The 71,535-nt window shown below is 40.5% G+C and overlaps 4 protein-coding genes and 2 non-coding genes across 8 annotated transcripts in view; 4 read left to right on the top strand and 2 right to left on the bottom strand.

Annotated features, from left to right (window-relative positions):
• LOC108900130 (high affinity choline transporter 1) overlaps positions 1-17,190 on the top strand; it is a 21,235-nt gene extending 4,045 nt beyond the window's left edge. Inside the window, exons 2-9 of the mRNA XM_018700988.2 lie at positions 3,416-3,624; positions 3,832-3,945; positions 4,972-5,127; positions 9,470-9,618; positions 11,070-11,213; positions 11,489-11,642; positions 12,202-12,419; positions 13,171-17,190. Coding sequence (XP_018556504.1) covers positions 3,441-3,624; positions 3,832-3,945; positions 4,972-5,127; positions 9,470-9,618; positions 11,070-11,213; positions 11,489-11,642; positions 12,202-12,419; positions 13,171-13,713 — 1,662 coding nt within the window. The 5' untranslated portion in view covers positions 3,416-3,440 and the 3' untranslated portion in view covers positions 13,714-17,190. The remainder of the gene's footprint in view (positions 1-3,415; positions 3,625-3,831; positions 3,946-4,971; positions 5,128-9,469; positions 9,619-11,069; positions 11,214-11,488; positions 11,643-12,201; positions 12,420-13,170) is intronic.
• Positions 17,191-27,400: 10,210 nt separating this feature from the next.
• trnai-aau (transfer RNA isoleucine (anticodon AAU)) lies at positions 27,401-27,474 on the top strand. The gene has a single exon. It is a non-coding gene; the product is annotated as a tRNA-Ile (tRNA).
• A 291-nt stretch (positions 27,475-27,765) lies between these two features.
• Positions 27,766-27,837, top strand: trnaq-cug (transfer RNA glutamine (anticodon CUG)). Its single transcript has one exon. It is a non-coding gene; the product is annotated as a tRNA-Gln (tRNA).
• Positions 27,838-28,203: 366 nt separating this feature from the next.
• exosc9 (exosome component 9) lies at positions 28,204-33,658 on the bottom strand. Its single transcript, XM_018700990.2, has 12 exons — positions 33,477-33,658; positions 33,158-33,252; positions 32,554-32,673; positions 32,218-32,320; positions 31,945-32,082; positions 31,565-31,647; positions 29,829-29,961; positions 29,580-29,668; positions 29,343-29,489; positions 29,041-29,225; positions 28,865-28,943; positions 28,204-28,742 (listed from the first exon to the last, which is right to left on the bottom strand). Exons 1-12 carry the CDS (start codon positions 33,540-33,542, stop codon positions 28,682-28,684), a joined length of 1,299 nt encoding a protein of 432 aa, XP_018556506.1. The 5' UTR covers positions 33,543-33,658; the 3' UTR covers positions 28,204-28,681.
• An 832-nt stretch (positions 33,659-34,490) lies between these two features.
• clgn (calmegin) lies at positions 34,491-44,456 on the top strand. Its single transcript, XM_018700991.2, has 15 exons — positions 34,491-34,719; positions 36,271-36,549; positions 36,728-36,801; positions 37,009-37,067; positions 37,465-37,606; positions 37,752-37,833; positions 37,957-38,149; positions 38,353-38,542; positions 38,643-38,756; positions 38,886-39,042; positions 40,670-40,885; positions 41,051-41,167; positions 41,256-41,403; positions 41,510-41,664; positions 43,010-44,456. Exons 2-15 carry the CDS (start codon positions 36,271-36,273, stop codon positions 43,082-43,084), a joined length of 2,001 nt encoding a protein of 666 aa, XP_018556507.1. The 5' UTR covers positions 34,491-34,719; the 3' UTR covers positions 43,085-44,456.
• A 123-nt stretch (positions 44,457-44,579) lies between these two features.
• Positions 44,580-52,144, bottom strand: scoca (short coiled-coil protein a). Of its 3 annotated transcripts, none has more exons than XM_018700993.2 (4): positions 51,916-52,144; positions 47,710-47,781; positions 47,537-47,614; positions 44,580-46,427 (listed from the first exon to the last, which is right to left on the bottom strand). In XM_018700993.2, exons 1-4 carry the CDS (start codon positions 51,977-51,979, stop codon positions 46,285-46,287), a joined length of 357 nt encoding a protein of 118 aa, XP_018556509.1. In that variant the 5' UTR covers positions 51,980-52,144; the 3' UTR covers positions 44,580-46,284. The 3 variants fall into 3 exon arrangements, with proteins under 3 accessions (XP_018556509.1, XP_018556508.1, XP_018556511.1); XM_018700992.2 differs by having other exon boundaries at positions 47,537-47,617; positions 51,916-52,137; XM_018700995.2 differs by lacking the exon at positions 51,916-52,144 and adding an exon at positions 49,304-49,474 and having other exon boundaries at positions 47,537-47,617.
• Between the last annotated feature and the right edge of the window lie 19,391 nt (positions 52,145-71,535).

The following is a 71,535-nucleotide window of genomic DNA, read 5'->3' as shown; positions in this document are numbered from 1 at the left end:
CTCACAATTATTTCCTTACTTGATCTTACTTGACTCTGAATGTCAGCGCATTAGTGAACATGTTTGATGTGTTTAATTGACTCTATAGGTCTGTTTCACTGCAGTGACAGTTTGTCGTCTGGATAGAAGTTGCCTACAACATACATGAGTTATATATTACTTGGCATCATGCCAGTCAAACCTGTCTCTGATTTGGCTCGGGTTGCAAAGAATTATGAGTTCAACTTCCATTGAATCCAGGCCTTTCAATAGCTGAAAAAAATATGGAGCATTCAGTGTATGGCAGGGTAAAGTGTGACTGAATCAGTTGAAGAATCTGAAATAACGCATTTTCTGTCAGTGAGTAACATGAGTATATCTCACTGAAGAAAGGCAGATGATCCACTATCACTGGCCAGTTCCTTATAGTCATCACATTCATCACACCAAAAAAGAGGGCAGGGAAGTTTGTTTTGTGTGTGTTTTGTGTGAGGGAGGGAGACATATAAGGGGCCCTTTTTCAACTCCAAAATAGGTCAGTTGACTTGCATCTCCCTATAGAGGGAACTCAAGACCTGTCTCTGCTCTGTGAAATATCTTGCATACTGTTACACAGAGGAGAGGGGGCTCACTAAAATAGTCTGCACTGTGAAAATTCTGCATAGCAGAAGCACACAGCTGATATGTAAAGCATATTCAGTAGAAAGGCAAATACAAACTAAAATTCACTAATCTATAAAGCTCCACCAAACAACCTTTTTACCAGTAAATCAAATAACTACATATTTTGGTAATGGCAAATGGTTCGACCTCAGTGAGAAACCCAGAAAGAATTATTACTGAAATCAGTGGTGCTATAGAGCATTTTAGCCTCTATAGCTTATAGTTTTGGCTTTTCCACTCAGTTAGTCTGTGTACCAACAGGTAGCTGTATCAAGCCAAAAAGCTCAGCAGTCAATGCACACTATTTGCCTAGCACCAAACAGCATACGTGAGCCAAAACAACTTATTAGACAGTAATAGGTAAGGGTTTGGTATCTGTGCATATGTTAGCTAACTGTCTATCTATCTGTTAGCATGTGCTTATCTGCCTCCAAGTGGATCAAAGATTGATTACTGCAGCTTTAAGGAAACCTTGAAATATCACATAACAATTACAGGAGGCCTATTTCTGTCCCTATATTCAGCATCTGTGGGTTACTAAAGGGTAAACATTTTAGAGGCAAGTGTCTTAGAAATTCATTGGGCTAGAACATAGCGTCCCCACAATTCCTTCTCAAATGTTCTTTTGTTTTTACAACCAGTTGAAAAATACCAGCAGCCCTCAGGGAATTCTGCCACTCCTGATGGTTGCATGAATTCCCATTAAAAAAAATTTACAAGTCCTTGGAAAGGTTACAAACAATAGTTGTTCCCTAAGAGGTTAATGCTGTTGATTTTAGTGGTGGCTAGCAGTGTGTATCACACATTGTAGTGAATGCCTTGTCGGTGTACTGCTTGCTGTGGCAATTACTTGACTAAGCATTGGTGAGTTATCAGACTCCATTTTTGTTTGCTATTTGAGAAGGTTGCTTATACTGCCAGACAAACTGAGTCTTTTTTTCTTTACAGTTTTTAATTCTGCTGTTTGGGAGCATTTTTCTTTCTTTTTTTTTTTTCTCTTCTTTTTTTTATTACAAATTCTTTGAAGCTAACACATTAATATCTGTCACATTAATTCAAGTAATGCAGTATGTTTGATGTATTTCTGTTCTATGTTTATGTTTTCCTGCAAAAAACTACAGCTGTCAGATCAGTGTAGTGGGGTAAAACGTTCATAAAGTGGCTCTGTACCATTGTGGAGAAAATGTGCAGTTTCTCAAAATGAAGACTGTATTTCTACTGCTGTATTTCCTCCCGAATTCTTCACATATCACAGTTCCATCAACTATAATAATTTACAGAGTGCAGCTCTTGGTTTTCTGAGAATCTATATGGGTTTGGCCTGAAAATAACAGTGCTATAATCTAACATAAAGATGCTGTTTGAACTCTGCAATTTCTGGTATGTAAGGGCTGAAAGACTGTGCACACACACACACACACACACACACACACATACACACAGAACACGTGAGTGCTTTTCAGGCTTTTGTTGACTTTGGCAGAGAGCTGCCTCCCCCAGCCCCTCAGCCATTCCTTCGATGCCCTCACATAAACACACACATACACATACATTTGCCTCCTACTCGTACTTTCCAATTCATTCCTTTCACAAACATTTCCTTTTTTCCCTTTCCCTATTGTCCCAAGTGGATATACATGCATTCTCTCTTCTCAAGTTTTGTGATTCGAGCCAAAGCTTTCTGTATAATAGATGTGTTTTTCACTACGTTGGACGTGAGCCATGTCTTGTTTTTCACCATGAAAAGGATGGCTGTATTTATGGTAAATACGTTTCTGTTGTTAATAAAGAAAGGTCTTCTAAGAAACTGCCTTACTGTGATATTTTAGATGGAAAACCTCAGTTTTCCTGGACTGCATTAACACGGTCGATAGTATAGCTGTAAGCCATGTCAATGTACAGAGAAGTGAGTGCAAGTAGGTGCAAACCAGCAGTTAAAGATTAACACTTTTTTTATAGGTGCAAAGCCTTTGCTCATATTTTAATCCTCCTCTAGAAAACCATCTGTCCTATGCACACTTACGGTAACTACATACACGCAGACACACACATGTGTACGCACTAACTTGGCTCTAAGTTGTGTTCACTTCCCGATGTGTGGGGTCGAAACTCAGGCTGTCCAACCACTGAAGACGGGGGACAACATCTGTCCGCCATCTTTGTCAGTGCTGCCAAGTATTATGGTGAGACCCCTTTCGCCTCTCCAACTCTACATCCCACCCTCCCCTTGCCCTCTTTTTTTCTCCTCCCCACTCCACCTTTTCCTTCTTTGCCCCACTCCATCACCCCATCTGCCAAGCAATTAGAGTCAGGTCATCCGAGATGCTGCTACTCCTGTCTTTTTTTCCCCCTCTGTAGCTCTTTTCTTTATTCACTCTTTCTTTAAGAAGATATATAGTTTCTTTTTCATCTCGCTCACCTTACTCTTTTCAGTCATTTGAATACATGCTGCTGTTTTCTATTCATTGTTTTTATCATTTGCACTTAACAGCTTTCTGCACATGATGAATGTACCTTTTTTGTCAGAATCATCTTAGATGACATTTGAATTTGTGCAGACTTGCCTCTCCCACCCTCTTGCCCTGCAGTCCTACAACTATTTTTTCACAAAAAGTAATATGAAAAAATGTACTATGTGATTTTTTTGAGCATTTTGTACTGTATGTTGTAGTGATTTAAACAACCACTGCAAACTGCATTTCTTTGTTACCTTTTCAAGCTTTTAGTGAGTCAGTTCTTCATGTTTCTTTCTTTCTCTGTTTCTATCCAACAGGAGACACACACAAAAGTAGTTCAGGATGGCTCTCAATGTGCCAGGTCTGGTGGTGATGGCAGCGTTCTACCTGCTGATCTTGGGCACGGGCATCTGGGCGTCCATGCGCTCCAAGAGGGAGGAGAAGAAATGCACTGGGGACGGCATGGAGATAACACTACTGGCCGGTCGCAACATCAACTTGCTAGTCGGCATCTTCACTCTTACTGGTAAAGCAGTCACACAGAAGCTCAGTTTAGACAAAAGCTTAGCATGTTGACTCTTTCTGATGTGTTGATAATTTATGTTTGGAATAAAAAAGTTAGTGATAAAAACTGATAAAAGTGGTAGCTGACAACCTAAAAAAGTGTTTGAATACACAAGCTACTGTGATGTCTGTTTCCTGATTATCCTTTAATATGTTTGTCTCCTTGCAGCTACATGGGTGGGTGGAGGTTTCATCCTTGGTATAGCTGAGGCAACATACAACCCAACACTGGGTGCAGTGTGGGCTCTCATGCCTGTGCCTTACGTCCTGACCTTCTTCTTAGGTGAGTGGCACCAATGACCCCTAAGCCTAAAACCCTGAACCAAACATCCTGACACTTCCCCCTGAACTGTACGAATGAAACTGATTTAATGATGCATTTCAGGACTTAAGATTTAAGTAGACATAAAAGTGTGAACTTTATGCAGTCTTCTACATGGGGTGTAATGGTCTTGTTTGCAGGGTCTGAAATGAACACTTGCAAGCACAAGTAAATGCCAGGAACATTAGTTGTTGTCAGGAAGGTAAGCTGCCATAGTGACTGGTAACGTGTACACTGAAAACCCTTACTTAAATACAGACCCTGGCCTTTGTCTCATCTTTTTTCCCATCTTTAAATTAAAAGCTAGGTCAGGGCTCAAGTTTGGAAGAGGGAAGGAAAGCGTCTACACACAGTTTGTTATGTGTAAAATCAAATGGACTGACTTATGTCTCAAGCTGAGGTGTTGTTTGGCCACTAACTCCGCTCCCATATCCCCAACCCCCACCTGACTCCCCACACCAATAAAAGTGTCGCTCACGTTAAAAATAGGACCATGAGAAATCAGTTAAGGATTGTGACTCAAGGCAACAGGTGCAGAGAGACTTAGATTGCCTGGTCCTGAATTCACCAAACTGACAAACTCAGTCATTGGTCTGTAAACATTTGCAGCAGGTGAAATCATCAGTGTTCAAGGCCCCAGTGTCACAATGGTCTATGTGGTGGGAGAATAATGGGAACTGGAAACCCCAAAGTCCCTGATCAGGAAATATAACATCCCCCCTTCTGTTCTTGTCCATTGTTGGGCCAAGTGAACCCATGAGTTCAGCTGAAGGTGTTTATTGAGTTATCTGGAGGGAACAGTTGTTTTTCTTATCGCTCACACGCACTCGTTCTTTCGCTCTCCTGCTCACCCTCTTCCTCGTCTTCCTTTCTCTCCCATTTGGGTTTTTAAATGATAGAAATACAGCCATGTTTTAAAAATTGATTGCTTCATCATTTCCAGAGAGAGACTGTGATTTCACACTAATCTTTTCCCTCCTGCTCCAGGTGGCTTTTTCTTTGCCAAGCCCATGAGGGAGAACAAGTACGTGACAATGATGGACCCCTTCCAGCAGAAGTATGGGAACGTCCTGAGCAGTGCACTGATCTTTCCTGCACTGGTGGCCGATGTCCTGTGGGTGGCACGCACACTTGTCAGCCTGGGTAAGTTACCTCACACTGTAAAACTGTCTGGTATTATATTGTATGAACGTGTATACTTAAGTAATCATGCAGGCACCAACAGTTCTAGGTACACAATATGCACAAACACTAGAGTAGAAAAACAGCTTGAATGGAGGTATCTGCTTTTTTTGGCACCAACTCATTCATGCGTTGTAAATAAAAAGCAGGTACAAAATAAATGAACAAAAGGAACTCTTGACAATATAACAAACTACAGCTTTATAAGCTATATAATTATAACATCATCTGTAAACCATTTTCAATAACTATTTATTAATGAGCCATTGTATTGGATTTCGTCCATGCACTGTATTCAGCTTCTTTAGTTAGTTCAGTAGATAAAAACATACAGAAGTACACATGAAGCACACAAAGTAAGAAACACAAAGGTAGGATAGTTGTGAAAATGCCTACAAAAAAATTAAAGTTGACCGTTGACTCCCTCTTCTGAACAACTGTCAAATCCTAGCTTAGCAGCTGTAATTAGGCATGGTGTGTTTGTCAAGCATTACGTCAAAGGAATGTGCATGGGGCTATGGTAGGAGAGTAGTAACTTATATCTAAAGGCAAGGATCATTAACTAACTACATTAGTTTATGGGGTTACACGTCAGCTTTTTACAACTAGCGCATCCAACGTGTGGAAGCCTGTCCTGGATGCCATCAGGGTTTTGGGTAACATTAGCACCTCTGTCCTGCTCTTTATTGCATTTGAGGAAGTCTTGCTTATAGTACAACGACCAGCTAGTTCTAAACTGCAATACATGGGCATGCTGCTTCTTTGTATCTTTGTTTTCTACATGGATCACCAGCTAGTTAGGATACAAGCTATAGGCCAGGATATAGCTATAGGATGCCACTTTAACCTCTGTAAGCATTTATGTAGTCACTGTGCCATAGTAAGGCTAGTGGTTGTCTTAAAGTCAGCTGGAAGCACTGAACTGAGTTTTCAACCAACTCATGAATCTAACAGGGCTTAGTGAATGGTCAGTTATCATGTGGAAAACAACTTCACAGAACATAATGAACAAAGAGCTGTACCATACTGAGCAGCAAGAAAAAAAATACCTCACTTATTCTTAAAACATGTGTCACACACACACACACACACACACACACACACACACACACACATTACACCCATTTCTATCTCCACTGCTGAAATGAAGAAAAAAAAAAAAAACACACAAATGTTGACCCCTAGCATTATAAGCACAATGAGGGGCAGTCGCTCAAAATAACCAATGACTGCAGTGGATTATAATCACTATTATTAAGTGGATTATTATTGTGTAGTGTGGAAAATTGTCCGGATGATAAGATTAAAGTGGTTCCTTGTGATGTGATCTCTCTGTACTGTTCTATGTAAGCTACCACATTTGGCACTGTTGTTTTTAATGTTTCTCTAATCTGTAAGTGATGATTTAATTGTGTGTGTGTGTGTGTGTGTGTGTGTGTGTGTGTGTGTGTGTGTGTGTGTGTGTTCATGCGCTTTGATAGTGGATGCAAGTGTGCGTGTGGTCTGCAGTGTGAATGTGCCTGGGTGTCTGTGCAGCAGAGGAAATGTGTGTGTGTGTGTGCATGTGTGTACATAATGTTTTCTTGTGTGTTTTTAACGCTGTTTTCTTTTCCAGTGTTATTTGAAAAAGGGGGTTAAACATCGAGCAGCCTGTTGATTGTGAAAGGTGATCAATTATTCAAACTAGACTGTGTCATTAGAAACTTCTTTCTATTGTTTGTGCCAAGGCTGTGACTGACCGATAGGGGGTAAATGTTACACCCTGAATTATAATTTCATTTCCGTGTTTAAAGTTTAAAAAGAGTTTAAGGGAGACAGTGAAATCCATTGACAGTGTCTGAGTCACTGTGCTGAAGCTCCACAAAAGGACTGGTAGGGAGGCAGGAATGTTCCTGGGACATTTTTATCCAAACCTATTAAACCAATATAGAATCAGGGGACCCCTCACTCCTCAGTAAAACCTCCTGTTGTTGTTTCCAGTTATGCCTACATGCCCGATGTGTGCTTGGCATCACACGCACACACACACATAAACACTTGACACTCTAGAGAGCATGCTGAGCATTTGACACACAGGAGCGTTGTTGCTGGGAGACAGTTTATGTGTGTGTATGTGTAGCATAAACTGAGCTTCATGATCTGACTGATTGTGTGTGTGTGTGTGTGTGTGTGTGTGTGTGTGTGTGTGTGTGTGTGGTGGTTCAGTGCCAGAAAAGGATTTAACTTTTAAAACACACCTCCCATGCGCTGCATGGCATGTAGCCATGTAGTATCAACATAGTCATGGTCAAATTTCTGCTGGGAAGTAATTGGGGACAGGACAGAGAGGTTGCAGTGGGTTTGTTTGTGTGTGTGTGTACGTGTGGTGTGTGCACGCACACACATGCATGAGTTTTGGAAGTGGGACAAGGAGCTAAAAACAACACGGGGGGTATTTAGGTAGCGCTTTGCCTCTGTCCATCCCTGGTGCTGCTCATTTAGCCCCAGAGGCCCTCTGAATCTCATTCCCCTTTTCCTCTTCCTAAATTTAGCATGGAGGGGAACAGCACAGCTCAGCACAGAACAGATAAGAGATCTAGTGCTATATCTGGAAAACAGACCACCCAGGAAATATTTACGATACGTGTTGTGTAATGCTCCACCATAAGATAAATTACAGGACAAACAACAACATACAAGAGTCTGTTCGATCTGGATGTGTATCCACACGTATACAGATCAGGTATGGATCTAGTTGAGATGGATTTCAGTTCACACATGGCATCAGAAAGCATCTTGACTGGCCACATGGTCAGATTTTGCAAACTATAACACTACAAAAAGCTCAGCAAGGCTATACAGAAAAACCTAAAATTAAAAAAGGTCAAAATCCAAGTGGTTGTAGGACTGAAAAGACACAAATAGGTTACAATGAATTGCATTGGGGTCTTTTGAGAGGTTGGATATACAAAGTTAACAACGAGCATTCTCATTGTTTTCATGTATACATTTATGTTGTTAACCCCCTCTCAGTGAGGATTGAGAGAATCAATCCCAATGTGCAAGCACAGTGTGTTTTTGGGTGCATTCATGCCTGTATATATCATGCCGTGCTTATCTGACAAGATGCATTTTAGTGCCAAGTGTGAACACGAGTATTAGTTTAATAACTGTAGTATCTACTTGTTTTAAAGGTAATTAAGCAATGGATTAGTCTGTCTGTAGAAGAAAGATTAGCTGACAGAGTAAATAAGGTGACACAGGTTCCAGGGTAACACAGTATCAGATTTAAAAAATGTCAATCACATGGGATGAAAGGTCAAACTGAAACAGGTCAAGTATGCATCATCAAGATGATGTAAAGTTAGTGGGGAAGACAGAAAGTTGTGACGGGGTGGTTTAGGGGGTGGTGGGATCCGTAAGGGGGTGACAGGTCAGCAGGGTGGTGAGTGGCGATCGATGGTGCCGATCTGACACTTCTCTGTTTAAGGGCATTGTTGTGGTGTGGCTGCAGGCTGCGGCTGGGGGGACCCTGGCAATGTGGGAGAAGAGACGGTGAAGGTAGTGACGTTTTGCTTGCCTTGTTTGAGTAACAAGATGTCTTTATTTAATTCACTTGTTTACATTTACTTATACATATAGTTTTTTTTACACATTTGTTTCACCGCTTGAAGACACTTCTCTTTATCTTCATCTTGATTTTTTATAACTTAATAAAAATTTGTCACTATTTAAAGGGTGATAAATCACCTAAGAGGGTGAAAAAGGAATATTTTGGAGTCACAATCAATAGGCTGCTTCTGTTATATGTTTCTGTATGGTTTTGTTCTGTTTAATTTTATCATCATTTATCATTTTTACGTTGGCTTGTTGCTTTATCTAAGCGATTTGCTGCTTTTTAAAGGTTTAAACCAATGCCACCTATGTTTAAATGTAATTTCCTTTTTGACTTGAAAGACTAGAAATGTAATGTTTTGCTCTTTGTTGGTAAAAGTGCATTTGTCTATAAGTGCTCTTTGGAAAATATTGAATTAAGGCAATATGCACAGTATAACAAGACAATGTCATTGCCCAGCTTCTTATTAAATCTTAAGTATAAGTACATAAGAGTGGATGCATGTATATGTGTGTGTCTGTGTGCGAGAGAATAGATTTAAAAGCAAAAGCGAGACTGAGAACCTAATAAAACACTTAATTAAAATATTACAGTCTAAGCAGTTGCATGTATCTGTTGCTACCAACATCTGTACATTAGAAGACAGGCTGTTAGACATTTTGCCTCTGTCAGTCCTCTGATGCTCATGGTTCTGCTGTGTTGTTCCAGGTGGAACTATGAGTGTGATCCTGGATCTGTCCTACGTCTACTCCATCATCATATCCTCAGTGGTGGCCATAATCTACACACTGCTGGGGGGACTCTATTCTGTGGCCTACACAGATGTCATCCAGCTCATCCTCATCTTTGTCAGCCTGGTGCGTAACATCTATTGACCTGTTCACACAGCAGCCACTATAAACATCAGGCTTGGGAACTCATAGCTCCATCCCACCATAAAGTATGTGTCCTATCAGATTACTCATTCAACTACATAATAAGAGCAAATGGATGAAAGACGAGAGGGATTGAATTACATTACAGTCTGCCCAGTAGCATATTAACTATGTTAGCTGATTAAATTACCTACTGAATTAAAGTATTACTGACTTCATTAGCTTATTTGAGATCTGTGAAGTATGTTTGTAAGTTTTCCTCACTTCATGTTCAAAATGGCTGCTAAAAGTTGATAATCCTTTATGAAATATGTGGTTGCAAATGGACTACTCACATGGCTAGTTGGTAAAAGGCAAGCTAACCACAAACACTGCAGCCAGTGAGGAAAATGCTAGTCATTCACAACAGCTCTCTGAGCTTCTTTCAGTTTTCCTGTAGCTGTGATGTGGGTTTACTTCCCCTGGCACAGAGTTCACAGGATTGTACATTATTTCAAAGAACTGTTAAAATACTGGATAAAAGCCAGAAAGTGAATTATAAAGTTCCTTCAAAGACATATTTGCAGCTTACCCAAAACTTCAAATCGTTGCATAGAATGAGCCCTCCATATCCACATATGGAGCAAGCCCTCTTCCACTGAGCCCGCCATGTTGCTCTGCCATGTTTCTACAGTAGCCTTTCACATTTTACGTAACCTGAAGGCCACAGTAGATTCTCTGACTCTGGAAAAGGAGTGGTTAGGGGAAGGATATTCAGTTAGTTGCGGTTTACAACCTCACCACTAAATGCCTATAAATCCTACACACAGGTCCTTAAAATATAAAGGGATAATGCAATGCAGTTAATAAGCTATGATAGCTTCCTCCATTTTAGACTGTCTGGCTGTCCGTTCCTTCAAAGATCAGTGCTGTCAAGATAACTTCAGTGTCACTTAGCCAATACAGATAAGCTTCAGTCATCATGTGACCTCAGATGGGTGCAGTGCCTTTTCATTTGTCTTCAGATACTACGTGTGCAGAGGTTCGGTTCGCCCTTTGGTTTCTTGTTCTGCGTGGGTTCTCTCCTGGTACTTCGGCTTCTTCCCACCATCCAAAGACGTGCATGTTAGGTTAATAGGTGACTCTAAATTGCCTGTAGGTGTGAATATGAGTGTGAATGGTATATGTTGTCTCTGCGATGGACATACAGGGTGTACCCCACCTCTCACCCAATGTCAGCTGGGATAGAATCCAGGCCCCTACTGATAATTCTGAACTAAAAATAACTATGTAGGTTTAACCACAATCCAACAAAAAAGCACTGCACACCACTCAGAAACTGGAGCTTCAACTCCAATTCTAGTTTCACATTCCTAATTCCCAGTGTGTGACTGAACACTCCCTCCACTAGCTCCATAATCAAATTAGTTTTGTCCTTGTGTTTGTGTACACAGTGGGTGTGTGTTCCTTTCCTGTTGACCAACCCTCACTCAGTGGACATCTCACTGACAGCCTACAACCAGACCTTCCAGGCTCCCTGGGTCGGCATGGTGGAGCTTGATGAGGCTGGCAAGTGGTTTGACGACTTCATGTTGCTGGTGAGTGGACTGGGAGAGGTCATCGCAGTGTATACATGTGCAGACAGTTCTTAATGTTGTCTGATACACAGCTTATTCTATATTTACATAGCTCCTGCCATCACAGCAGTTAAATTAAATTCAGCCCAGTAGTTAGATTAAATAGGCTTATTTCATTAGATGAGCTAACAACCAAGCATAATAAGAGCAGAGCCATGAGAGGACTGTTCCTCTTGTCTTCAATTGCTACACAAACTGATTCCTGTCATCATGTCTGAACTGTGTGTTTGTGCCAGGCTCTCGGGGGGTTGGCCTACCAGGCATTCTACCAAAGAATCCTGTCCGCTTCATCTTACACCCAAGCTCAAGTGACCTGCTTCGCCTCCTCAGCCTTCTGCCTGGTGCTGGGTATCCCCTCTGTGCTGGTGGGAGCTGTGGCTGCATCTACAGGTACACACTCTTAATTTACAGCTCTGGTAAATTCTTCCAACTTTCTTTAGCCTTGTGTCTGCATTGGCCATTGGCTTCACCATTTGAAACAGGCAGATTTTATTCTTTTTTTCCCATCATTTACATTGGATTAAAGCGACATTATGTACTGCACCTATGTTACCGTAAAATGACAAAATTACTTACCATAGTTAACAGACTTGTGACAGGAGAAATGGTGCCTCTTGCATTCCAAGTCTACACCCTGAAAACCTGTTCTTGCACTAACTACCTAACCTGTAACTTTGGTGAGCAGATATAGTGAGTGGCTTAAACTGCTGGAATTAGGCCCAGCAAGTTCAAGAGCAATGTTCAAGTCCGAAATCCACTGAACATCCAGGTTAACTGCTCAGACTACAGCCCTACAGAATTAATTACCACTGCTGTTGCTTGGCAAAGTTCCATTTTGTTGCTTTAAGCTCTATGTATCTGATTTAACCATTGTTTCTTCATTTATTTTCCTCCTTGGTCAAACTTTCCTGTGGTCTTAATCCAAATATTCACCTCTCCTTCCTTCCAGACTGGAACTCAACCAGCTATGGATTGCCCACCCCATACGAGCGTGACCAGGCAGGCTCCATCCTCCCCATCGCCCTGCAGTACCTCACGCCTCCATACATCTCTGTCATCGGCATCGGAGCTGTAGCTGCTGCTGTCATGTCCTCCATGGACTCAGCTCTTCTGTCCTCTGCCTCATTGTTCTCCTCAAACATTTACAAGAACATCATCAGGAAGCAGGTGAGAATTTTTGAGAAAGACATCAACAGCATGTATGTCCCTAACCAAAGCTGAGGGATATGTGGAAAGCAAGTATCTACTACTAGAATATGTTCTTATTCTATGAATTAATTCATTTAAATATGAAATGTAAAGGTAGTTCATGTCACACGTTTTCACCTTTGTTTTGCAGGCTGTAGTTTTTCATTTATTTTAGCTGCATAATTCTATGTGCTAGAGGAGAAAAGTCAGATTCGAACTGATTAATACAATGTCATTATGTCCCTCTCAGGATTTTAAATCTGCCTCCATTTACAGTAATAATCCACTGAAAATAAAATGCCTTTAATGGTCATCATCATAAAGAGTCCTGTGTAGGTAGCCACGAGACATTTACAACTCAGAGACTGCATCTCTATACTGTACTCTCACAGCACAAGCTGGGGGTGGCAACAAAGTAGTTATTGACTTTACAATATTGTACATACTGTACACTGTTCCCACTGACTGAGTGTTATTTGCTGAGCGATGTTTGAGTGATGTTTGCTCTCTTAAAACAATGATGTGTTTCATTACTTCACCCCCGTGGAATGTTCCATATAATGGGCCAGTTCACTGCTGGTATCTTGTAGTGCTGTAACTTACAGATACAGTGTCTTTGTAAGGGGATCTCTTAGCCAAGGAAGCCTCAAGTCTATATGATCCTTAGATCCTTTACATTGTATAACTTAGTCTTTTTGTGTTTTTGTTGACATTCTTTTTGCTCCTTCAGGCATCAGACCGTGAGATGCAGTGGGTGATCCGTATCTCAGTGGTGGTGGTGGGTCTGGCTGGCACTGCCCTCACCTTCCTGGACAGCAGTGTCCTGGTCTTCTGGCTCGTGGGTGTGGACATGTCTTACACAATCATGTTCCCTCAGCTAGTCTGCATCCTCTTCTTCAAGGTGTCAAACGGGTATGGAGCCACAGTGGGCTACATGATGGGAATCATCATGAGGGTCCTGAGTGGCGAGCCCCTCATTGGCCTGCCGCCCGCCATCAAGTTCCCAGGTTGCCGGCTGGACGCAGAGGGAAAGCTAACCCAGTTCTTCCCCTTCCGCACCGCCATCATGATCATCTCACTTTTGTCCATTCTGCTTTTCTCCTGGTTGACATCCATTATTTTTAACAAGGGCCTGCTGTCCGAGAAGTGGGATGTGTTTAAGATCAAACGCAAGCAGAAACCGGCAGCCAGAGCCATGGACGACAAGGGGACCAACCCTGACAACGAAGAAGCCTCTGCTGCCAAGCAGCTACTGGACACCACCAGCTGCTGAGGAGGCTCACAGAGAGGGAGAGAAGATGGGCGCTGGCTGGAGGCAGACATGTTTGTTTGTCTGCCAAGCAAGAGTTCACAGAGGGGAAACAACAGTAAAGATGGGACATTAAGTACAGATTCTGTGCAGTGTCACAGTGAATTTGTGGCGATAACACATCATTAGCAGAGTGTGATCTGAGGTCTCTGGTATCCTACTTCATCAGTTGTCTCATTGTCTTCTACAGAGAATACAGTAAAAAAATAGGCTTCCTGGCTAGGTTACGTTAACAAACTAGACAGTAGCCAGAATAGCATAAGATGATTACATATATGCAGGCCCAGAATAAAATGCCAGAGACTGTGCTGCAATTTATTTAAATACTGTCATACACTGCACTGTAATAGATGCAGTCCACACAAAAAATCTGAGGTGAGTTTAACCATCATTTAAATTAATTTCCATTAGAAAAAACAAGATTTTAAGTTTAAAACTTCACAATAATACAACTTATACCTCTTTTTCAGTAGATACTCTTCAATAAAGATCAGACTTGTACATTTGTACAGATTTATATAAATATATTTTTACAACCTCACTTTGACACATTGAGACGTTGCCCAAATACAGAGGAGGGCTCCTTTTTAACAGACCTGAATTCATTTCCTAAAAACCACCATGCTGTGGCAACACTTTATGTCAAAAAAGGCACATGCACAAGAAATGGATTTCATACCAAAGGAAGTCCAGCATAATGATGATGAAATAGTTTACAGTCTTGGTAAACATAATCTGTCTATACTATCAGATTTTTCTTTCATAAGAAAGAGTGCATCAGACTGTGTCACCCACCCTCTCAGAAAACAGGAATGCAACAAGCCATCTGCTCCGTCCTTTTACTGAATGATCATTAATCAGCTCGGCCCTGGCATGGCCAGCAGGAAACATGTCTCACGACTCAGCACTGTTACTTCAAATGCACCTAACTTCTCTCTCAGCGTGAACTTCTGCAAGTGATTTGATAACAAGACAGGGCTCTCTTTCACACCAGAACAAAGAAATGCTACCCAAAGAACAAAGAATGAGTGCACACACTCCGCACTGTTCCACGGCGCATTGGTGAAAGATGTTTTATTATTTAACAGTTTATTTGAATGTGATCTGATTTCTGTCTTTCTCTAGCTGATCTTCTGCCATATATACAGCGAAAGTAATTATTCTCAGCTTGTTAGTTAAAATGAGATTTTTAACATCTAAATGCTATATATATATATATACATACAAAGAATCATTGCTTATACATCACTGTGATTTTATTTAAATGAGTGCTGCTTTCTGATCACCAATCTGCTTAGCTATGGTTTATCAGAAATTTTTCTTTAGCAGCAATCCACACTTGGGACAATGGTTTTGTAAAAATTAATCTGAGTGAATGCAAGGAGAGGCAAATGAGAGTTTGAGATATGTGTGAACATATCCAATATGCGAGGAATTATGGTTACATGTAAATTTTCACAGTGACACTTTTACCTCTCTCCCAAATACTGCTCAGCAGAAAAGTTAGATAAGATAAGATATCTTTTTTTTTTTCTTTTACCACACTGTGACGTTCTAAACCACCCAGGTACGGATGACTAAAGTGTTCCACCCTGTCGGACTGCTCTGAGTTGGGTTGCAGTGCAATGCTGGTAGGCCTTGTTGTGCAAGCAATAATGAAAATAACAAATGGCAACCAAAAACACTTGGACGTGACACGAACACTAATTCAGGCTTTTTAAACGCTCAGTATTTTTTTTTTTTTAACTTTAATGACTGTTTCATTTTACCCATTGTTGTGAATAGCGGCAGGAAGAGACTAAACTGAAGAACTCGATCTCCCAGCATGCCACAGTTACTGTAAGCCCATTCCCCTCAGCTGTATTTCACTCATATGATAGTTCAACTGAATGTGGCAGCTTCCTACAGCTGCACCGAGAGAAAGAACACCAGACATCTCCCTCATTTTCCTCCTCCTCCTCACCCATTCCTCCTCCTCGTTTTTCCTCACCGTCCATCAGTGTGAGCCTTTCAGTTTGTCAGTGACTTTGTACTGTATAGTTGTTGTGTTTTTTTGTTTGTTTGTTTTTATTTGTTATATACTGTATGCAAAGCTGTAGTTTACAGTGGGATCATTTCTTCCTCTTAGGTTTTGAGAAAGTTTGCAGCTAAGTTTCTGATCATTTATATTAAAGTTTCACAACAGTACAAATTTTTACTCCCATTTAATGATTAGATTTTATTAGAGGACAGACTGTTCAGTTGACCCTTGTGTTTTTTTAATGTATGTTTTGTTGTACTGAGCCTCTATAATAGTTTGTTGTGTGAAGAGATTCCTGCTAATGAGTGACAGAAAGCCTTCCTCTATCATACTGTTGCCTTTTAATATCACTGGAAACTGGTTTCACTCCGCTGTCAAAGATTATTTGCTGCACATCGTAAAATGGGTGTATACTCTAGTCACTGTTCAAATACCTCATGGAGTGGTAACGTTGTCTTTAGGTATACAAAACTTTAACCTATGATTCTGACTTCTGTCCTATCGAATGAATGTTGTTTTCCAAAGACTGATCGCACAGAACAAACTGTGTCTCAAAACAAGACGCATGCAGAACACAACGCATGCATCTTTTTGTATGTGTGATTGTGATTTCTACCTGTATTATACTCTTGTACTGTACAGTCTGATCATGATTTGTATATTTACACTTTATTTTTTATCAAAGTTGATTGCTATGCGTTGAGTAGAAAAAAAAAACACAAAAGTATTTTATCTCAAGTTAGCAACGTTTAAAGTTTAAATAAATTCATCTTCGATTTTGCAGAACATTCATTGTATCACATGTTTAAATCACCAGGTGGCAGTTCATGTGTTGTCAGCTGTGATTCTGAACATGTGTGTTGCAGACATATCAGAGGAAAAACATGTTACATACCTATGATTGAAAATAATAGCTATTTAAAATGAACACTCCTGCCGCTCCACCCCAACCGCACCTCCAAAAAAAAAAAAAAAAAAAAAAAAAAAATCAGATAATGTCTCCAGACATGATTTGATGGAATTTAATGGTTGACAGCAAGCCGTCCACAATATAATGAAAGATGGCAACGCTTTAATAATGGAGCACAAGTATATTATGTCTGTGCAATTGTAGTTACATTTTGAGCAAAAATGTTTTATTTTCCATGTTGGGTTAGTGAGACATCTATTAAAGTACTGGACAGTTGTGCTAGTTTTATAATATAAAGTAGGTAGTGAATTCTACATTGTATTTTCCCCTAATATATATTTGGTTTTATACTATTATGCATGTTGATTTGTCATTAACTGTGTTGTTTGTATACTGAACTTTCGTGAAGGCTGTTCTCTCTTGCCACTTGGCAAGGTCCTACTTTGTAATCAAGTAATGTCAATCCCCATGGGGTGATGTTCTGTCAGAATAAAAGCTGAAACTAAATGTCTGTTTTGTTTGCTGTCCAAGTCATCTCAGTGAGTCATACAATACACTTGAGCGATCCAGGAAATGTTTCTCTCTCTCTCTGCTGTTCATCCTGTTAAGCATACCCTCATAAGAAGCAGTTTTAACCATGGAGTTTGCCCCCCCTTTTAATTCTGGAAATTTGGTTTGGTTTTTTTATTTGTTGTGTATTTGGGCTGTGTCCATTAATTAGCATAGACATTTCCAGATATTTCCCTTAAGGTTATATAGTACAAATATACAGTATATATGTTGTGGCTGATTTGATGTATTTCCTTATCACATCAGACAATTTGTCCTCCTCCCCACCTCCTTTCACCTCCCTAATATTTGCATTTGCATTGGTAATAGCCAGTGGTTTCAGTACAGTATTGAACAATAATGGTGACAGAGCACAGCTCTGCCGGTACCTCTTGTAAGGTTAAATAGGGATGAGACTACACCACTGGTTATCACCACTGCCTTTAGGTTTGTGTATAATGTCCAGTTTGGTCCAGATGGGAAAGGTGACAAGGCTGCAAATAAGAAATTTCCATGCCTTCCTGGCATCAAGTGAGAGGGCAACGACTGTGTCTTTTCCTGTCTAATTCAACCAGATCAAATGTAATATAGTCCTCTCATGCTGTCCATTGATGACTTACTTTTCATGAATCCTACTTGATCACAATGTATTATGCTTGATAATGCTTTTTCCAGACATAAGGCCAAGATCTTTGTTAAAATCTTCCAGTCCAGATTAATCAGATTTAGAGGATGGATTACTGACCAGTCCTACTAGGCACAATCTGGATCAAAGCCTCTCTACATACCAACAATTGCCATTCCTTGTTGTTAAGTTAATCAAACAACCAGAAAGAGACACAAAACAAGTACAGAGAGATGCAAGATGGCTGTATCTTGAACAGTTGTGAAACCATTGCATGACAAACTCTGGTCACAAACATATAAACACCTGCCAAAGTATTTAACCACCTATGTGATTGTTACCAGCTACAGAGGGTGTGCCAGGACAACATTTTATCATCATGACACACACCTGCACACAGACAGACTCCACCCATCCATTATTTATACTGCTTATCCATTAAGGGTCAAGTGGAGGCTGGAGAAATCCCAGCTGACATTGGACAAGAGGAAGAATCTGGACAGATCGCAGGGCTGACATATATAAACAAACAACCATTCACACACATCTACATTCACACACCTCACATTCACACCTACGGGCAATTTTAGAGTCACCAATTAACCTGACCTGCTTGTTTTTGGACTGTGGGAAGAAGTCAGAGTAAATGGAGAGAAACTCATGCAGGCACAGGGAGAGCATGCAAACTCCACACAGAAAAGCCCTGGGCTGTGAGGTGACAGTGCCAACCACTGCTACACCATGCCACTCCCACTGCTCTGGTTGGTAAATACAGCAAGCAGCCATACAGCCTGTTCAGGGTTACCAAGATCCAATCACATCACAAACAAACCACAACAAGATGTGGGCTTGCAAAACCAAGCACATTCTAATCATAATGCATTCTGCACAGTGAATTTACACCACACATCAACATGCATTTCCACTTATCCAGATAAAACACAGATCACATGTTAATGCAAGGTATTATTGTGGTCAACTTCTCAAATCATGGAGAAACAAAAAGGCAAAGCAGCATTGCTAATCATCTTTCTGTCAATGTTAACTGCACAATACACCTGATTTGTCATTGATATCTCTGCTTGTTGACATGTAAGTTAGTCATTTCTCAGTTCTTAGTGCAGGAGCCTTGGCATTGCCACTTGTGTAGCAGTTAAAGCAGTCATCTAAGCTCTTACCTATTAGCTCAACATAACATAAATTAGAAAAACTGGGTCTATTCAAATTCACTGTTAGATGTTTAAAGTGATGCTTTTTATGAAACTGCAACACTCAGAGAAGCTAAGGTGTGAAAGTTTTTGTTGGCTTGTTGTTTCAAGTATGGATGGTGACATAGCAGCAGATGGTCTTATGTTGATGTTGTTTCAATAGACTCCCAAACCCATTTCTCTAGCTAACATTAGGCAGTGTGATCACCTAAGTCCGCAGCTTAGCTCTGGTCTAATGGGTCAGTTAAGATAAGATAAGATAATCCTTTATTAGTCCCACAATGGGGAAATTTACATTGTTGCAGTTAAAGTGGTACTGTTAGGGATTTAAGGTGATTGCCCTGTTAAAACAAGTTCCAGTCAAAGTTGAATTGCTGTATAAATCACAATATATGTTGAAACAGATCTAATGTAAATTGATGGTACAGTTGAGTCAAATAAGACCAGAGAATAAAACTGCAATAAAAGCTTTAATTTTTCAACTTATTAATACTTTATTATTACTTTTTTTATCAGTTATAAACAATTTTCATGCTACATTATCACAAATCATCAACATCTTACTGGTAAGTGGCAATAGACAACTTTCCCCACCAGCGTTTCCAAGTGATAAAAATGTTGCCGCCACTGATTCAAATAAAAATATAAGTTTCCCCACTGCTCATTTTAGAAAGGTCAAAGTAAGGTCAAAGATGATTATGTCCCTATCAGTCTTTCACATGCACAAAAATGGGAAAATAAGGCCCAGGGTTCAAAATTAACAGTTATCCTTTGATGAGCAATTCCGAAACTGGACATGCTGATCCATTCAGGAGTAGTGACCTCTGGTAGCAGTCACTGGGTTCCTATAAAATCCAGTAAATAATCGTTTAGAACCTCATGTAAATCCATGCATGGCACAAGGACTATGCAGTACTTTGTCTGGTGGCCATCAACACCCAAACAGAACTATTAATACAGACTACTTAAGTGCAAATGCTCTTGTATATCCAAGTTTCATTTTACCACTTCTGATCCAACAGTTTGCCACTTAGACGACATTTGAGCTTGGGGCAAAACAACTAGCTATGTTGAGTGGCTTTGACAAGCATCGCCTACATGACTTTGGAAAGGACTGGAAAGTTGAAGGAAACTGTTTGATAAGCTGAGTCTGGTATTCTGTTTGTGTTGCTGGTCCTCCACTGTGTACCAGGCTCCTTCAGCTTGGTCACACTCCAGAATTTTCACTTGGCTTGTCCAACATGCAGTAGTTCACTGTCGAACTCTAAAGGAAGATAGACCATAGGCTTTCTTTTCTTTCAGCTTTCTTTCAGCAAAGGATAAGTGCTACAGAGAATGCATAAAATAACCCCAGCAGCTCTTTAGATTGGTGTGGTGCTTTGGTTTAGAGCAAAAGATATAATTTCATTTTTTAAAAGGTGGGTCTGACCAAATAGAAGAGAAGGTTCATGAAAAGACTTGGAAACAAAACCACTGCCAGTGAAGGAAAAGGGCCATGCTCTTACTTCATTCTCTCACTATTTATGACAGGTGGATGCAAACAACACACGCCTCTAATTAGGAGGAGGGTCTCATCTTTCAAAACAAAGGATACGATTGCTTTTACTTATAGCTGTTCCCCAGCTAATTGGTATATCCCACGGATGGTTTCCCTGAAAAACAAATGTCACGGCACATTCAGATATTCTCTCTAGGTGCAGTCAAGGTTAGGTTTGGAATAGAACTTTAAATCAAAAATATAAATCAATAAAATGAAATGTAGAAAAGATGCAGGTCTGGGCAGGAAAGTAACAGAGGTCTTTAGAAAACTGTAAAAAATGTTAAACTACATTAATCAACATTAATAGTTTTAACCTCCAGAGCTAAAACTATTAATGTTGATTAATGTCGAAAGCCACAAAGCATTAGTACTGTGTAATGCAGAATGCTAAAATGCTCAAATTAGCTGAATGGTATTTAGCTATCTTGCTAGCTATCAGCACTTTATTATGCAGTTATTTTTACTTCTCCATCAGCATCTTCTCTATGGACTAGATGGCTGTGAGGAAACGTTACAATCCAGTCTACTCTTCTCTCCTCTGGTTGTCTGGTTTGACTTCATTCTCCTCTTCAGTCCTCTCATCTGAAAACCATTCCTCTTATTTCTTTAAATGGACTGCACTTATATAGCGCTTTTCTAGTCTTATCAACCACTCAAAGCACTTCACACTACAGGTCACATTCACCCATTCACCCATTCACACACACTTGTTCTAAACATACAAAGTGCTTTCTAACACATTCATACACAGTCACACACTGATGGCACTGGGGGAAAAACAGGGTTCAGTATCTTGCCAAAGGACACTTCGGCGTGCAGACTGGAGGAGCCGGGGATGCAACCACTGACCTTCTGACTGGTGGGCGACTGCTCTACCTGAGCCACAGCCGCCCCTTTAGGATCCTGTCCCAGTGATGTCCCTCTGTCCCTGTTAACTGGTCCACAGCAGCTGGTCTGAAATGTCAGCCACCCTGGTCATTTGAGAACTGATATCGCAGTCCTCAGGCCAGGGTCAGGCCTTCTTCCCAGAAAGGAGAGAAACACACCAATGCCGTCTCCCCCTCAGGGAGAAAATCCTGTTTGAAATCTTGCCAAACCAGGCCGACTTGTTACTCGCAATTATCTGTACTGTCCTGTCCTGAAATGTTGTAATAGTCATTCATAGATAATTCATGTGATGGGTTACATCAATGCTATGTAATTTCACAGTTAATGTGAATCACATTAGTGCTGGGAATGAAATTAAATCACCATATGAGAGTTCGTGGAAGTTTTTAATTTTTTTCAAGCTTGTGCCAGGCTTCTGGTTTCTACTCATGTATGTATAATTGGTACATCACTGTTACCATCATGTCTGCATTAATTTGTGCCAAAGTCACGTTATTGCCCAGGTGGAAACTAATGTGAAAAGTTGTGTTATGTAACATGTGACCTCAACATGTCTGAACTACATGGGAATGAATGAACTGGCTGCATGAAAGGCAGGAATGTTAATGTTAAGTACAATATAGGATAGAGGTCTGTGCAGGAGATATTTTTTTCAGTAATACATGCACACAACTGCTCCCACAAGATTATTTTTCTTTTTCCACCCAATTCTGTGGATGCACCATCCAACTCTGACTTATTAACATCTAAATCAGTGCCTTTAAATGTAAAAAATAAACAGCTTATGTTTAGGACAGAGGACCTATGCATGTATATAAACATCATGCATATGTCCCCCTTTCTCTGTATATTCTCAGTATATGTTGTTTTCCATGGCAACAGATACACACTATGTCAGACAACTCTACAAAGAACAAACAACAGGAAGAACCTGGGCAGCAAGAGGGACAGATTAAACAGAGACACAACTTTATTTTGTAGTTTTGTAATGTATTTGGAAGCATAGCATTTACAGGAGGACAATGCATGCTTGATTCTATTACTAGCTAATAACAGCCTCTTTCATTTTCATACATTTAATGACAGTACAGGATGGAATATTCCTTCTTCTTCATTTGCATTCTTCATTTACTTAAGTAAAAGTAGCAGTATCACTCTATAAAAACCCTGCATTTTAAATTTGATTTAGGTAAGTATTATGGTATGCAACATTTATGTTTTCTCATGTTGAAACCTGTTGAAGTGCTAAACAGGCTAAAAATAGCAAAGAAAAAGAAAAAATGCTTTAAGCTGCTTTTTTCCACATACATATTAAAGACATATTACCATAAGGAATCAGGTTTGTCAGATGAAACGTCCACGTGCTACATTTAACTAATACCAGGTAAAGTTAGAAATCAGATTAGCACCATTTCCTTTAAAACAATGTGTGTCCACCATCAAAGGACATATGACAGTTGAACTGTGTCAGTCTCACCACCCTGCAATTTCATTACAATTTTTTTTATGGTGACTTTACATTATTATTTATAGATCTTTCTTGAAACACTGGCCTCAGACTGTGTTGTTTACTGTGTACTCAGCCTGCTGCATGTTGTCATTTCTTAAGTATGAGAATGTTATTTTTCATGCACACGGACACGCTTGAAGGCTGTGAAGAAAGTCAGGCCAAGGTGAGCAGATTATGGCTCAGTGATCACATCTATCTCACCAGAATTAATCTGACTGTTTTAACCACAGCTTTAAGCCTTCTCACAGCACTGTAACACTATAGTAATTATTCAGTTATGTACTGTAGTGGCTGTTATGGCTGTAATAGTGACACTGATTATGTGAGTGATCAAATAATGAGTTTGATCTGACACAGTCTCTCTGTGTGTCATTTAATACACTGAGTCAACTGTGGCTTCGTGGCTTTGTGTGGGACTCCTGACAGCAATGATGAGGGTTGGTGTGCAGTCACAGTCTGCACTTTGTCCAGTACTTTTCCACTGACTGAGCCACCTGGCTGTGTGTGTGTGGTGTGTGTGTGCATGTGTGTGTCTAAGTACCTTGTGTGCCTCTGTGAAGAAAATACAGCTGCACTCACTATTCCTTATCAGCCAACTAGAGGGAAAAGAACCAAAGGAAAAAAACTACCAAAAAATTAATAATAATAACAGCAGGCCTCTGATGCAGTGCTGAACTCTTAGGGAGGACAAGGATTTAAAGACAGTCGCAGTCACTCAGCACTTTATGAGTGCAAATTAAGCAGTTAGTCATGTGAATCTGTTAGGAGTGGGGCAGCTTTGCCAACACTGGCACCTCAAAGCATGCTCGATGTGGTTCCCACTAAACCTGAAGCAAAGGCAGAGGTGTGGTGGAGCAAGGGTAGGTGGCTCCCTCCGTGCCATGAACCGAGGCATTGTAACAAGTTCTGGACCGAATTCAACTCTGTATATACCACACAAGCAAAGTAAGTAAGTAAATAGGGGGTGCTAAGTTATTAGACAATAGCCCACTCAACACTATAAAAAACTGCAACGCCACTCCTCTTCTACACACACCGTCACACAGGCACTCCCTAACACACCTCTGTGTATACAACTTGTCCTGGTAGAGCTGAGATGTTTGGTGATACACTGGTGGGATAAGAGTAGTCTGGCAAGAAAAGACCAAGAAAACAACTAGGTGTGAGGGTGTGTTTCTGTTCCGTGTGATCTGAGATTATTCTGCTGAATTCCTTGACATATATTGCGAAACAAATGCCACAAAAGGGCGGTGATCATTATCTAACCTCAGTGGAAATGATAAGACATTTCAAAGATGTTCCTGAAGCTGCGAGATCTGCTTGATGATGCCCGGAAGGAAACTATCATCACACCATGGTGAATATTTACAGACTACTCAATGTTGAAACAAATACCTTTTATAGTTAATTTTTCAGCTTTAGTTATTGGAACATTTTCCATCTCTTCTGCTACCACTCTCACTCTTTCTGAGGTCCACTTCTGATCAGTGAGCAGTTTTACTAGCACAGAAGAAGCACACATCCGCTTTGATCTCTTCATCAAAGACACATTTTTCTTCCAAGTGTGCCTGTAAAACACAAGAATCCTCAGCCCTGATCACCTTCAGGCTGGCAGCTGTCCTTAAATTAAATTTAACTTGGTGTGTTTGCAGAGGTGAAATGGCAGGTTTATGGCCACAGAGAGGAGCCACAGCTGGTTATAATCACAGTTAAGTCTGGGTAGCTGAACTGTTGACATTTTTTGCATGGCCTTGTTCTGACATACTGTCACCAAATGGTCAGCACTGTCATGTTACAGGCTGCAGTCCACAGAAATACACAGAATGCAGCTTTAGAGGTGGTGATTTATTTTGTTGTTAATATATTATTGAACAAATTTACAAGTGGTGTTTGCTCCCACTGCAAAGCACATGTGCCCTCATCTGATTGGTACACTGCTAATTAAGCAGACTTGGAGTCACCATGGCTCAACTTATTTTTAACAGTGCAGTGCTCAACAATAATAAGGGACCACACCAAATTTGATTATACTGCCAGCTTTGAGATCAACCATTCATCATTTGATTTTGGGCCTGATTCATTCTAGAATATTCTCAGTTTGTGTGTCCTGCTTACTCTGATGGCTTCTTTTGGATTTGATTTTCACAGCAGTGTTATGTGAGAGCAAGAAAAGCATGTGATCCAGTCTGCTTTGCCTGTGGGAGCAGGGCACAGTGGGTCTATCTGGGCTTCTGTGTCTGCCTGTGTGGGTTGATGAGAGTAGCTAAGACGCAAACGTACAATACGTGTGTGAGACTAAAACCAAGACAGTGACCTGCAGATGGCTAAAAATATTTAGACTGAATCACAATGATTGTGGCACATACTCCTTTGTAATAGAGGATAGACATTTTGACTTCTTCCAAACTGATCAAGACTTTTAAGTGATTGATCTGTTTCCTGTTATATTAAAAATGTGTGTGTGTGTGTGTGTGTGTGTGTACGCCTACTCCTTCTATCTGCTTTTGGCTTTTACACATCTTCACTTCTATGCACTTCTATCTTGGGTAAGTGGAAAAAGATACATTAGTGAGACATTTCCTATGGTCAATGTTCCTGAAAATGACATGTCTACACGTTAAGAGGCTAATACTGTAAACCATTACCATTAGCTGTACTGTGAGTTGTCTAGTAAGTTGCATGGGTTTTTTTTCCATGTGTCAGACTATTTTTACCATAAATCATTCCTCACATGATAAATGTGTCTTAACTTTTAAATATCATCCACAGTTGATTTCCCTATTAGGTGAGGGCCATATGTTTACCAAAAACACCTATCTATATTCCAACAGAGCAGAGTAGAGATTTAGTTGAGAATGGCAAATGTTCTGATTAATTATTTGGTGCTGAGGCAAAATACAGAATGAGTCATCCAAAAAAGAATGATTGCAGTTTTGGTTTTGAACCAGCACATGAATCACTCTCATCACAAAAACTGTGCTTGTAAAATCAACTCTGCCATTGGCTGTAACATGTCAAGAGTTGCATATGATTGTGAGTTGGGAATGTCGCCATGTTCGCATCAAACCAAGAAAGTCCATTTTCTCACCATGTGTGTAAACATGTCAGACCACAAGAGAAAACAATCTCCTCAAAGCTACTTTACTTACTTCACTTGCTTTATTGCTAGCAGGCATTTTGCATGGGGTGAATGCCTTTCTCTCATAAAATTCCAGCTTGTTTGAACTTGAGTTTGGTCCTGGGCCTGGGAGAAGATCAGCGTAAATAACCTGCATACAGCAAGTCACTTTTATTTATGATGGCTCCACTAATGGCTTTGGAATGGTCTTGGAATCAGTCTCATACATTAGCGCTTTGATGCTAAAGGTTATTACTGTCCATAGAGGTTAAACAATCTCAACTCTCCAAAATGTTCTAATGAGACACTTTTCACAGCCACATTTCAGTTGCTCCTCACATTTAGTCCTGGCTTTGGCCTTTGCAGTGTTGCCTTGAAAATGTGTACACATGCAGTTAAACACATACAAACATTTATTTAATGCATCATGGTCTGCTGTCTCTGGTATTACAAAATGTTCTCATCCTTTCACTGTCTTGCTTACATTTTGGTTCAGTTTATTTATATAATATATAATCAAGTTTGCATAGCATATAGGATATCAGTTTCTAGTAATGAATGAAAATAAAATAAAAACAAAACAAAACAATTTAAATAAATATCTTTGGAGATAAGTTCTATATTGTGTTCATCCTAACAAATCAATCAATGTGTAGTTGGGTGTATATGTTTAATCTGTGAGGTGGTTACATTTGTAAAATCTTTTGACAGAGTGACTGGTACAGCTTGCACTATTTGCTCAGAGGGAGTGAAATCATTAACACCATTAATAACTTGAGTAAACAGTGATAGTTTACAACACATTTCAGTGGGCTGTTTGTAAGCCTCCTTTGTATGTTTCATGGCCAAGCCTCTGGATTTAGATAAAGGCATGAAAGCATATATAAAAATGTGAATATCTAAAGTGTAATTAACTTTTTAGCCTTATCCTTTTCTAGGCTCTGTACAAATTCAATATTGTTTTAAACTACAGACTACATGTAAAAACAAATTTGTTATCTCAGAATTTTGCTGTATATTGCATTCCTGGTTTAAACAGTTAAAAGTTTTTGACACGTGTTGTAGCTGCTAGTCCAAAACTGTTAATGTTAGATAGCTAGCATGAGTGATGTATGTCAGCAAGGCCTGGCCGTAAGAGACTGAAGGAACACAAACGCAGGTGAGAGGAGTCTTAATCACCAATTATTTTCTTTGCTTTCTGTTTTGTCGCTTTGGTGCTTTTCGTCAAACGGGTGACTGTCCTCTGACACTTACTTAAGTGTTGTTAAAAGTCGTGAGGGCAAGGCCGGTTAGCTCAGTTGGTTAGAGCGTGGTGCTAATAACGCCAAGGTCGCGGGTTCGATCCCCGTACGGGCCAAGAGTTATTTTGATTGGTGCGCCGCTGGTCGGTTATTATTTTGGCTATAAATACAAATCCTTTTCATATCGGTTCATTGCTTTACCATCACAGTTATGCTAATTAGATGTATCTAACATTGCTAATAATAACAGCCTCAAAACTGTCAACGGAAACTGTGTATTGTCGTTCTCGACGAGAAATGCAGTTCATAGTCAGTAACACGTGCATTACTACAAAAACATTACAACGGCAATGATAAAGCTGTGATAAATGATAAATAACATTAGGGCAGACCTGGTATACAGTTATGGTTCCATGGTGTAATGGTTAGCACTCTGGACTCTGAATCCAGCGATCCGAGTTCAAATCTCGGTGGAACCTGATATTTTTGTCACTGTGTCAGTATCAAACGAAGCACGATGTTCATCGCTACCAGATGTTTAATATTGTCTGAGGAATAAAGTAAAGGAATTAAATGTAGCATATCTGAAGTGCTATACTATACAAGGGAATTGTTTCTGTCAAGAAATCATTTCAGGGATACTGAATGTGTTACCAATGAAATTATCATGTTTCACTATATTAAATCTGTGAACATCAGGAATTATTTATGAAATACTAAAGTATTTGCCATTCCAGTTTCAGTTGCCACTTTCTGGCATCACATATACTTCATGTAGAAAAATAATAATCTCTGTATATGTGCACTATTTTCAACCAAATGAGTGACTGAAAACACACAAAACCTACAAAAACGAAGAGTTATTTATTTTCTTTTTTATGTTGATTCACAATTAACACCACAGACCACATTTTTTTCTTACAAAATATACCACTTTGCTGCTCTGCTAAACACCAAACGGTGGTTGAGAATATTTTCTTTAATCATACCATCTAAAATTTGTCCTTATACATCATTTCATTGTTAAAATACATTATGTAACAAATCATACTCTCTACATTTGTAAGCAAAACTTGCTTCTGAGCTGACCACACAGCTACCAACAGATGTTAACTTTACTGAATGTTCTCATGTTGAGAATCCAGCACTTTTAAGTGTCTCTGTACTGTAATACTTATTTGATCCCAGTTCTCTGCTGTAACACACAGGAATCATTTTAAACCAGGACAGTCTTTATCATGAGGCGGTGCTGCAGTGTCTGGCACCGCTGTAGCTGTACATTAACACATATCCTGCTGCAGTGACCATAAATGGCTCCTTCATTCATTTTTTCTTGGATTTTGCTGCCCCCTTCTGGTGTGAACTGGATCTGGATCCTGTATTTCTGAGAAAAAGAAAAAAAGATGGATTAACCAAAAAAAGGACAATCCTCACATAAAGTGTATGTACCTCCTCAGTTTCTACCTACAATCTCATATATATAGAAAAGATGAAGAGTTTACTTACACAGGAGCTTTGTCTGATGTCTCTGGATGAAGTATGACCACTTCCTCCTCTTCACTGTCTGATATTTCAACCACATCTCCTATAAAGACAAAACAAAGTTTTTCAAAACAAAACATACTCACAGAATAATCATCTAACCTACATAATATTTAAATATGTTTGGGTAAAAGTCCTACCTCCTCTGCTCTCTTCCTTTTCATACTTTTCCATCTTTGATGCTTTCCCCTCCTGTTCTTCACCTCTGTTGCCATTTTCCTCCTCCTCTTCTTCCTCTTCGTCATCATCCTCCAGGCCCCAGGTGTTTTGCAGCCCCTGACCCACCTGACCCACACCTGGAACAGGCACCACTGGGGATGGTACCCTGGTTTGTATGGTTAAGGAGCCACAGTAGATACAGTATGGTGAAGCATCAGGAAAAAAGGACAGTTACAGATTTTAGTGGTGGATGCAGTTGTTATTCAGGTTCAGCTTAGGATACGTCTGAGGTGGGGCCTCTGCTTTCTGGACAATGTCATTGGCTCTTTCTGTTACATCCATCATCTCCACTGGAGACTCCTCCATTTTCAGAGCTGTGATTCGCTCCTGAGGAATAGACTCTGCAAAACCACACCTACCGCCTGCCTTCCTAGAAAATGTAAAAATACAGAGTATTGTCAACACCAGGACATCCAGAGTTTAATATGGTTTTATATGGTGAGGTGATGCTGCTGCGCACCTGGCTTTCTTGTCATTTTCCAGGGCTTTGCCGATGAGTTCTGTGATTTCAGACACTTTGACACTGGCAATCTTACTGCATCTCATGACCTTCAACACCAAAACAACAATTTAACTGATGATAAACTGTGAATATATTGAACACTAAGTGTGTTTTAAAGAGCAGCTTTTCTCTAATCTCATCTTGAACATAAATGATCTTCATAACTGCAACTAATATGACAACAACACTAATGTAGAGTTCATTCACCTGGTCCTTAAGCAGCATGATGCCCCCGCTGGACTGGATGGAACAGATTTCTCTGTGTTTGTTCATAGCAATCATCAGCAAGCCATCCATCACCCGCTCCTCCCGCTCACAGGGGTCCACTAGCAGATATGTTCTGCAGAAGTGTAGAAAGAGGAGTGAGTATGAGGGAGGCCTATGCTCATCTCAATACCAGGTGAGAAACATGTTAAGATTTAAGATATTGAGATAAGAGTGTCTGGTAAAATATGAACCTAGCTCTAGTAGGAGTGGAACTCATCTTTGCTTGTCACTCATAATGAATGCAACAAAATAATAGAGCAATGAGGGGAGGTCCGGCACAGGGACAGAAAAAAATCTATAATTTAATGGGACATGCAAAAAGGAATGAAAAGGAAGGAGACACTGAAATCATCAAAATCAAATCAAATCAAATTTTATTTATATAGCGCCAGTTCACAACAGAAGTTATCTCGAGGCACTAAAGATGATAGAAGGATAATTAGATAATATGTTTTGCTATTGCTATTCGATATCCTCAGTATTTACACCATACAATATATTTTACACCATCCACTCTGCAAGAAGTGTCGTCACTTCCTGAATTTACATATTTTAATAAATCTAGAAAATAACGCAGTATGATAAATTACTGTTTATTTCCATAATAACTGTAGTGTAAGAAAATATAAATGCTGTGTAAAGTTCTGTATTGTTAATACAATAACCCTATGTAAATTCATTTTCAGTTTAATGTTGTATTTCCATCTACTGCCTTATTCTTGATTTATTCTAAATTCTGGCATTTTTTAAACTTGGTTATACTCCAGCCTCTTTACCAGGTACACCTGTTCAACTGCTCGTTAACACAAATATCTAATCAGCCAAACACATGGCAGAACTCAATGCATTTAGACATGTAGACATGGTCAGCACGACCTGCTGAAGTTCAAACCGAGCATCAGAATGGGGAAGAAAGGTGATTTAAGTGACTTTGAACGTGGCATGGTTGATGGTGCCAGATGGGCTGGTCTGAATATTTCTGATATTTGCGTCACGGATGTGCAGCCAACAAATCTGCAGTGATGCTTTCATGTCAATATGGACCAAAATCTCTGAAGTATGTTTCCAGCACCTCGTTGAGTCTTTAGTAGGATATTTTTCTGAGCAATGTAAGCAAGTATTAGGCTACATACACCCCAAGTTTAGCAGGTAGAGCAGCCTGTAAGACGCCTGAGAGGCAAAGCACATGCACAAAAAGCGCTCAATGCTCCACCTACTGCTGCTTGCTAAGCTAAGCTTATTGCTTTGAGCACATGGTATTGACTAAGGGCAACTCAGATGAGTGTATCAACCCTTATATCAACTCAGATCCCTCATTTGGCTGACAGAGGCTGGACAGTCACAGAACAATGTTCAGAGAGAAAAGTGTAGCGGACATGTTCCTCCAATACCCAGTGGAAATGTGTATGAGGATAAGGTGTAAATAGCTACAGTTACACTGACTGAATTCTATGCTGCAGTTTTTAAATAGTGGTGGACACTGATTTTAAAAATGGTGAAGCAATGACCAGTTAGCATAATATGCACTGATTTTGGGCAAATCTTAGCAGGCGAGCTAATTTGAATTTTGTGATATTCTTCTCAATAATATCACTAAACTTTATAGATTTAAATTTTCATAAGAAATCTTAAACCTTTCAAAGCAAAGAATTTTCAGTTTAAATGTGGCACCTTACCCTTGCTGGAAGAAGGAGAAGCTGACACTGATGGGCATGTGGTAGATACTTAGAGGAATAGGGTCTCTCTCCTCTGGACTGAACTGATGGAGCACAGGAATAAATACAAAAATACAGCGGTCACTAAGTAGAACTGAAACTGTCTGAGAAAAGAAATCAGTTTTTCCATTACCTGCCATATAAAATTGGTCTGCATTATTTTTGTTTTAACCATAAAAAGACATGTAAACAAGCAGTGTTCATGATTCATCAGTAGTTCTGCTGTTAAGTCCAGGCAATACAATCATTTGATGGAGCAGTTTCGCGTTTGCTCCATCAGGAATTTCCCAGTAGATTCAGTGAAGCAGAGACACCACCTGCTGTGGTGGTTGCTGACTCACCACTGTGACTTCATCTCCCTGGATGGCGACGTCAGGGCGTCTGAAGTGGCACAGAGCAGTGATGGCGGCGATGCTGGCAGCATCCATCAGGTTCCCATCATGATTCAACATGTGGACATCCACTCTGATCTGCCACACCTGATCTCACACACACACACCCTGTCATTATAATCACAGTAGATGAGGGTTTTTTTCCCTTGTATGTATGCGTATGCGTGTGTGTGTGTGTGTGTGTGTGTGTGTGTGTGTGTGTGTGTGTGTGTGTGTGTTTACCTTTTCTCCAGACACCACACACAGGGACTCTGTATCAATGCACTTGGAGTTCCTCAGGCATCTCTCCAGCTGTCTGTTTAGCTTCACTGATAACTCAGACTGTCTGGAGAGAAAGGCAACCCCCACAGATGATTTACACTCCCTGCACTTACAGCTTGATTAAATGAACCACAGCACAAGTCTAATGTCTCTCAACTCCTTTTAAAATGTTAAAATGAGAAGAGAAATATTACCAGGAACGAAGAGAGAACAAGCCACATGTAATCTGTCAGATGTATTGGCAGAAATATAAATACAATTTAAATATTAAATGTTATTGCTTCAGTTTTTCCTCACCTGCCCTGTTCGAATGCTGGTGAGGCCATGGGCGACAGTTCGATGTTAAAGAACATGATTCCCTCGTTTGGTCGATTCTCTTTAGGAGCCACCAGCTCACAGGACACCTGAGCCATGACCCTGAACAATGCAGCACATTGATAATCTATTATCACTACATATATAAAACTGTTTAAAATAAATACACAATTCTCCATCTGAATAGGAGACTGATAGGGATGCAAAGATTCTCCAAACATGATTGGACCAAAATAGAAAATATTAAAATAGGCTCAAGGTGTAATGCTGACAAATTTACACACAGACTAATTATTTTGTGATGTACATGTTTTTAATAGTGAAATTAAAAAAACAAGGTTTGCTTTATGAATAACGTAATGAGAGCTGGCAGGGGGTTGGCCAGAGGATAGTATCGCTGTTCCGTATTGCGATACGAGACTGCGGACGTTTGTATGACGGTTTCAGAATCGTTACTCCCCTAGAAATGGAGAGCGCTTATTTTGATCTTCGTCAAAGCTTTTGTCTGAAGTCAAAGTGTTTCACGTTAATGGTTTCCCCTGTCAGACAATGCAAAGATTTTTATTTAATCTGGTCATAGATTCACCTGGTTCTCCCCAGGTCGACAAAGCAGCATCCATAGTCCGTGCCAAACGTGATCTTTATCTTTCTGTAGTCATAGGTCTGCCGTCCATCCAGCCGCTGCAGGGGGGAAGACAGGTGAGCGGAAAAGCACAACACTTTCTACTGAGAATGGACAACTCCTCTCTCAAAGCAGGAATCCATGACCCAAAGTCTCTAAAAACTGTAACACTAAAACCTCGAACTTCATTTCAAACCTTTCAAATTGTGTGTTTCAGATGAAAGCATCACTGGTGTCAATGGACCAGAGTAGAAACATAGGACATGTTGAGAAACCAGCCCACCTTTTTCTCCTCGATGGCTTTAAGCAGGAAATCCCGCTCACAGTTGGCAAGAGGTGTATCCTTCATCCTGCGGGGTTCTGTGAGGCTGCAGGTATGATATAACAATTTAATTCACAAAATTCACAACTGGAGATACCAAAGTTCCGATGAGCATGTGGCCGCCATCAATATTTTCTGAACTCTACCCCGGAAGTACATAATACATGCCATAGTAAAAGCTGGGGCAGTATCTTTGTTTCACTGGGCTCGCTTACAGTTATGGCTGCTATGTTTGTTTGTTTGTTTGTTTCTATTTATTTATTATGAACCAGATCAACGATGGTACTGTGTTCACTGAGCATCTTAGTAGAACTTACTACTTAAAAGCTTTTACTTTGAAATCCAAGTGCCGCGTGAGTCTCTGATGCATTTATGTGCTCAATGTAAGCTCGTAACTTGGACTTTTCTAAGTGTAAAGGAATTTTGAAACTTCGACTGAGAAGAGATGGAGGTTATGGGGGATTCTTGGAGTCCACTTCGGCAACAGAGTGGACCGGAAATACAACACAGAGGCTGTCTACAGGACGGCACAGGGCACATACTCTAATTCTTGAGGAAGCTTAGGTCCTTTTATGTGTGTAGCGAATGATCCTCTGCCAGTCTCTCGTAGCTAGTGCAATATTCTTCGCTGCAGTATGCTTGGGCAGCAGCATCAGAGCGGTGACACCCACAAACTGAACAGACTAATCAAGCGGGCTCTTCTTCTGCAAGTACAGTGTATCATAGTATATTATATTACCGCCATTGTACAGAGTAGATACAGCACACAGTATAACCAAGGGTCAATCTTTAGTCTATTACTAATATTTCTAAAATGAATTCAGTCTATTTAGTTATTCTACAGAATTTTCCTTTCATTGTTTTACATACACACACACACACACACACACACACACACACACACACCTCTCCAATTATTTTTTACCATTTCGGTGGCACGTGAAGGCACCATTCAGAGCCCATTTGCGCATGCGCTCTTGCAGGGACTCGCTCGCACTCATCAACCGCGCACCGTTATCCGGGCCAAGCTGTCATCTACGTTCCATCTTCACCGTCCGACAATCGTGTCTCTCCCAGCCGTACACGAGGGGCCCTGTTATCCTCTCAGGCGGCCAAACGCACAAGATACTTCCTCTGTTTTTTTCAAAGCAGGAGACACAGTGTCTATCGAGGAATTTTCCCTGAAGTCAGAAGAAGGCGCAAGGTTTGTTTGTGTGCGCTCATTCATTCTGTCCATCCCTCCCTGTGCGACATCACTGCTAATTTAGCGAGCTAACCATTGCTATCCATTCATTTCTTCTGGCTAATAAAAAAAATTCAGGCGCCTCTCACTTAAAAAATATGTTTGTGCTTATAACGCCAGAGCACGTTTAAATAGTGGACTCCTTGTATAAACCCCTGACTTTGCAAGCTGAGCTTATGTTATGCTAACGTTTGTTGTTTGTGATTGGCGCGCCGTCCAGTTAGCTAGCATTAGCTAGCGGAGCAGGTGCTGCAGTCAGAGCCGTTCATCTAAGAGTTTGGACATTGCAGTGCTCCATGGCAGCCATATTAGCTCCATAGCCCTGTCCTCTGACCTATCTTTTTTATGGACAGAAGTCATTGGTTAGAATAGAAAGACACAGAACTAACTATTCAGTTTCTACTCTTAACGTTGCTGGCTTCACCTCTGACTCAGTCTTATTACAGTGAAGAAGCCAATTCATTGAGGGCTCTCAACACCCCACTGACATAAACGTGCCCACTTAATATCTTGACTGTATTCTGGCAATGAAAAGATGTTGCTCAGAAGTAAATATTCTTACTTTTGAGGCACTAGGTTGATAGTAACCACTGCATCAAGCTTCTGAATTGTTAACATATACATGTTTTGTATACTCTCATATCAGAATCAGCTTTTTTCAGCCACCTCTTGTGTATGATGTGGCCAAGATTTCTCAAAATATCGTTTTGATCCTCCTGTGCTCTGATGTTAGCAAATAGGACAGCACCAGGGTGGGAATTAAAGTTAATTTGGAATTAAGGAGCGCGTGCTGTCTGCAATGATGCTTTTCATTTCCTGCTGCTCACAGCAAGAGCGAGCAGGTGTGGCCTCATCAATAAGAGGTCATTGAAGCTATTGTTTGGTGTAATAGATCTCAGTGTCGTACCATTATTCAGCAGCTTATCCTTAAGGTTTCAAATGCATATTAGGATGCTCACAAAGATTCTAATCCTGTGCATGTACATGTGCTACAAATTAGGATTAGTAAGGATGTGTAGTGAAGAGGAGGTGATGTATTTCAAGGAGGCTAGTTGTTTGCTACATATTTGAAAGCACAGATGTTTGTGGTACATTCTCAAAGGGAGTCTGTCTTTATGTTTTAATTGGATTGGTGGAAATAGATCACAGCAGAGAAGAGGCAGGCACAAAGTTATTATTATTATTTTAGAAAATGGTGCTAAAACATGAGATAAAGATGTGATCTGAGGACACAGGCCCTTCACTGTGCTAATGTGACCTCCATCTCTTCTATTTTTTTCTAACCCTCACCCACTCATCTCTCCATTTTACGCACTTGTGTTGCCCCCACCCCATTGCTGTCTCCATAAATAACATCTGTTTCACTAACACCTGCCTCTTCCTCCCAACCCCCTCCCTCATCCTCCCATACCACACCCTCATCACTCCAACTCTCACCCCTTGTCTCACACTCCCTCCACCCTCCTGCTATGACCTCCACCCGCTCTCTTTCTCTATGACCTCCACCTACAGATGAAGTTGGACAGGGGTTGGATGTGGTGCGTGCTGCTCCTGTCCTCCCTGGCTGTGGCCACCGTGGTGGCCCAGGAGAAGCCGTCGGAGGCTGATATTGCAGATGTGGATGACGATATGGGCTTGGATGAGGAGGAATTAAAGGTTCTCATGGCACAAGAGGAGACAGAGGAGGAGGCAACAGTGATGGATGAAGATCAGTCTGACGAGACAGATGGCAAAGGCACAGAAAGTGGGAAGGCTGGCAAGGCTGAAATGGATGCAAATGTCTCCTTCCAGGTCAGGAATGGGTCATAGGTCACGTAAAGGTCATCAGTGCAATTTTTAAAAAAAAAGATAGCCCAAAAGTAGATTTAAGTAGATCAAATCTTGGGGATGCTGGAAAGCTCTGTATTTAGGGAAAAATTGTATCTTGTTTGACAGCTTTTAATTTTTGTGTGGGTTTTTTGACCCCCAGATAACATACGTGACTCCCGTTCCCACTGGAGATGTGTACTTTGCAGAGACATTCGATGATGGATTGCTGGGCAGGTATTGCAGCTATTGCTCAAAATTTACCACCACCTGCTGATAAAAATACATCATAGATACATCATACATTTTTGATGCATGCTGGGATACATGAGCCTCCAATGGTATTGGGTGATTGGGATGATCTTACAGAATCAGTGGTCAAAGTGTGTTTGTGTGTGTTTACATTTCCTTGTTTAGAGTGTTTTGTCACATTGATCTTCACAGATGGCAGTTGTCAAAGACAGTGAAGGGGGACACAGATGATGACATCGCCAAATACGACGGTTTGTTGCTATTTTCTCCCCTCTGCTAATATAGACCTCCTGTATGATCAGATCTCATCTGTGATGTAAATAAGATATTTACAACCATGGGTCTTATTTTCATCGTTTTGGCCATCAGTCCTGTTGGTTAAAATAACACTTTACTTGGCAGCACAATTGCTGAGAAATGAGGTCACTGCACCTCAGCTAGAGACACTAAAAGTGTTTTTGATATTCTGTTGACTACACTAAAGCTGTTAAAAGCAGTGTCTGCAACCATACATCCCAGCAATTAAGATGAAGTAGTAGTAGTAAAGGAAGAAGTAAATTATCATCATAACCCATAGTCATGATCGGTATGACCATGAAAATAAACCCTCGGATGTTGAATGTCTGACCCTCTCCTCTCTGGCTGTAGGGAAGTGGGCTGTAGAGCAGCTGAAGGAGAACAAGGTTCCAGGAGACCAGGGCCTGGTGCTTAAGTCCCGGGCCAAACACCATGCCATCGCTGCAATGCTGGACAAACCCTTTGTCTTCCAGGATGAGCCCCTGGTCATACAGTAAGTCCAAACATGCATAGACACACACTACTCTCTACTCTTTGTTCTGCCAGCGGACCTTTGCAGTGGTCAGTTGCATTTTAGTGGTAAGTGTAGACATTGGTGACAAGACTTGTTGAATTGTTTTATCATGTTGTGGTTGTAGGTATGAGGTGAATTTCCAGGATGGTATCGACTGTGGTGGAGCATACATCAAACTGCTTTCAGACACTGGAGATCTCAGTCTGGTTGGTATTCACATTTTACTCTGCCTTACTTGTTGAACTGGGTAAAATTAGTACTGACTTCAAACTAAATAGACTCAAGATTCCTTTTCAGTAAATTCAGTTCTTGTATATTCTGCAATGAAGGAGCAGTTCCACGATCGCACACCCTACACCATCATGTTTGGACCGGACAAATGTGGTGAGGACTACAAGCTGCACTTCATCTTCCGCCACCAGAATCCTCTTAACAAAGACATGGAGGAGAAGCATGCAAAGAGGGCCGATGTCGACCTCAAAAAGTTCTACACTGACAAGAAGACTCACCTCTACACACTGGGTATGTAGTTTATTGGAAAATAATATATCTGTGTATTTATCTCTACTATTGTTGCTATGCAGTACCTACTGGTCTGACAAAAAACAAGATTCTTCAGGCATTAAAGCTTAAAAAACATCACTCTCACTACATGTTTTCTCTGCTTTTCTTATTGTTGTCACATATTCTCAAACACTGCATTTTTGCATTTTTCCTGTTGTCAGTCCTGAACCCAGACAACAGCTACGAAATGTTCATTGATCAGTCCAGCGTGAGCCGTGGGAACCTGCTCCACGACGTGGTTCCTCCAGTCAACCCTCCCAAAGAGATGGATGACCCAAATGACTCCAAGCCTGAGGACTGGGATGAGAGGGCCAAGATCCCCGACCCAGAGGCCGTCAAGCCCGATGACTGGTGACCACAGCCTCCATACTCATTGACAGAAAAGACTTTTTTTTTTTATTTCTGAGTGACCTTGGTAAACAACAGATGTGTGTGTGTGTGTGTGTGGCAGGGATGAAGATGCTCCTGCTAAGATTGAGGACCCTGACGCTTTGAAGCCCGAGGGCTGGCTGGATGATGAACCAGAATTTGTCTCCGACCCTAATGCTGAGAAACCAGAAGACTGGTAAGTACACTCTTTCTCAGGAGCTCCACAAAAACAAACCCACAACCAGCTTTTATGTTTATGTCATTTACACAAAGAAATGATTCAGCCTGACAGCTCCACTCTCTCTGTGTCTTCCACTGTGTGCAGGGATGAGGAGATGGATGGAGAGTGGGAAGCACCACAGATTCCTAACCCAGCCTGTGAGACGGCCCCTGGCTGTGGGGAGTGGAAGCGCCCTATGATCAACAACCCTCAGTACAAGGGCAAGTGGAAAGCTCCGCTGGTGGACAACCCCAACTATCAAGTAACAGCCTCCTTTGACTTTTATTTCACTGTGTGGGTCCAGAAAAGATACACACGTAGACACTGATCTCATTATCTTATATTTACTGTTATATTTACATTACTGCCCAAAAGTTTGGAATTACTTGGAAATGTTTTTGTTTTCCATGGAAACATGTGAAATTACTCTGAATAGGAAATATAGCAAATGAACAGGACATGCTGACATTGTCAGAGAATGTGTTCTTCAAACTTTGCCTTCATCAAAAAAAAAAACACCTTTTGCAGCAATTACAGCCTGGCAGACCTGAGGCATTCTAGCTGTCAATTTTTCAAGGTAATGTGATGAGATTTCACCCTATGCTTCCTGGAGCATCTCCCACAAGATGGATTGGCTTGATGGAGTCTTCCTCTGTACCACACGGTCAAGCTGCTCCCACAACACCTCAGTAGGGTTCAGATCCGGAGACTGTGCTGGCCACTCCATTACAGTCAGAATTCTGGCTGACTGCTTATTCTTTAAATATTGCGGACACATTTTGGAGGTGTGTTTTGGGTCATTATCCTGTTGTAGGATGAAATTGGCCCCAATTAAGTGCTGTCCACAGGGTATGGCATGGTGTTGTAAAATCTTGTGATAGCTTTCCTTCCTCAAGGTCCCTTCCACTCTGTACAAATCTCCTATTTTACGACCTCCAAAGCACCCCCAGTTGTTCTGCGTCTCACAAATGTTCTTCTGTTTGATCCAAAGACCTCAAACTTGAACTCATCTGTCCACAACACCTTCTTCCAGTCTTCCAGTGTCCAATGTCTGTGCTCTTTTGCCCATTTCAGTCTTTTCTTTTTATTGGCCAGTCTGAGATATGTTTTTTTCTTGGCAATTCTGCCATGAAGTGTGTTTGATGGGTACTATTTAGTGCAGCATCTTTGTCTTAAACTACACACTCTCAAATATTTGTCTTCTTACACGGTTGTGCATCAGGGCCTCCCACTCCTTTTTCTGTGCTCTCTAAAGGGAGTAGTTTACAGTATGGTGAAAGATTTTAAGTTTCTTCACAATTTCTCGCATTGAATAGCCTTCCTTTCGAAGCACAACAATAGACTGAAGGGTCTCTAAAGGAAGTTCTTTCTTTCTGGCCATTTTGAGCAACAACAACAACAAACAAACAACTGCTGATGCTTCAGATACTGAACTAACCTAAAGAATGTCATGCTCCCTTTTTTGCTCCCTTATTAGTACAATGGTGTTTAGCTATGTAACACAATTGCAAAAGGGTTTTCTAATAATCAATTAGCCTTATAAAATGATTAACTTGGATTAGCAGCCGTACAGGAGATTGATGCAAAGGACTGACAGTTGCTGATAATAGGTCTCTATGCAAAAATGTAGAACAATTTTTATCTGATTAATTTTAATGGAATGGATGAAATGGATGGAAATGGAGAAAACTGTTTGTGAATTGCATGAAAATGTGTTTTGATGGCAAGTGATCCCAAACTTTTGAGCAGTGTGTAGAAGACACTGAAGACACTGTTTGCTTGCTATGTTGTAATCACATACACAGGCTGTATGTTTGTGCTGCAGTTGAAAACATCTCGTGGTCTTTTTCTTCCAATCGTTCCCCTCACATTTGTTGTCTTCTCCCAAGGGAGTCTGGAAGCCGCGTAAGATCGATAACCCGGACTATTTTGAGGACCTGCAGCCATTCAGGATGACCCCATTCAAGGCTCTGGGCTTGGAGTTGTGGTCCATGACCTCAGATATCTACTTTGACAACTTCATTATCACCTCTCACAAGGAGGTGGCAGACCGCTGGGCCTCTGACAGCTGGGGGCTGAAGAAACTGGTGGCCAGTGCCAATGAGGTCAGTGTGATGTTTTGTAAGGGCAAGGGTGGCACAGTGCAAGGCCTTTACACGTACACATTCACACAATGTGTATATAATTTACCACAAGGCTGTCAGTTTCACAAATGCTCACTGCCTTTGCTCTCCGCTCTCTCGTCTCTCCTCACCCCACCATCCCACCAGCCGGGGATTTTTGCTCAGCTGATGATGGCTGCAGAAGAGCGACCGTGGCTCTGGGTAATCTACATACTGACAGTAGGCCTCCCTATTGGACTGGCTGTGCTCTTCTGCTGGCCAAAGGTACTGTGAACCTTCTGTGCAGTTCCTTGATTGTATATTTCTGATCATTTTCACCAGAAACGCCTCTTAATTCTTTTATACATCTCAGAAATCAGAAGATGACTACGTGTACAAGAAGGTGGATGTGCCCCGAGCTGATGTAGAAGAGGAGGAGGAAGAGGAGGAGGAAGAAGAAGAGGCAGCAGCAGAAGAGGAAGACAAAGCAGCTGAGACTACAGAGGGAGCAGCAGCTGCAGGTCAGACAATCCCTTGCTGGTGCTATATTGTGTTGTGCTTTTACTGCTACAGTTCTAGATCGTATTTCTTGATCCTCATTGTCATCACCTTTACTCTCACCTAAAGCCACAGAGGAAGCTGAGGAAGAGGAGGAGGACGGTGCTGATGTAGGAGGGGACAATCTAGAGGGGGATGATGATGACGATGATGAGGAGGAGGAGGAGGAGGAGGAAGAAGGAGAAGACGAAAGCAAAGCTCCAGAGAGAACATTAGAAGATGAGGTTAGTGGTTCTTTAAGTTTGAGTCTTACCCACACAGCAGCATGAGCTGATGGTGTTAGTAGATATTTGAGGTTCCCTGTGCATTCTGGGAATTAATACTTGGAGCCAGATTCTCAGATTTCACTACCAACTTTCTCTTCATTTCACCTTACCTTGATCTTTAAAATGGTTACATATTATCCAGTATTCATCTGGCTCAGGATCATATGTGATGTTTCAGTGTAATAGTTTAATTCATTCTTAGCGGAAACAAAAGTAAAATAAAAATTCATTTCAATGAAAAAGGTATAAGCGTCTTCAAAATGTCCAGCTTTGTCATTAAGTAGCAGATCAAAACATGATCTGAGAAATTTTAAGAAGTGTGAAATGTATGAAATATATTTTCACAACAATATATTAACTAGCACAGCTATTACAAGTCACTCCATCCGTTTGAGTGGGTCTGTTTGTCTAAAAAGTGTGAACTGGCAGCCACACATGGTAGGATGGTGGTTTTGCTCATGTCTCAGGTTTTTGGATTTAGTTTCAGCTGATATGTCATCCTGGTACAAGGAACTTCAAAATACTGTCAGCTTTAACTTGCAAGGTGCCATGTCATTGCAGTTTTTTACATTACTTTACAGACCTTTTTAGCATATCTTATCTCATTGTTTTGTGGCTACAGCTTTGTTCTGCAGCAGAAGGCAGCTATTCTCAGTGAAAATGCTACTGTCAGCACAACAGCAGACAGACAAAGATAGAGACAGTGATGAGCGCAGTGGCTTAGACAGCTGAAGAGCCAGGTAGTGTTTTTGAGTCAGTGGAGACCAGAAGAGATGTTAACAGCTTAAGCTCATGTTGCTCTGTGTCTACTGGATGTGAAAAATCAATCTATCATAAATTTTTTATGTATTGTAAATCCAGAATTATTTAGACCCACGTTTACCCATGTGCACAAGTTCATGTGTACATGCGTCACATTCATTTATTAATTCATTGATATTGTCACAGTGGCTTTTGTAGCCTACAGACAACACACTGAACAGGATCATTCCCTCACCTCCCCTCTGTTTAGACTACCTCCTGTCACTGACAGTGTGTGTCCTTGTCCTAGTGAGAAATGTGCACAGTCAGGCAGTCTGGCTGCTCTTGTTTTCATTTTCAGTGATTGCACTGATCACGCATTTCACGCTACTTGACAAGTCTTTTGAAAATACAATTTGATGAAATATCCATTGATAAAATTCTGAGTGACTCTACACATTTGTTAATAATTTGGTAAGTGTGGTAACAGTGATGTTTATGTCTCATCCATTAAATTAGCCTTTTTCCCTGCTCTTTATTTCACTCAAATTCTGGCCCACAGCCCAAGGAGGGAGGAGACGTTGGCGAAGAGAGCCACAAACAAGCTGTGAGAAAGAGGAGGGTACGGAAAGACTGAAGAGGTGAACACCACGCCCACTGTCTCCTTGCTCCCCCCAAATAGGGAGGAGGTGGAAATGCCGTATCTGCCGCCGCTCCCCCCCTCTCTGAGCGGAGCAGCATGTAATTCCTCCAAAACCACCTGGTAGCCTCCAGTCACCCTGGCTGCCCCCATCCACCCACCCATCACAGGTCTGCAGTGTCCCAAACCACATCCTGTATTATCCCCTCATCTCGTGTCTCCTCTTCCTGTCTACTCATTCAACTATCAGATAAATCCCATGGAGATTTTGTGCATTTAGCAGTTTTCCCTCCTCCCTCCTGAGCTTCCACGCTTTCTTCATCCCTCTTCCCCTCTATAAGCCATTGCTGTCAAAATGCCTGTCAGCCTAAAAAACCCCTGCCTCTTCCACCTCTGTTCCTGTTCAGCCCGTGTCTGTCAGTCTCCTCTCTGAATATATGCCATCATAGATCTACCAGTCTGTCTCCTCGGAGAGCGAAGGCAGCACAGAGCACCTGCACTGCTGTCGACAACAGTTGTTTGTACCATTTTGCAGCATATCATAGGGGCTACATCTCAGAAGTTAGATTTATTCTTGTGTCCTGTGTTTTAAAGAACTCATTTGAGGACACAGTTTGACAAAGTTCCTTCTTTGAAATTGTACGGGTTTCGAGAACAGGCCAGGAGGAGAGGACACCAGGCTGTGGGGAAAGGCTGTCTGAGATGTTACTGCAGTGTCAGAACATTTCAGTGAAAAGTCGCCTCAGCTTAGGTTTAAAAGATTACCTCTTTAAAAATGGATGTTCTGTTTAGATATTAGCTAGTTTGTAAAGAGCATCAGTTACTTTTATGTGTGTTTTTTACTAAGTTATAGCAATTTAAGAATTGAGGATTAGCACTGATAACCCTATTTATTGGTTTTGTTTAAATTTAATAATGCAGTGTTTTGAGTGACTTGAGGCAATTTTCTTAAATATGATATACCACTGATGAGCTTATTCTGAGCCTGGGCTTGTATAAAATGTTTTAAATAACTGACACTGTCAGCGCTTGGAGCATAGATAGATATTTCTGAACGCCTTGGCCATCAGATGTCAAAAAGACAGAATAAATATGTGGGATTCTGCAGCAAACAGCTGGATATTAAACCTGTGAAGACAAGTCTCATTCAGTCAGTACACAGCAGTGCTTTCCCTTAATATCTAGAGTAGCTGGAGTACAGATCTAGATTGTTGCTTGGGGAAGACACTGATGCTAATTTATTTGTTTTATATTATTGTCTCAAGCTTTTGTAGTTCACATTACTTGCCAGATGCTGGCAGATATCCCTGTTTACATTTGTTTGCAAATTGTACATTGCTCTTGAAAATAAAAGTATTTAATATGAAAACATTTTGTCTGTCTGATCAGATGTACAATTTCTTCACATTTTATAAAGAATCTTCTCTGTAGGATGATTGGGTTTTCTCTTGATCCACTGTGGGGTAACGTAGGTAACCAAAGAGCCAGAGAATAGTGATCTTAGGTTTTTATTAAAACAAAAACATTTAAAGGCAAAAGTGCAGGGTGCCTACACACAAGACAAGATGGTACCAGGGTGTGTGTAGGTAGCACATATTCCACATGTCAGAAAATAATGTCATACTACTGTACAACAACTGTTAAAAATATCAAAATAACCTCAATAGATTACAGAATATACAGTGTTTAAAGTCTCCTGTAACATTACCACCTTCTTCAACCAGCACCAAAGTCCCTTGATGTTTACACACGAATCATTGCTTTCCAGACGTCACTGTACTGGATACTAAGACTTGTTCAGATTATGTTGCTATTCATCACTTATCCCTTTGTTTTTTTATCTGAGGCAGCAGAGGTCTCAGAGGACACACCCTCAACTCTGCTGTATAGTCAGGACATCAGAGCATTTTACCGTCAGGCCCATCATCTGGCAGCCAATGTATTCCAGGCCTGACAGAGTGGATCAATAGCACTCAAGGCCTCTTTACTGCTTTTGTTGTTGCAGTTAAAGGGGAATGCATCTCTTTTTCTCTTTCCTTCTCATCTCCCTGTCTCACCTCCTCCTTGTGTCCCCTCCAACTTATCACTGTTACAGGATAAGGACACAAACTGTGACATGCCTTTATGGCCTCACCACTTCCTCTGTCAGTCTTGCACTACAGTCATCTATGACTTTAAGAAACAAGAAGTAAGAAATTTAAAGGGTTGCAAATACTTTTAAGTACATAAAGAAAGTCTTGTTATTGTGAGTTAAAGCTCAACCCTACACTTCTCTAGAGTGCCGGTAAACACAAACTTTGTTTCTCTGTGCTTAGATTGTTGCAGAGCTCTCCATGGTACCTGTATATATCTATTATCCTCCTATTGTTAAGCAGTTCTCAGTAGTAGTCTGCATTTCAGTGATTATTAATTGGATCTCATTAGATATGCTAAACTGCTCAACTAAAAGAAAATAATTTCAGAGGTGTATTACTCATACATGCTATCTAAATATGTTTTTCATTTTCAGTAATACTGTCCAGTTTTCCAGCTCTTAAGTGGAGGAATACGGTCACGCTTAACAATATATAGACATGATGACATCTGAGAGCTACCAAACTCAGATCCAGCTGATGTAGAAAATACTTTACAAAAATAAATAATAAAATAAATGTTGAAAATGAGGTTCACGGTCAAACAGTATTTGTAATATTCATGGTTTGTTTTAGCCCACTCACAGATCAGTTGATACAGGAACACTGTGTCAGAACTTTGGGAAAACCACAGAAAATTCAGAATTGTCCTCAGACAGGAAACCAAGCAGGCAAAACATAGCTAAGAATTATTCTACAGATACTACCTGGACAGAGCATTAAGAAGAAACATAAGGTACAAATGACCCTTAACCACTTCATATACAGGTTTTTGTGTCAGTGGTTAAAGGGTGAAGTCTACCTCGTCTGTAGTGTGGAGAGGAAGCTGCTGCTAAACAGACCTGGGGTCAAATATACATGAAATTCGCCTTTTTCTCAGCCAACTGGACAGGTGACAGAGTCAGTTTATGTTTTCAATTGTTATTATTATAATTGTTAGGTTTGACTCAAAACACCCAGGTCTGCAGAGAATATAAACCCCTCTCCATGTCTTCATAGTGGGTTTCCTCTCCCCACTGCTGACCTGGGACCTCCATGTTTTTTTTTTTTCTTACCAAAGGTAGCTCACTTCCGTTTGCTTTTAGTGTCGGTAGTCTGGAAGACGCTGGAGGCCGACATGAGGTTCTCAATGTACTGACCAAGGACCTGGTTCTCCGACTTTAACTTCAGGTTCTCCTCCTTGACTGCATCCACTCGCGCTGACAGGTCTGGAAAAGAAATAACAGCAAACTAAAATACTGAATTCATTACTGTCGAGCAGAGTCAGTGATATCCACTTGCCATGTCTTAGGGTCAGCCTGTGTTTGAAAAGAAGTAGTTAAGATGACGTGATGTCTGACCACATCGGATGGCCACACCTGAAGGTCAGACTCGGCCATCGGAGAGAGGGGGCAGTATTGTTCAGTCTTGGGGACACAATTTCAGACAGACTCTCCTGGGAAGCATTCATACTACTGCACTCAGTTGTTCACATAAAAAGTGACAGAAATAGTTGTGTAACAAAGTGAAGATGAGCACTAGACAGAAAAGTTCAAACTAGAGCTGCAATGCTTAAGTAATTAATTGAACAGTCAATCAATAATTGATAACTGATTCATTGATTCAGCCTGCTTTTTTCAAAGCTACTCAACAATCTCCAGGTTTAATCTACATTTCAAACCTGCCTCACTGGCTAATTGAACAATAAATGCAGCTACTAAATCTTTAAAGACACTTTGAGCAGGTTGTAAAAGATTTCCTGAGTTCACAGAGAAGCTTTGCTAAATCTCAAATAAGGGTTAAATATTGTGAGAAAACTAAATCTAAAACCTGAATTCAGCTCTGAAAAAGATTTCTCTGACTTTAATGTTGCCAACTATCATCACTTGTACCAGCTGTTATCTGCCATCCACTGGATGAAACCTTGTGTTTATGTGTGTGTGAAGGAGAGACAGAGAGGGTGCACAACAGAGGTAGGTGCATTAGTACGGGATGATATCAAGACAGCAGAGGAGCAACAGAAAGAAAAGAGCAGCAGCTCAGAGAGAAACATCCAGTTTTTTTAAAAACCCATGTTGAAACTGAAAAAATGATTTAATGGAGAGAACAAGTGCAGTGTTGTCTTTAATCTGGTCTGTATTAAATAGACTTTTGGTTATATCTGAGTGCATTTTATCGGGTTTCTGTGAGTTACATTCTAGACTATAAGAGTCATCAAATGACTTCAAAAAATCCTGTTAGCAAATCAGAACACATGATTTTGAAGTCTTTACAAACTTTTCACCAACTATGGGGGCAGTTTTTCACAGAAAAATACAGAGCAGTGTTTATGTTTTACCTTCCAGTGTGTGCTGAAGCTCCAGAACCTGATTTATTAACCTTGTCTTCTCCTCCATCTCCACCTGGTTCTCCATGTCTCCTTAGACAGACACAGACAGTGATGCTATTTACACACAATTACAACACATTATCTTGTGGTTATTAAATGATGCAACTACGTATGCAACATACCATCTATGTCGCAGTTCATGATGGAAAGCTCGTTCTCCTGTTTAGTATACAGGACTGCAGATTCACTGTCCACTGAAAAAAAACAAAGGACAGACACTGTGAGCTCCATAAAGCAGTCATACCACTGATGATTAGGTGCTATTAAAAGAGATACAAATACTACATACAGGATTTCTGCAGTTTTGTTTGTTTAACTGAGGTGGTAAGTCACTCAGATCCTGACACATGTTGTCTTGTGATTGATTCAGTTAATAGATGATTACCAATACGACAGTCACTTTAGACACATGGCATTTGTTGTGTGAAATAGTACATTTAATATTTAAGATCATTAAGGTATTTTTATATTAGCAGAGGTGGACTGTTATCCGTTGTAATATGAATCACTCAACTTCACTCATAGTTTTTTCTGGTGAAATGTCAAGCCCAGTATACACCTGATTTCTGACCCATCAACTCCCACATCTGGACTGATTCTGTTTTTCTGTGTGTGTGCCAGGATTGGTCCTGATGTGGAGGTAACATGTGTCATGTCATGTTGTAAGTGTGTCGGGCTCTGGTCGAGGAACAGGACGCATATTGAGCCAGAAGACACACAAATGCAACAGAATCCAAAAATCTGAGTGAGTGAGTGAGCGAGCGAGTGTCTGTCTGTCTGTCTGTCTGTCTGTCTCTGTGTGTGTGTGTGTGTGTGTGTGTGTGTGTGTGTGTGTGTGTGTGTGTGTGTGTGTGTGTGTGTGTGTGTGTGTTGGTAGCAGGGTGGAAGCAAACACCGCACCCAGGCTGTGGGATGATGCGATGATGCTGCCTGGTGCTGCTGACCCGCAGAAGTATCAGTGAAATGCCTGTTAATTCCTTCGATATGTGCAGACTTGTGTGCGTGTTGCTTACTTTTCAACAACTATATGTGCTTTGCCATTACATCCACAAATAAATTACAATTACAGCAGTACATTCATCCAACACATCAAAACTCACACCCGCTGTATTATAGGACAGCCACTCGATTAGCGGTTAGTTGTTACTTTTGCTACTATGGCCCTTCTTCGCGTATTTCTTCACCACCTCAGCGAGACAGACCCCCTGAGTTCGATATCTGTAAACAGATTAAGCAGACTCCACACCATACCCTAAGAACGCGGGTGAATTGTTTCTAAACTTGCAAATACGCCGTCACGTGTAGTATAAGATCGCGGGTTGATCGACGAGGAGGCTGCCAGCAAACATTTTTCAGCCAAAATGGGCAAACGCAGATCACGAGCGGACATGTCCGATAATGGACGCGTGGATATTAGCTATACAAGCTAGCTCTGTCGCTAGCTAAAGCATAACAACTTCAACACCAAGTGCAAGGTTTGTGTGTCACCAGAGGCAAATAAAACGAGTCGCATATTTAGCATATTGATAAACACAGAATACTGACAAACACAGTTTATAACGAGTCACTGGACATCGGGTGAAGAGCTGCTAACGGCTACAGCTGTGGCTAATTAGCTTTAGCTTTAAATGTTAATGTAAAAGCTGACGGGGATTTGGCCCCTCAAAAATTTCTGCTAAATGCAACAACAAGACAGCTAAGCCCGTTCAGACTCACCTAACGCAAGAATTCACCCGTGTACCCAGACTGAAGGCTCTGTGGTGGTGATGGTGCTGTTAGCTCTTCCTCACCATGAACATCGTCATCACGACCTCACTGTTTGCACCCTTACAGGCACTGGTGTGCACGTGACCACACTGGCCGACAGGGGGAGCAACTACTGCACACAGACACATAGATATACACACATTAACACACTCAGACACACACACACTCGCTGCAGTCCTAGCAGATGCTCAGGCACACAGTCTTCCCCTGGTAGCAAATCACACACGTACGTAGACAGTCATAGCAGCAGTTGGCAATGAAAACCTGACCAGCAATGTCAGCCCTCAGCAGACCTTTCTGTGTGTGTTTGTGCTGTCTGTCCACCTGTCTGTATGCATGCATGGAGTATTTGCTGGGGTGTGAACATTAAATATATACGTGTGTGTGTGTGTGTGTGTGTGTGTCTGAGCTGTCTCTGCTCGCTCTGAGGAGTCCATATGCTGCTGCTTGTTAGCCAAACCAAACCCTGGGGACACTGCTGCTTCAGCCAATAGACTTCTATGTCCAGTCTATTCTGTCTCCATCTTTTGCTCAGCCTCTCTTTTGCCTTCTTGCTCGGCGTGTCTGTTTTCCAAACCCTGTGAGATATCACTGGCTAAAAGTGTCAAAACCGTTGTGCGCCCATCTGCTAACATTTCTAAATATGTGCTTTTCAGCTCTTTTTGAAAGAGAATTTATTCATGACAAAGCTGTGAGTGAACACGTAAGAAATCCAACCTATAAACAACTAACAAGTAAAGATTTGAGAGTCTACAGGGGAGATATGTGAGGAGAAAACACATCTTTGTAATGATGAATGCTAAAATATAAACTAATGAAAGAGTAGCATAAGTAGAGAAGATTAAGTCAGCTAACTCACTCAGTAATCTCAGTAACACAACAATAAAGAAGCCAACAAAAGCTGCTGGTCATACCAGACCAAGTAAGGCTGTGGAGGTGCGTATAAAATCAAGCAAATTCTGAAATTAACTTTTTATTTGTAAGAGGAAGATTGTATTTTTTTTCTTCTTAAAAAATTGCACAGTCTCACTTAAAATTAAATGTTACCATTATAAAATGAAATGAAATGCAGTTCAGCAACTGCATGGCTAACCTTTGCCTAAAATGTACAAGATAATTTTAGGGACAGTTTGACATTTCCACAACAGTCATTATGTTTTCTACCTTAGGAAGTGGAAGCAAAGCCCAGCAGCAGCCCAGCCAGTGTAGGTGTAACGGGGGTTCATTTTGACTGTTGATTGACGGACAGAACTCTCGATCATGTCTTACGCAGGTTATATGAAACAATGTCTCCAGCAAAACATTGAGCCTTTTCAAAATAAATTTTTGCATTTTTGCGTGCCCCCAGTTTAAACTTTTCTCAAAATCTAGTCTTGACACCTGCATTATGTCATATTGTGCTCATATGGTGCATATTCTTGGGGGAAAATGCTGTTGTAGTCTCCAAATGTGAGATTATGGTCATGATTCTTGCCTGTCTGTGATTACAAATCTCAGAGTCATGCATGTTGATTATCAATGAAATTGATATGTGATGGATTGGCTCCAGCCCCTCCACCTGCAACCCTTAAAGCATGAGTGGTATAGATAATGGATGGATGATGATTGGTGATGGCTCAATAGTTTTGTTGTTTATTTCCATGACTGTGCTCAGTTGCGAATTTAAAGCACCAAACTGCTGTTACAAACATATTGTAAACATTTTACTCTAAACTCTAAAGGGAATGTAAGGGGTATGGGGCCACATGCATATTCCTTCCGTTTGTTTCAATGTGTTGCAAATGCTGGTCAGACACAAACAGATATAAAAAAAAAGATATAAAGACAGTGATAGTTTTTGCTACAATGCCAGAGAGTATGTATGAGCTAACTGTAAGATACACAGTAAACACAGCTGGACACAATTCATATAGTAAGGATTCAGACTGGGGAGGGAATGTCCCTAATGTCATAGGTTTTTAGATAAATGCTCCTCATCCTCATACACACATTAGTCACTGCGTGTGTGTGCAAATAAATGTCTATTAGATATGCAGAGAATGCCACAAACCAAGCAATGCAGATTTGTTTGGAGCCACACCTCAGTCCTGTCACACACATAATACACCCACATAACCACTCTGGTTTTACAAGCTGTTTGTCTCTGCCTCATTGCCCTTTGTTCACTCATATACTTATAACAGCTGCTTCAACAGCCTGTCACATGTGCTGTCACTGACAACAGATAAATAAGTATATGATGAAATGACGCATTACACCCATAGTAATGTATTTTTCAACAGCAGGTCTGTCCAAACATCTCAGTAACTTATCTCTACATATGACATAGGAATGCACATTTAAAGGAGAGTTTGCAAGGAGGAGCTCAGAGGTGTAGAAAGTCCTTGTCTTTGTCTCCAGAGATCTCATCTAACATGTTGAGAATTCAAGTTTGCGTAATGTTCTGACTGGTTAAAGCTCTACATTAAGCAGCTGGTTAAACTGAGCTAGATGCAGATAACAAGAAGCTACTGCGTTGTAAACAATTGAACAAATAACTGAATAGTCCCTTGAGGTTTTACCTGTGTCATCTACCAGAGAGATGTTGGTGAATGTTCCATCATCCTCGTCCAATTCAGTCTCCATGGCCTGACTCTCCTTTTCTTCCTCCAGCTTTCTTTTTGTTTGTTTTTTATCTCACCGAGTCAGTCATTACTGTTTTGACTTTCCAGTTTTTGTCACTCTGTCTCTTTCTTTGTGTAAACTTTGCTCTCGTCTCTGTCTCTCTTTTCGTGTCCTTTGGCCCTGCCTCCTCACACACCTGCTGCCTGAATCATTCACATTGTCACGGTTACCAGCCCTACCTGACTGGCGGCTCAGGTTACAGAGTTGTCATGGGAATGGGTCACCATGGAGACCACTGGACCAAAACATAGATGAGACAAAACTGCTCCAGCAGGAAACTATCAGGGGTCAAAGTTTAAGCTCCAGTAAACTCACATGAAAGGGTGCTATAAAGAAAATATATACACACACACAGGAGTGGATGCAGACACTTGGTCACACATTAACTTGAAAAGTGTGTGTTGTTAATGCAGTGCTGTAACACACACAATATGAACTGAAGTCAGATCTTTGCAGTGAGTTTGGTGTTTAAACCTGAGGCTTCAGTGCAGAGTTGACCTAAAATGACTGGAGGGGACATGGGTGGGAAACTGGTTTCAGTAGATCTGTGGGAGCAGGCTGCACTCTGGTGGTTAATGTTGAACACTGCAGATAATGTCAATGACAGAGACTCCATTATGTTCCCGTGACAGTGCAGTTTACACATACATACTCAGCAATGAAGAAGAGCTTTCTTGGCTTTCATGGTCTAGTAGTTGTATACTGATGAGAAACCACTGATAAGGACAGTCTGATTATAAGAAATATATTTTTGGCAATTTAAGAAAACATGGTAAACCTGCAACTGAGGTAGTGGTACTATTATTTATTACTAATATTATGGCAATAGTTGTACTTAAAAAAAACACAGAGAGGACGCAGAATAAAAAGAAAGAAAGAAATAGAGGAAATAGGTCCCACTGTGAAGTGCAAAAACATCACATAAATAGAGCATGAAAGTTCAGTTTTGACTCTGTTTCTGGTCTGGACTCAGGTTGACCCAATGTACTTCCAACCACGTCCTCTAGAAATGATGTCTATGTACTTATAACAATTTGCAACAGCAACAAGTCCTCCAACCTTAATGACCATGTAGGCTATTTGTCTCCACATATTAACTGTTAAAGGGGCTATTTGTACGTTTTCTCTGCTGCTGAATGTGGTTTCTTGTTGGGAGCAGGTGGTGGTGTTTGCCACGGGCCTCAGTCATTGTATTTACAATACAAGAGGTTACAATATGCCCTGAGCAGCACTTCTTCTTCAGGGCAGACAGGGCAGGCTCTATCGGAAATTGACGAGATGGACAGATGGACAGGGCTAGCTGGTTAGCCATTGCCATTGCTTTCCATTGCTGAAGACAGCTCTGGGACTAGACTGGTAATGCTAAAACATGGGCTAGCTAGCAACAGCAAAAAACAAACAAACAAAACAAACAAAAAAAATAACTCCTTTAAAAATGAGTTGAAAAATAAATAACTAAGCCTTTTATGATGTGCTATGGTTAAGGTTTAGTTAGATTTAGGGAAAAATAGAAACAGAAAACAAAAGTGGTCTCCTGTGTTCCAATGGTTTGTTGACTGTTGCATCCACTGTTAAAGACGACGACTAATGTTTGAGGATTGTGTGTTGATAATAGTGGGAAGGACTGGAAATCATCACTGTTAAAACATAATAACACAAACAAGAGAAGGGCATAGCAGGCAAGTCAAACTGGGTATTTGGGTCTAGCCAGCTGAAAATAACTATACTCTGTGCAGATAGTATGAATTATGGCAGAATGTGGTTTTGCTGTCTGAAAGTATTCACATATTCACGTGCATATTAGTTCACTTTTTTGGTGCATTTAAGCTTTAGCGCATCTATGCTCTTTTCTGTTTGCACGATCATTTTTGAGTGTGTCTGTGCTTATGTTCAGTTGTGTGTGTGTGTTTGCACAGGATTCACCTGCCTCATAAATACAGGGAGACACTGACATTTATGGGGACAATTTCATGGGGAAGGGTTAGCATTTAACAGGCAACAGTTTGTTGGTAATCCAAACCTTACCTTCAGACTGCAGGCAGATCAGCTCCCTCTGTGCACTGCTGCTGATCTCAGATCAGTTTTATTATCACTCATGCAGTTTAAAGAACGACGCTGCCAACTAAACTTGGCGGGTGACACTGAAGCTGCGGTTCCACCCTAAATACTGGATAAATTCTCAAAGGCAAGTAGAGCACAAAGGTTCAGAGTTTGTAGGCTGGTGGAGGATGATGTTCAAGTGTTTAGAGTCAAGTTCTGAGTGAAACAGAGAAGTGTGTATTTATTAGTGAGCATGTATGTGTGTATGTAAGTGTGTGATGGTTAGTGGTCACTGTTTTTGTACCTGTGGTACTCTGGGCTCCAGAGACAGTTTGACCCCATCACACAACCTGAGAGCTGTATGCTGAAAGATACACTACACACACACACCACACACACACACACACACACACACCACACACACACACACACATGCACACATGCACCCTGGCTTGATTTTGGCAGAAAATAAAGCCACTGTGAGAGGGAGTGAGTGTGACCTTTCTGGCCCCCATGTGTGTGTGTGTGTGTGTGTCTTCTTGCCTACCTTTCTCTCTGTTTGTATATTGAACACACAAGAAACAGAGCAAGATCAGTGGCAGGATTAGCAGCATCCACAACCTTAGGGAGAGAGAGAGAGAGAGATGGTGTATTGGTGTAACTGTTCTCTCTCCTCCCTCACTCTCTCCCCTGTGATAGTCCACAGACCAGATGCCCACTTTGGCACTGATGCTCTGCCAGTGTTACGCTAGGCATGGGGCATACACTCTCATACACACACACACACATACACACATGCATGTACATACACATTCAGACACACAGGGAGGAGAAGAGGCTGTAAAAGAGCACTCATCCATCTGTCCATCTCTCATCTACTCTGGTACTGAACACATCAGCTTGTTTTTGTCTCCCTACAGTATCTTCAGTGTTGTGTGTATGTGTATGTGTATGTGTGTGTGTGTGTGTGTGTGTGTGTGTGTGTGTGTGTGTGTGTGTGTGTGTGTGAGCATGTCTGTGAATGAGTCCAATACTGAATCTCTGCAGTGTGTAAGCTAAATTCAGCACTGTGGGAAAACTAAAATAAATTACTTCCTCTAGTTTTCTGTAATTCAGGGACCGAGTTACTTAAAGCCACATTGTCAGATGTTCTAAAATTTGTTGTTTAACATAAAAATTAGTTTTAACCTTTGGCAAGAATAGCCCAGAATTCCGATAGGACTAATGAATGAATAAATGATCAGTTCCTTCCTGTTCCTTCATGTGTATGTGTATTTTGTCTCATGTGACTTTAACATCATATGAAACACTGAAAGCAGCTTGAGAAAATCAGGAACCAAAAAAGACAAAAAAAGACTCCAGCTGGGTTCCAGTTATAAGTTACATTCTAACACTATGCACTCTCTCTCTCTCTCTCTCTCTCTATATATATATATATATATAATATATATATAATAGTGCAGGTTGGAATGACATCAACACATCAACAAAGGAGTCAGGACTGGAACAAGATGGGAGCTGTGGGTTAGAGAGGGGTTACTTTGACTTATAAAAGGCACATTTTGAGTTTGCTATTCACAAGAATCATTTGCTGATGTGAACCAAGCCTCACAAGAAAGAGATTTGTTGATTTTCATGAAGCTGGAAAGGGTTACAAAGTCAGCTCAACGAGTTTAGTTATTCATCAGCAGTCTAGAGTCCAACAAATTATTTGTAACTGGAGATGATGTAGTTCTGTGGATATTTCAGTGGGCAAACAGCTAAGATAACTCCAAAAGCAAAATGAATGAGGTTAAAAAAAAAAATAAATAAAAAAAAAAACCGCCTTTAAAGAATCATTGCAAATCATGGTGCATGCTTGCATGGAGCATGGTGTAGATGGCAAGGCACCACAGAGGAAGCTAACCAAAAATACATCACTGTGCACCTGAAATTTGAAAGAACACACAGTCACACTCCTCTGGGCCTGGGCAGCTCGCTACCATTGAGGGAACATGAATTCCCAAATTTATCAAAGTATCTTACAGTATAGTGTCAGGATGGGGAAAGAGGCTCAGTAGAACTCGGGTGATGCAGTACCGACCCTAAACATGGAAATAATTCTACTTCAGAATGACTTCAATCAAAGAAAATTCATTTGGAGTGGCTCAGTTAGGAGCCAGACCGGAATCCAACAGAGCCGCTGTGGAAAATGGCTGAGCTGAAGTAGTTTTGTAAGTTTTATGAGAAAGAATGGTTGGAAATTCCTGCTGAACATTGCACAGGTCTGGTTGAGAGCAACAGATAGAGCCGTTGACACTGGGGAAACACCAGATCAGTTCTCTAATCTTTAAATTATCCACACAGTACATATTAAAACCCACTCAGAATTAATATGTAACATGTATTGGAACACAGTGTCAGAAAGGAAGTGAACAGACTGTTTCATAATGACTGTGACCTCTGACCTCTCCAATGGGAAGTATGAACATGTTTATGAACATGTTTCTTAAAGGGTCTTAAAATGATTGTTCCACCATTTGTTCCACCATTCATTTATTTGCTGATGTTTTGAAACAGCTCTTCCCCTTTTTTAAGTCATGGCTCATGACACTTTCAAAAATCTGCTGTGTGCTAATATTTTTAGCCATCCCACTGGTCACCACTGTTCTGGAATAAATATCAACAACTATTGGAAGGATTGCCATGAAACTTGGGACATATGTTCATAGTGTCCTGAAGATGAATACTAACTCTGGTGATCTCCTGACTTTTCCTCTAGCACAGTCATCTAAACATTCCCATCAACCTCAGCTGTACCTTGTGTTAAGTAAGCAAATGTTTGCATGCTAACCTGCTAACTAAAATGGTGAACATGGTAAACATTATACCTGATGAATACCAGCATGCTAGAATTGTTATCAGCCACTTTTACATAGAGATCACGCAATATTGGTATTAAATATCTTCAAATATCCTGCCTATGGTTGTTAACACAGAACCACATGAAGACAATTTATTCTGCCCCAGTGTGTGATTTAATACAGCATGCTGGCATTGTGAAGTGTTGTGACATGTAAAGCTTGGTTTAATGGCCAAAGGCATTGTGTGCATTTACACTTGTATGCTCTGCAGTTGCACTGCCACAACACTAGAGGGCGGTGGAGTTTCTGTGCCACTGTGTTGAGTTTCTTCATGTACTTAATGTTGGACTTGGAGCTAATAATGTTGAACAGCAGTTGCTGAAATTACTGTGAGGCAAAACACAGCAGCTTCTGCATCAGTCTGTTCCACCATACCAGCTGCCCCTTTTATAGAGACGCCATTCGCCTCTGTGACTACCACCTGTGCCGGCTTAAAAGTAGGGTGATACATCTTGTACAATAATGACAAAATTTTCCTGCCTTGAAAGGAGCTATTGAGAGCATGTTGCCATGCATTAGCATTTTAACAGTCAGAAAATTACATGGCATTCACAGCAACCAACAAATCCTGCATATTATACCTTTAATATTTTATAACACACACACACACACACACACACTTATTAGGGGATATTAGACTTGTTTTTATCTCCTTGACACTCGTAACCTTGACTACTGACCCAGCCTTGTCCCAGCTGGGGACATGGCTTTTGTCTCCAATTGAGACAAACTGCCCCCAGTTATCTGGTCTCTAATCTGAAACCCAAAAGTAGCCTCTGACAGAAGCACACACACAAACTGTAAATTGAATCTCTAAGGTGAAGGATATGTAGAAGTTTTAGTTGTGTGTAATTCACGCGTGCACAATCACAGCTGTGAAAGCTGGTGGGGTGCATATACAAGCAACATAGTGGGTAAGATAAAATAGAAATGTTCATTTTGAGGTTTTATTTGAAAAGTTAAGACAGAAATGAATTTACAGTGTCTTTGTTTATTGGTACAACTACATTGTAAGTAGAAATTGTGTTGTTTTCAAAAGCAAAGTATTTAATAATTGTTTTTTTTTTTCTCGTTCCTCTTTTCACTGATTTGCTGATGTTTTTGAAACAGTTGTTCCTCTTTTCCTTGGGAGGGATTGCAGACCATGATGCTCTGAAAAAGCAGCTGTGTGTTAATATTTTCATTTCATTCTCTTCTGATTCATATTGAGAAGGAAACTGAGAAAGACAGACAGAGGAAAAGAGAGCTTATTGTAGCATAATAATCCTTATCTATATCAGACAAAAAAGGGATAATAGCGACTGCAAGGATAGACAGAAGGACGGGGCAAAGAGAAAAATGACAAGAGAAGAGCATTAAGGTGTTTCATTTTCCACAACAGACATTAATTTTTAAATTGCATATAACACCATGCACTGTGAAAATTATGATGTGTTAAGCTTACAGTCTCTCTCTCTCTCAGACGCACACACACACACACACACACACACACACACAGAGCACATTTGATGCTGATTGTGCACTAGCACAATATGTAAGGAAAAACAGAAGATGAACTCTCTCTCAGGTGAGTGGGAATGTCAGTGCAGGACATGTGATCACCTTTTCCCTGTGATGAATCATTTCTATCCTGATAGGAGTGGTCTCTCATCATCAATCATCTGCTATGGCCTTCACAGTCACCAGACCTCAACCCAGCTGAACACCTACTGGAGATTTTAGACCAACATGACAGCGCTCTCTACCACCATCATCAAAGCACCAAATGAGTGAACATCTCTTGGCAGGATGGTGTTTCATCTCTCCAGTAGAGTTCCAGAGACTTGTAGGATCAATGGCAAGGAGCACTGAAGCTTATCCGGCAGCATGTGGTGGCCCTGCACCTTAATTATACACTTAATGTTGGTTTTTCCTTTAATTTATCACCCATCTGTGTTTGTGTGAGAGAAAGACAGACAGAGAGAGAGGATGAGACAAAAGACAGCGCCTCATTCAAATGTCTTGTTTGCCCATGAGCTGCTGAATATTTTAGAGCAATTCAATTAGTCAATTGGTAAAGCTACAAGGAGAGACAACACACACACACACACACACACACACACAGGAAAACACATGCATTTGGCTTAACAAATGGATGCAGTCTGTGGTGGCTCACACACAGTTGGAAGTGGGAGACTGGCGACCCTTTCTTTAATGCTGGATAGTCTAAGAAAGCATTGTGGGTTTGTGGTGTATCTATCTATCCTGCTCCAATAAAAATCCACTCCAGGGTTTGCAGGCAGCCATGAAAAGCTACAGTGTTAGTTTACGATCTCCACCATACATGCCCCCCCCCCCAACCCCTTCTCCCTCAATCTATTCTCCCTGCCTCAGTCCCATCCCACTCACTCTCACTGGGCAGGGGGAGCACACACACACACACACACACACACACACACACACACTCCTGTACTGGCGTGAGTGGAGTAGTTGCCTGCCATTTCTTTTAACTCTGTGTGCTAGAAACCACAGGACAGTACAGAGCTGTAGATTTATCAGCACTCACACACCTCACCTGCTCCGGTGTCGGACCAGACAAACACAAGAACACATAACAAACTGACACTCCATATTCATATTCCTTATGCTTAACAATAACTTTTGCCTCCTTGTTGGGACAGTGTGTCTGCGTTTGGTTCGTGTTGTCAGGAGAAGTTCTATTATTTACATTACTAACAATATGCTGCCAGCAGCCAGGATATCCTGACTTTTAGTGAGGATTCAGACCAAATAACAGTCCTGCATTAAAGTAGTAAAGTGCTTAAAGTGCTTTGAGTGGTCGACATACTAGAAAAGTATTGCATGTATTGTTTTGCAGGGCCACTCTGAGGGTCAAGCTACGAAGACTATGGATACTACACTTCCCACAATGCAACTTCATTCATGGCTTTTTGGCTTTTATCAAAGGCTTTGTGCTGTAAATTTGTAGTCTCCAAGCCCCGGCTGGAATAAGCCTCTTGACGTCACCAGCTGCCTTTTTCTCAGACTTTAGAAAGCTCCTTCCACAGCCAGAAGAGACAAGTGGCAGGTGAGTTAGCCTCTTACTTTGAGACTGTTCATAGAATATCAGTGAGGACCCCAAACGGCATACGTTACGTCAAAGGTTTACGTTTAAGGGACAAAGCCCTCTAGAGGCTGTAGAAATTATGACAGGGTCAAAGGAGGAAGTGAGCTGAAGTTGTTAAAGAGCACTGACAGTCACATAGTGTGGCTGGACAGATAGCTCAAGAAAACATCAAACTTCAACACTGTTTATTTCCTGTTTTCAACAGTCAACCTTTTTTTTTCATTCCCATATATTTGTTAACTGCTTATTATTGTCACCATGACAACAAAGGTTTATCTTAGCAAAGTAATCATTTTAACACCAGAGTAGTCATTTCAACCTAAACCATAATGTTTCCCTCACCTCAACAAAATGCCAGGTTAATGTTTTATCATTTAAACCATAATTTCAATTTCAGGCAAAAGAGAAAAACTGTTCACGTGTGTCTCTAAGATATTGGGAATTTCTGACACAGATATCTCCCACATGGTAAAAAAGAACTACACACATGTCAACAAGCTGTTGGCAGAATGGCAACTGTACCACACTAGCAGTTACTTCAAAATAAAATCCAATATTAACACTAATAAAGTCCATTCAGCTCATTTTACGAGAACTGTTTGTCTGTATCTGGTTTTGCTTGGTAACAATCTGCTACAAATATAAAACACAACAAAAAAAGCAATGTTTTTGCCTGTTTATCCAGTGTTTTTCTAAATATGATTGCACTAATTCAAATTTAATCAAAGAGGAATTCTAGCACATCAGTATCTTCCTTCTATAATGTAAGGAGACTTACAAGTAACAGCTGACATGACATGATCAGGGGTTATTTTCTCAGACTTTACAAAGCCTCCTCAAGAGCCACAGAAGACTTGGTGCTCCCCATTAGAAGTAAATTCATTTTGCTTCTTATTTGTTGTCTATTGCGAGTTTTTATCTAAGTTGTTCAGTCTATGAACTCTTTGCACAGGTGCAGGATGTAGGTAAAAAAAAAAAAAATCAAAAAACAAACAAACAAAAGAAAAAGAAAGAAAGAAAATTATTCTTAAAGCTCAACCATGGAAACCATGCACAGAATATCCAACATCATCCTTGCTGTCCACTGCAACAGCACACAGTTTTCATGCTAAACTTTAATCTGACTAAGGTGATTTTCAGATTTTTCACTTCAATGGAGGGACATGCAGGGTTCTCTTTTTTTAATATCACTTTGATTCACTGAGCTCCCTCAGAGACCAGGGGTGAACTTAATAAGACATGTTTGATGAGCTTAAAAACAAGGCTGTTTATCTCATTGTTTAAAGGTGGCATTTAGAAAGTACAAAGGTTTTTACACGCAGCACAAAGACATCAGACACATTTAGGGCCCCCTGTGAGTCAGAGGCCTGGAGCTTAATACCACCCAAGAACCATTAGCTGCATGGTGTAGAGTGACTTCAACCAATTATCTTTACCTCTGAGTGTCACTGAATCAATACTGATCTGTCTATAAAGTTATCTACAAGTATTTTGACTCACGTTTTACAGGTGTTACCGTCTGTACATGGTGATCCCAACCAGGCTGATTAAAAAAAAGAACTAACTTCTCAGGTGAACTGGCCTTCACACATGAACATTTACTGCATTGTTATCATAAAAATATTCACTACATGTACTTTAGTTTAGTTTTCAGCAGGTAGGAGGGATTGGCAGCTCTATAAGACTTTGGGAAGCACATAAGAACACATACAGTCTTTTGAAACCTCAGGTCAGCGGCTCCAAGACCTCAAAATCTTTGTGATGACATTTTACATTCACTTGTGTACACCAGTTAGTTTGGTCCTGTGCTATTAAATGCAAGGTACCATACAGTGAAAAATTCAAATCAAAAAAACTGTATTAAAAAAAACTCAATTAAGTTTTGGCCTCAGAGCTGCTGAGTCGGAGCCACCTTCCTGTTTTCCTGTTCTTGCATGGACAAAACAGTCGTATTTAATTGTTTTCTTTGCGTTGCGTCACCATGACATAGCAAGAAGGTGTCAAATAACAGTAATTAAGGGATAGTCAGTGAGTATTTGGTACCTCAGTGTGTGTGTGTGTGTCTGTGTGTGTGTGTGTGTGTGTGTGTGTGTGTGGTCGAGTTATTGACATCAGTCATTGGTGGTGTTTCTCCAGCTGACCCATGTGGACATGGAATGTCTCGATGGTGTCACTAAGTCATAAACGCAGCCATGAGGTCATAAACACATATTATAATCTAAATTTAGAAGTCAGACCGTCACCTCATTTTGTATCAGCGTGTGTGTAACTGTGTGTGTCCTAAATCCTGGTTGTTTTGACGCTGACAGGAATGACTAGATTTACACAGACTTCTTATTTATTCATTTATTTTTGTAGCTCCATCCTTTAATTTCTAAGCTCAGTCCCTCATATGTGTGTGTGCTGGTCTTGTACAGTATATGTACAAATGTGCAGCTGTGCTTCCTTGTAGACGTGTGTGTGTATTTCTGTGTGCATGTGTGTCAAGATCCAGTTGTCACAATATTGTTTATGGCAACCATGCAATACTGTTTGTCCCCTCAGTTTATCAGTCTCACATGCAAATAGTGCCTCATGTTTATATCTGTGTGTGTTTGTGTTAGCATATGTGTCAGCGAGCGTGTAGCCCTATATACGATTCTGTGTATGTGCATGTGTACAGGGTTAAGATGTAGTCAATTATAAACAGAGATGTGTCAGTCATAATTGTGTGCATGTGTGTGTGAGAGTGTGTCTCTGTGTGTCTCCTTGTATGTCTCAGTGGCATGTGCATGGTACTTAAGAAATTAACATATTTTGAAAGGAAAGAAGATGTCATTTCTTAATGAGAGAGGGCATATGCATCTCATTATGGCATCATTAGCATAATTACCCAGCATCCTTTGTGATCATGACATGCACATGTGGGAGTGTGTATAATAAGAGTGCATATTTCTGTGTGTGCGTGTGTGTTTGTATTCTTTACAGGGGAGATTATTTCTCTCTGCCTTTTTATTGTCATTAACAGTCCACCCCCACATTCTCTGTCACCTTTCTCACACTTGTTTCTTCTTCATTCATGTCTTTTAGTATTTTTTACTTTCTGAAAATTAAGTCCATCTTTTTTTAAATAATCAGCAGTGACAATAAAAAACCTCTCTATATATGTACTCTGGTACTTTGTCTTTTTCAGTGAAAGTCTCATTTCAAATAGTTTTTTACAAATCCCGTCTGTGTTGCTTCTGAAACAGCTGATCAGGCAGAAAATAATACGAGTCTCCTCTCCAGCCTTCATGGTGAGTGTGGTCACCTCTCCTTTCTTCCCAGCCAGAGGTTTTAGACTGTCGCAGCACCATGCACAAGAAGTAAACACTGTGGTAATGTGTGTGTGTGTGTGTGTGTGTTATGTCTGGGCAACAATAGCATTCCTGAATGAAAATGATCAGTTATTGCAGCACATCAGAGTCTAACTCACAGACTCACAAAATCATAGCACCATTAATTTCTGAGGGATTTATTTTCTTGTTCTTTGCAAAATCTTTTTCTCCATTTCCCATGGGGCCATGAGCAACATGATAATATCAAACTTAAAGTGAGACCTGCTAGGCTGTCATAACAGTGTACACAGACTACTGTGAAGGACGGATTGTAAAAATCACCTTTAGTTTTGAATAGTGGCTTCATACAGTCACTGATTACATGCAGGATAATACAAATAGTTACTGATAAATGAGTTGCAATAACGTTTTCATTAATCAGTCATACCTTTAATAGATTAAGATAATTTTATCAGCTCAGTGTCATGTTCATTCACAGCTCAGTTTTTATTATTTAATTTTTATGAGTTCCAACTCTCACAGGGAAAAACATCTCATCAACAAATGGTAATATAGGAGTAACATCATTTTCTTGTGATTCATTTCCATTTTAGAAAATCTCGGCCTGCTGGTGCTGTCTAATTATCGCTTTTGCTCCGGAAAGGACAAAATCTCTTTGAAAAATGTAAAACAATAATTGTGAGAATGACCTCTACTCTGTATTGTATTGTGTTGTGTTGTATTGTGTGCCAGCTCGCTTCTATTTACAGTCACTGATTGTCTTCCGTCAATAGGCCCCTCAGATCCAGCATGCTCAGACTTGTCTCTTATTAACTGACAACTTCACACTACACATATACTACATGCAGTATGCAGTATATATATATATATATATATATATATATATATATATATACATATATAATTTAGGCACAATGGCTAGCTAGCAAGGTGAGTGTATCTTTGTTCCCAGGATCCTATGTTCTCCAGGTCAGTATTCTGTGAACACATATTAACCCTTGTATTTTGTTAAGGTCAAACCTGATTAATATTTCGAGATAAAATCGTCCTAAATATTATCCAGTAGTATCCAAGTGTAGGCCTATTATGTTTAGAGCCATACACCAGTGGTCAGGGTCATTTTGAATAAATACAGAATACAGGTTCAGATCTTTCAAATCTGTTTTATTACTAGATTACCAGATATTGACCACTGTGAGCATTCAGCTGTGTCTTTGTCCTGGTCTTTGCTGTGGCTTCCCAAGTAAACACTGTCCAAACAGGCAGGCAAATACAAGTTATGGGGACAAAATCCACAGTTGTCATCTGTGTGAAAATGTATTCTTAACTTCAGCTGAAGCTAATATAAGGCGTATATAGTCCATGTTAAACAAATCTAGTTAGTACCTTCCCACTCTGGCAATAGAAAATACCAGCTTGATCTGGGTCACTCAGACTGCTGAATACTCCACTGCTTTACCACTGCATTCCTAAAATTGTTGAACACATAATAGACAGTTTTTGTTTTGTTTTTTAATTGTCAAAACCAACGCAGCAGAACCAGAGAGATCATGTTTTTTACTCATGCATTCTCTCTTTGTCAAATCTGGAACCTACATTACCACAATGCAATTCAGTTGGAGATTCTAATGTATTATGCTAGTATCAGTTCATGTAGCCTCAAGCTGTTGGCCTGCAGGACAAAATCTGGGCTACAGACTTCTGGTTTAGAATGGATTTTTAGCCACACTACTAGCATGGCTCCAGTGATGGTTGTGTTGGTCGGCTGGTCAGATATACCTTGACAAATATTACATAGATTGCCATGAAATTTGATACAGACAATGATGGTCCCCAGAGGATGAAGTGAAACAACCTGACAACCATTGGATTGGTCATAAATGTGAAACAAACTATTGTGTTCCTCAAAGTTTCTAATGACTTTAGTGATCTTCTCACTTTTGTACTTAGTTAAAATAGATATATGTGTTTAGAAAACAATATGGAGACAGATCAGTTGAAATATGTATGCAGTGTCTTAAAATGTACCTATGTCATCCCCCCTTTGCATAAAAAATAAAGTACGTAATGGTATAGATAATGGATGGATGGATGGATGGATGGATGGATGGATGGCTCTTGGAACAAAGTAACAAAAAATCTGGACAAACAAGCAATTCTCTCCAATTCCTAACTAACTACCACCAGTGCGCCCTTGAGCAAGGTTGTCTCACCCATCCTCCTGACCTCCCTCCTACTTTTATTCCTCCATTTCTCACCCCTCCTCCTTCCTTCCATTCAGTCCTCTGCCTTCCCTGCGGTTCATCAATATATCAACCACCCTGATTCTCTCTTTATCTCACTCTCAGAGGCAGTGCTGCGTACATTAAATATTTAGAGACAGACAGTCTAGTGCAACAGCCCGGCAACCTCCACTGAGGGAGAGCAAGAGAGACAGGCAGAGTGAGCAGGGTTCTTTCTATCTCTTCCTCTCTGCCACTCCAGGGAGGGGAGTCTCCGGAAGAGCCCAAAGGGTAGGAGAGCCCCATTCTCCCTCTGGGTATCTCTGAGCGTGTGTCGGGGGTCATCACAGGGTGAGCCGTGCGGTCTGAATGTCAAAACGCTGTGGAAGTCGATGTGGTGAGCGCAGAGGAAGGCAGGAAAGACCACATGGAAAAACAAGTGGAGGAGGAGACGTGTGGTGTCAGTGTGGGAGGAAATCCTCAGATTAGTTTAAACACATTTCTCTGTTTTTTTTCTCTGTTTGGTCTCAATCTGGTTGATTGGTTTGTGATGTAACAAACAGAGCAACACGCAGCCAGGCAGACATCACTGTTTGCCCTGTTGATTTTCACAACACTCAATACTTCCTCCCAGCTCTCAGTTCTCAACCCTGAGAGTATGTGTCTCCGTGTGTGTGTGTGTGTCTGTACCTTTTGTGTGAACTCATTCTTTACCTCCCACACTTGAAGTCGTGAGCAGACAAACCGGCATGACAGTGAGAAAAGAAAAGAAATACGTCTCTCCCTTGTTTGAGTGAACAACAAATGATCTTTTGTGCTTTTGTGTAAATGAACAACGCAGAGGCAGATCCAGTGAAAACAGCCATTAACATCTCTTAATAATCACTTCACTTCACAAAAACAACCCCCTTCTTTAATAGGGATGACTGCCTAACTGCAAGTGTTAAAAGCAACTTGCAGCACTATTATACCTTTGCACAGTGTACTGTACAGTATGTCTACAATGTGTTCATGGATGCTGTGCAGTCGGTCACTTCCCTGCTCAAAAATCCTATAACCACCCACTCACTCATGTACTCAGTGCTGAAATGAATGGGAAGTATAACAGTTTCACTTTGAAACAAGCTAATTTAAATAAAACAAAGAAAATCTGTCAGTAATATACAAGCAGAGAAAGAAAAGAAACAGAAAGGGCAAAATATGTGAAAGCAAGTAATTGAGAATGTGGTTCATTTGTACTGTGTGTGTGTGTGTGTGTGTGTGTGTGTGTGTGTGTGTGTGTAAAACAACATTCCATTCATTCCTAAAGCGCCAGACTGGGCAGCAGCCGCACCAGAGCACCAGTTACAGCCACACACACACTCATACCCCCCCAGTTTGCTTGCAGAGCTAGCTGGTTAGTGTGACGCAAAGTAGTCATGGTTTGTAGTCCATAGGGGATAGAAGAGGAAGTTACAGTGATAAGTCAGGCCAGGGTCAAATATTTGCAAAATGTTTTTGGATTTAATCTTAAATCAGAAATGAATTAAAAGCAAATGTCTAATAAGTTGCAACAGTGACTTTAAAGTACTTTTCTATCATTGTCCAAACCAGTGGAACATGACTCACACATTTTTGGTTTAATTCCCAACACTGACTGTCATTATGGGAGTTGCTGGAATTAAATCGAATTGATTAAAAAGATTGGAAGCTTCTTTGGAAAACATATTTGCTGCTTAACTTAACTTAAGCAATGGCATCACTTTTGTGAAGGAACTGCCTAAAGCTTATTTTATCAAATGAAGAAATCTGAATAATGCTGTACAAACCATGCAATACAAATGTAACCCAATTAAAATACCCAAAGGCTGTAATGTACATTTTTTAGCAATGTTAGTGATGTCGATCCTGGTATGGCAATGTTGACTGGCTGGTCAGGTCAGTCCACTATTTTGCTCCAGACTGAAATTCCTCAGCAACTGTTGTATGAATTGCCATGAATTTAAGTACAGATGTTCACAGATGATGAAGCCACAGACTGAAATGATCGCCTGACTTTCCATCTACCATGAGGGAGACCTTTGTAGTTTTGAGTGCAATGGCCTCAACAACTACTGAATAGTTGGCACAGATATTCATAGGATAGGTGTATTTCTAATATCTTCACTTTTAATGTGGCATCATCATCAGGTCAAAATTTAACATTAGCAGTGAGCTAAAATCTCCACTGTGAAAACAGCAGCATCAGAAAGTAGTCAGACCCCGTCACTTTTTTCACACTTTATTGTGTTGTAGATTTTATATTGTTTACTGAACACTCAGAAACATGTAATGAAAAAGTGAAATCATATCTTTAGGAATTGGTGCAAATTTATTAAAATCAAAAACTCAATCATTTACAAAATGATCAGACCTTTTGGTGTGGTACTCCAAATCATGGTGAGGTGCATCCTACTTGATTTAATTATCCCTGACATGTCTAGTGCTGCCTTCAAATTCAAATAGGGTTGTGTTTACTGTTTTCATGAGTCCATGTGTGCCACAATCATGTGGTATTCATGACCTCAGACAGAATTTTCATGAGTTGTGACATGTTTGCCAAAGTTTTCAGAAATGGTGGAGGCCAAAGAAATTCATTTTTCATTAGATGGTAAGTTAATGTATTGTAATTTTATTTGAATATGAGTTTTTCTTCATAAAGAGTCAAATTTTGATATTCCGAATGGCCTCATCTTTTCTCTTTTTATGCATTTGCATTTCCCACCTGCTAGTCTGCTAAATTGTTAGCCTCTGTGGTTTCTTTTAGCATCCATGTTGCTGTTGCCTGGCAGAGGTGTTCTCACAACTTAACCACTTGAACATGAAGCATACTGTATACACATCTTCCCATGTCATAACTACAAGCTCACTAATTCCATTTCTAGGGAGCATATTGACTGAGCCTCATCTGTGACAAACTGAACTGATTGGACATAGTTTAGAAAGCTTGGAGTTTGCTAAATGGCATTTACAGGACTATGAGAGCATGAGGGATTGATGAGACACCTCTCATCACCTGGCTAATACCATCAGTACAGAGAAACATGGTGGTGACAGCATCATGTCATGGGGGTCCTTCTTAGCAGTAGGGACACTGAGACTGGTCAGAACTGATGGAGCCAGATACAGAGAGGTCCTTGAGTAAAACCTGTTCCATTCACCTTTCAGCATAACAGTGATTTGGGACAAGAGTCTGAGTGGCCCAGCCAAAGCCCAGACTTAAACCCCATAGAACATCTGTGGAGACACCTGAATATGGGAGCTCACAGACACTTCCCATCAAAGCTGACCGAGCCTGAGACGATCTGCCAGGAAGAATGGGACAAAATCATTAAAGATTAAGTTTGGAAAATGAGAGATTTTAGTTCATGATTTTTTAATATATTTGCAAGATTTCTAAAAACATGTTTTCACTTTGTCATTCTGGGTTATTGTAGTAGACTGATATTTTATTCATTTAAAAATAAGTGTGCAAAAAGTGTAGAGATCTGAATACTCTCTGATGCTACAAATCCTCTGTTTCCAGTAAGGTTAATGATGTTTACATTTAGTTTCTCTTCTCCTCTCTTGACTGTTGTCTGGTTAGTGTGCTCCTTGCACACTGGTGGTACTATTTTACACTCAGCCAAAGACTGAGAAAGAAGTGCTCATCAGTAACCTTTCGATGTTTGTAAAGATAGAAAATGAACTGTGTTTTTATGCTGTTTAGAAAGGCCAACATGATGGTGAGTTTTTCTGTAGATTAATTATCTAACTAATCTCCTTCTAAGCTTTAGATGGTTAACACTTGCTGCCAGCTAATTAGTAGTTGAGTGTAAATGAGCAACAGCTGGTGGATAATGACCAGTAGTCTAAATGTCCCAGTTAAACTTTCAATCATTATATCATCATTATATCATAGCTAAAGTTTAAAAGCTCTGACTCAGGTCTTCTAAGATTCAGGGCTGTGAGGCTGCCCACACTGCCAATTTCTGAGGCTAGCTTCATCTGCTATAGTGCAGAGCTAAGGCTGTAAGCCAGGTACAAAGCTTTTAATTTTGTTGTCAGACATGGTATACCAGTATATGGCATAATTATGTAGCTGTTTACAAAAATGTGAAGAGTTGCTACACACAAGTTGTTGGGCATTTTTATCAGTTTCCAGATATAATGTAGGTCTGGAGGAAATTTCCAGATGGTCATGCTCTCATTCATTGGTGAGAGCAACTAAGTGGATAGTCAGGTGGGTCAGTGTGTATTTGTTATGGACCAAGTGTAATAATCGTTGGTCTGAATCTCATTTCCACAGACAATGGCTGAAAGCTGCTCTCCCAGTTAAGGGAGCACTCTCTTTTCTGAGGTGTAATACACTATAAGCATGTAAAGAGAAGCACCAGCAAGACCTCTTGAGCCAATGTTTACCCCAGTGGAGACATCTCCTTTCTCAGTCTAGAACAACAAGTGAACCAAAACCTTTCCTCCATCTACAAATCAGAGAGAAAGCCAAGATGTTCCAAGAAAATCCTCATGGTTTCAGGTCTGGCAGATGGGGGATGATGAAATAGTCAGAAACAGTGTAGTAATAATTTGCTTGTGCCACTGTTATTTTTGCTATGCTATTTTTATGTCACAATCAACAAGGATGTTAGGTTCCTGTTAGGTGATGTATGTTTTTGCTGTAGTGGTTTTGCATTGACTGATTACAGTTTACTTGGTGATCAAACAGAGTCTTCAGTACTATGAATAATTCTTGATGAAGTTTTACTTTCAGCATCTTTTTTTTTTTTTGTCCATTCAGTTATAACTGCCCTTGGTAACTAGTTAATTCTTCCTTTATTTACTCTAAACAAACTGCTGTTGATGCTGTGCCCTTCTTGTGCTCTGCAAGATTTTCCCCTGGAAAGAGCTCCAGTGTTCAGCCACTGAATGACTAATGCGTTGTACCAATCAGCAAAGGAGGATCACAAATTACAGATTTATTTGCATTCAATTTTTTAAAACAGATTCAAATGTTCATAGCTTGATGTTTTAGTGGTGGTGAGAGAAGTTGGAGAACATCAGTTACAGAAACTAACTATATACGTACTTACTCAGCTACTGTACTTAGTATTTGCATTTTATGCTACTTTATACTTCCACTCCACCAGATTCCAAATTCACTACATTTATTTGACAGATTTAGTCACTGGTTTCTTTTCAGATTAAAATTTTATATTAAAAACACAAAATAAGCTTATAATACACAATCCATTGCTGATGTTCCCTTGTTTAAAAAAGCAGTGCCTTGTGGAGCTCTTTGTCATATTTTCGCTGTTCAGGCAAAGAGACATTTCCCTTTAAACCTCTCAAATGGTTTTGTTTATATAAGTGTTTGAGGCATTTATTTATTTTCCAGAAGAAGGAAAGATTTGAGAGGACAAAGAATAAACACAAATTTAAGCAGCTGAACTTTGTTTTTTCTCCCTTTGTAAATTATGAATCATTTCATGATCCTCTTGATGTTTATCTTTTGAGAACCCAGGTTAAGACCCACTGGGCTACACTGCTGAACTGTGTATAATGTAGTTAAAAGTAGCTCCACATCAACTAGCTACAACAGGAAATATTGCTTACACATTGATGTATGAGTATGAAAAATCCAATCATGTAACATACAAGAATGTATCAGTCACAGGAGCCATTTTTCTGTAGAATGAATACTTTTACTTTTGAGGTGTGATGCATTGTTTATCTATGACATTAGTTCCCAGCTTGGGGAATCATCTGACCAAAGTGATAAATTCTTACTGTAGAACTTGACATGATGAACTTCTGACTTGGAAATAGTTAGGGAGGGATGTTAAAATGTTTCTGTTTAAATGTTTCAATCATCCCAACCCTCAAGTGTGACAAACTCGGCCGTAGGGTTGGCTGGTGCTCATGAAAGAATCAC

The sequence above is a fragment of the Lates calcarifer genome, linkage group LG5 (genome assembly GCF_001640805.2).
Source record: "Lates calcarifer isolate ASB-BC8 linkage group LG5, TLL_Latcal_v3, whole genome shotgun sequence".
NCBI classification, from domain to species: Eukaryota; Metazoa; Chordata; class Actinopteri; family Centropomidae; genus Lates; species Lates calcarifer.
This window is presented reverse-complemented; position numbering and strand designations above follow the sequence as displayed.

Coding starts and splice junctions, on each gene's coding strand:
- clgn (XM_018700991.2), top strand. CDS start 36,271: ATGAAGTTGGACAGGGGTTGGATGTGGTGCGTGCTGCTCCTGTCCTCC. Junction 36,550..36,727: donor ATGCAAATGTCTCCTTCCAG/GTCAGGAATGGG, acceptor TTTGACCCCCAG/ATAACATACGTGACTCCCGT. Junction 37,834..37,956: donor ACACTGGAGATCTCAGTCTG/GTTGGTATTCAC, acceptor TCTGCAATGAAG/GAGCAGTTCCACGATCGCAC.
- scoca (XM_018700992.2), bottom strand. CDS start 51,979: ATGGAGACTGAATTGGACGAGGATGATGGAACATTCACCAACATCTCT. Junction 47,782..51,915: donor CTCTCTGGTAGATGACACAG/GTAAAACCTCAA, acceptor GTTTTTTTTCAG/TGGACAGTGAATCTGCAGTC. Junction 47,618..47,709: donor CATGAACTGCGACATAGATG/GTATGTTGCATA, acceptor TGTCTGTCTAAG/GAGACATGGAGAACCAGGTG.
- exosc9 (XM_018700990.2), bottom strand. CDS start 33,542: ATGAAGGATACACCTCTTGCCAACTGTGAGCGGGATTTCCTGCTTAAA. Junction 29,962..31,564: donor TTCTCCTTCTTCCAGCAAGG/GTAAGGTGCCAC, acceptor ACACTTCTGCAG/AACATATCTGCTAGTGGACC. Junction 28,944..29,040: donor AAAGGAAGAGAGCAGAGGAG/GTAGGACTTTTA, acceptor TTGTCTTTATAG/GAGATGTGGTTGAAATATCA.